We start from the raw sequence: 72,089 nt of genomic DNA, 5'->3' as shown, positions 1-72,089 counted from the left end.
AGAATGGAGGCCTCCCTATAAAGAAAAATAGGAGGGAAGCAATGTAAAAAAGGAGAAAGAAGAAAAAAAAAGAGAAAATATACATACATTCATTCATAATCATGTGCATACATATCACTACACTAGGTTATACAATACTCACCATATGATGTGCGTGACTTAAGTCAAGCCGCACGTAGAAATACTTGGATAGCTCCACGAAATTTGTGCAAGTCTAGGCAGGCTTCGATAGGCAAATTAGGATTCGATCTATGGGCACAGGCCCCGCTACGGACTGCGGTCTATGGCATCATCAATGGGCACAGGCCCCGCTACGGACTGCGGTCTACGGCATTATCAATGGGCACAGGCCCCGCTACGGACTCCAGTCTACGGTATGAAGCGACTGCGGTCACAAACTCTCGGACGAGTGATAAAGCCCAAATATCAAAGCGACTGCGGTCAAAACCTCTTGGACGAGGTCTCAATTCCAACTCTCGAACGAGTGATAAAGCCCAGCTATCATCAACGAAGAGCACCTGCGATCGATGTAGAGATTAAGGTCGAACGGTTGATTTGGAGATATGCGAAACAAGCAAACGCCTACGATCGATGTATAGATTAGGGTCAGATGTTCGATTTGGAGATCTGCAATACAAGAAAACGCCTGCGATCGATGTAGAGATTAGGGTCGAACGATGGATGTGGAGATACGCAAACGAAAGGACGCCTGCGATCGATGTGGAGATTAGGGTTGAATGATTAATTTCAAAATGAAAGAGTACCTGCGGTCGAGATAAAGACTAGGGTCGCTAGAAAAAGCAACTTCACCTACGGTCGAGATAAAGACTAGGGTCACTAGAAAAAGCAACTTTACCTGCGATCGAGATAAAGACTAGGGTCACTAGAAAAAACAACTTTACCTGCGGTCGAGATAAAGACTAGGGTCGCTAGAAAAAGCAACTTTACCTGCGGTCGAGATAAAGACTAGGATCGCTAGAAAAAGCAACTTCACCTGCGGTCGAGATAAAGACTATGGTCGCTAGAAAAAGCAACTTTACCTGCGGTCGAGATAAAGACTAGGGTCGCTAGAAAAAGCAACTTTACCTGCGGTCGAGATAAAGACTAGGGTCGCTAGAAAAAGCAACTTTACATGCGGTCGAGATAAAGACTAGGGTCGCTAGAAAAAAGCAAATTTACCTGCGGTCGAGATAAAGACTAGGGTCGCTAGAAAAAGCAACTTCACCTGCGGTCGAGATAAAGACTAGGGTCGCTAGAAAAAGCAACTTTACCTGCGGTCGAGATAAAGACTAGGGTCGCTAGAAAAAAGCAACTTTACCTGCGGTCGAGATAAAGACTAGGGTCGCTAGAAAAAGCAACTTTACCTGCGGTCGAGATAAAGACTAGGGTCGCTAGAAAAAGCAACTTTACCTGCGGTCGAGATAAAGACTAGGGTCGCTAGAAAAAGCCATTTACCTGCGGTCGATTTAGACTAGGGTTGCTAGAAAGAGCCATTTTACCTGCGGTCAATTTAGAGACTAGGGGCCCCAGAAGGAGCGTTCGCCGGCAGCCGATTCAGAGGCAAGGACGGGACAGCCAAAGTGAAGATTGAAGACAAGATAGGAACTTGCGACATGGAGATCAGGTATTTCTCCTCCCACTCTATAGGTGTCTTTTACTTTAATATATTTCGCATTGCATGTGTTGAATTCACGAAAAGAGGTTTTCGAAAAAGCACACACGTCACAGCCAAAAATAGAAAGTAGGGGCAACTGTAGACACCGGGGTCGGAGGACCGATGAAGAAAAATTATAAAAAGGAATCCAAATCAGTCGATTAAAATAAATGATGAGTCAATAAAAATAATAAATATAAAAAAAACGTTGTTCAAAGGAACCGTGGAGACCGGTTTGATCGAATTCGGAAATCGAATCGAGATGACGGGCGAATCGGTTCCAGGAATGAAATCTTAAATCGTCTCGCCGAGTTCGGGGTGTTTCATTATTAATGAAATCTCGGATCGATAGGGGTTTTGGTTGTAGAATTTGAACAATAAAAAAATAGTTTTGTAAAAAGATCGATTTTATAAAAGCTAATTTTATAAAATCGGTTTTGACAAAAATCCTTTTTTTGATTTCGGTTAATTTTAGGTAGATTTTATTTGTTTAAATATTTTTTACTTTTATTTTTTTTATTACAAATATAAACTCGGCCCCGTCGGGGGCCGCTATTTTCGTCACGGGCCGTTGGACGGCCCGTGACGGGGTTGGGCCGCCCAAGCCCAACCCAATTGCACTTGGCTTTGGCCAAGTGCTTTAATTTGTTTTTAAAGAAAATAAAAAATAAATAAAATAACAAATAATAATAATAATGATGATTAATGATGAAAAGGAAATTGCTATGTAATTTCCTAAACTAATTTAGCTTGTCTTTGGCTCCAAGTTGGCTTGGAGCCAAAAATAAATTAAGCTTAGGGCTCCATTTGCCTATAAATAGGATGGAGTCCAAAGCATTAGAGAGGAGAGAAAAAAACCCGAACCCCTGGAAAAATTCCCCGAGACCCGAACAAAGAAAAAACACAAAAAAATCCGACTCAAAACACTATCAATCGACTTGATTTGGCATTCCTATTACCGATTGAGAGGTAATAATCCGAGGAACTAGACCCGTTTATTTATTCATCTCTTTTTGTTGTTTAGATCCATTTATTTATTTGTTTTTGCATTTTTATTGTTTAGATTTGTTGAATTAATTTCATGTTTTCATTAAATAAATCTTTGGTTTTGATTTGAAACGGAAAACCTCGTTTTAAGTCCCAATACGAACCGTGACCCGATTTAAGGGTAGTTCGGGACTAAAACGTTGTAGATCTAAAATTTAAAAATGTTTTTGATTAACGTTTTGAAATAAAACATCGTTTTGGGATGCTCCGTTATAGACTATGACCCGATTTGGGTAGTTCGGTGGCCAAAATGATAGATTAGATCAGATCTAAAGCTTTTTAATAAATCTGGAAAATATAGGAGTTGTTTCTGTAATTCTTCCGTTTCTGTCGGTAAAGGCAGTTTAGTGACGGAATTTCCGTCGGTAAAGCTGCTGGAACTTAAAAAAACCCCTTTTTCTCATCTTTTTTGACATTTATTCTTGTATATGTATATGTATAATTATGCAATATGTTTTTTAAAATTATTTTTGAGGTATATAACTAATAATTACTTATTATGTATTTATTTATTTTGTACATTTGGGTATCCTTTTCATTAATTTGATTTTGCAAAACTATATGTATATATTTTCTTTTAACTCATTTAAACTATATTGGGTATTATTTTAGAGGGTTATTTACTTGGGTATTTTGGGGTAATTAATTAGTAGACGTTTTGGGGATAATTAGATGTTATTTTGATGTTTAATGTATATTTGGGGAGAGTTATTTTCTATATATTTATTATAATAGTTATTTTGGGATATAAGGTTTATTTTCTTATTCTTAATGAACTTTGTTCATTGCTTTACATGTTTTTAATTAGGATAAAAGTGTATTATACTTAATATTTTTCATTATCATTATTATACATATATTTAGTATCTTTTATTTTTATTTTTTTAATCTATAGATATATCCTTATTTTTACATAAAAATGTATATATATATATATATGTATATTCACTTCACTTTTTGACCTTTATATATATATATTTCAAATTTGTTTTATTTGGTGAATTTTGGGGATTTAAATGGTTCATTCTTGTAAATATATTCAAGTAAAGGTTAATTGAGTGAAAAGGGGAAAATAAAAGATAAAAAGAGATTTCAAGTTGTTTGTCTAAATTAAAAGTTTTTCTAGATATTCCTAAAGTGTAAATAACTTTTTTTGTCATTTTTAAACCGTTTCCAAAACATCACGTGTTGAAACCTTAATCCGTTCCAACGACGGATTAAGCGAACATTGTAAATTGTTTCGTTGTAAATAATGAAGTTTTGAATTGCTTTCCTAACTAAATGGTTTTGTACAAAATAAATTGACTTGTATGCTTAATCACGTTTTTAGACTAAAACTGTTTGCTCAACGTTTTCAAATGCTCAAGTCGTTCCAACGGCGATTCGAGTAATCATCATTAACAGGGCTTTGAAACGTACCTAAATCGTTCCAACGGCGATTAAGGTACGAACCATGTAAATAAACTCGTTTTTGGGAGTGAGATTAGCATAGATGTAATATAGTCTAAAACATAAAATCACACTGTGAATAAATCAATTCTTTCTTCTTGCCCTCTCTCTCTTATATACTTTAAATTTATGCAAAATGGGTGATTCTTTACTAAAATGGCTTTCAAATAACATGCTCAAAACGGTTTTCAAAGCGAGAAAGAAAAGGTTTCAAATGAATTTTAAACTTAAAGAAATATGCGATTAGTCCGTTATCGCCTAACACGCTGAGTAGGAGGCCGGTGGTTCATAACCGGGCGATGTCAGGGTGCCTAGTAGCCTTTCTCCGGAAAGGAGCTAGCCTTCTCGGCTCGTACCTAAGTTTCCCGAACCCTCACCGGTCTCCCGCAAGGGATCGGTGTTCATTTTCCCATTCGTGGGTGGCGACTCTTCCATATCTCCGAGCTCCGGTCCTGTCGAGCAGCTTGATTCCACGATTGGTTGCTTTCGGCGCCAATCACCGCTTGCGTCGCCATGAGGTGTCCACCCCCCGGTCCGCCCGGGCGAGGCCGCGGCACCTCGTCTAACAACAGGTAAAGTATCATATTTTATTTTATGGCGACATACATGGACAGTATGGCCATTCTTTCCACAGAAGTCGCAGCTGACCTTCTGTTTAGGATGTTTCACTGACTTGTCAGCACCCCAGTGCTGAGCGTGCCAGCACACCTTAGTGGTGTGTCCTAACTTCCCACAAAAGTCACACTGGACTTTTCGCTGGGGATTCCATCTCTGCTGAGTACCTTGGTACTGAGTTCTCAGAGGACTGTTTCTTTTATTTGGAACCTTTAGTTGGTTCTGGATAGTTGTGACGTCCTTACTCAGTTTCTTTGAAACTGACTGGACTTCAGAGACAGACTCATGTATGATCTTCATGTTATAATGCAGAGTTGTATTGTCCTGAAGAAGGAATCTGAGGTCACTCAGTTTGACCTCTTCCACTTCGTCACAGCGCCTGCTGAGTGCTCTAACTTTCTTATTACACTTCTTGACAAGTGTATAGAGATCACTTAGGGCATTAACCATATCGTTTCTGAGCTGGGGAAGAGAAATTACCTCATTTGATTGCTCCTCGTCATCTGATAGGTCAGCATGCTCAGAGACGCATGGCTCACCAAGTTCGTCAGCCATGAAGCATATCTTCGCTGACTCGGTGGCCTCAGTTTCTGTAGATGAAGACTCATCACTGTCGCTCCAAGTAGCCACCATTGCCTTTTTCCCACTCTTCTTGTCTTTCCTCAGTGTGGGGCAGTTTGACTTAATATGGCCAGTTTGATGGCACTCAAAGCATGTAATGGGCTTTGAGCTGTCCTTTTTGTATTTGCTGTCGCTTGAGTCAGCTTTATACTTATCAAACTTTCTGTAACGCTTCTTAGAGTATTTGTCATTTTTCCTGAATAGCCTTTTCATCTTCCTTGTGAACATAGCCATCTCCTCATCATCAGTTGAGCTCCCGTCAGTGGAGTCAGCTTTCATGATAAGGGATTTCTGCTTCTTGTCTTCAGATTTTTCCTTCACCTCGAAGTTCTTTATAGATATCTCATGGGTCAGCAATGAACCGATGAGTTCGTCATATTTGTAGGTGGTTAAATCCTGAGCTTCCTCAACTGCTGTCTTCTTTGCTTGCCAATCTTTAGGAAGACTCCTGAGTATCTTTTTGACTTGTTCTTCCTCAGTGAAGATTTTTCCAAGTCTCTTGAGCTCATTAATGATGTTGGTGAACCTTGCATTCATATCTGAAATGCCCTCATCATTGTTCATCTCGAACAGCTCGTACAGTCTCATCTGCTGATTCACCTTGGACTCCTTTACTTTATTTGTTCCCTCGTAGGTGACTTCCAGCTTTTTCCAGATCTCTTGTGCCGACTCACAACCTGAGATTTTGTTATATTCTGCAGCATCGAGCGCACAGTGAAGCATATTGATAGCCGAAGCATGATTTTGGAGCTTCTTAAGATCATCCTCTGTCCATTTGGCCTCAGCTTTTACAACTGTTTGGCCAGCCACAACTTCGACAGGTACAAACGGGCCTTGGACTATAGATAGCCAGGCACTCATGTTTGTAGCTTGAATGAAATTTTTCATCCTATTCTTCCAGAAGGTATAGTTTGACCCGAAGAATAGGGGAGGCCTAGTAATGGACAGCCCCTCAGGCAGTATCTGAGTTGTTTGGTTTCCAGGGAGAAACCGAGTGCTGTTTTCACCCATGGTAGGGATCAGCTCAAGGTTGTTAGACCTTTTATAGTGAGCTTTTATGCTCTGATACCACTTGTTGGTCCCTTGTAAGGTTGCAAGTATAGTTCCAAGGGGGGGTTAGGAACTATTTAAACTTTTTTTGCAATTAGGGCAGACTTCTTTTTCTAAGGAAAAAGGTTTTAACACCGGCGCTGAGTAAACAGCAAGATACTGGCTTAGTCAACTGGTGACTAGGTCAGTTTCTTAGCTTGAGTCAGGAGATAGCACTTAGAGTCTATTCCTGAGCTCAGACGTTTAACGCGCACAACTCAAACTTGACCTCTTTACTTGGTCAGTTTTTGGTTATTTTAAGCAAGCAATATAAATAAGGAGTTAAAGGTAAGAAATACTTTACTCATCAGATTTATCCAGGTTCGGCTTCTTCTAAGCCTACGTCCTGTCCCCGGAACACGTTCCGAGATTTCAAATCCTCTACTGAGCTCTTTAAAGGTAGAGCCTCAAACCTTTTACAATCTTAGCAACTGAGTATAACAAGAGTACCTTCCTCTATACCTCTACTCAATCCTAATCTCTCGCTGAGTACTATAACCGAGTACTCAGCCTCTCCTTTCTATCTCTAGAAATGATAAGTGTTTTGTCCTATACAAAGATTTGCTAAGACACTTTAGACAATTGAAACAATCACTTTAGACTTTTACACAGATGTATGAATTGTAGTGTAAGATTTGCTTTGCTTCTTTGTTTGCAGAACTTGTGTAGAAATTTGGTCAGCGTAATGGCTTGATCAAGTTCTGTGTTGAGTGAAGCTTCTGATGGCACTATTTATAGAGATGTCTAGGCATCGGTCATTTCGAATTTCGAAATAACCGTTGGAGGGAAACGGCTACCTGTCGTTGTCATCCTGACTTGCTCAGAGCTCTCGGCCAATCAGAATTGTGTATCTTCTGTCCTCGGTCAGCTCAGCAGACTGTCTCTCCTTTTATGGTAAAGTCAACTGGACAGCATACTGTGTCGTCTGAACTTTACCCAAAGGGGAAATACTTTGTCTGGAAGTTTTCCTTGGCCAGCTGATGTCTTGTACGTTTGTCGAATCTACTCAGCAGCTTCATTTTGAAGTTGTTCCCGAAGGTCTTCTAGATCCTTCTTTTGCTGAGTTGCGTTTTGTTCAAAACGGCAACGTCTTGACAAACGCGGGCCGAGTTGTACTGAGTTGTTTGACTTGGGCCTTGACTTCCGTATTGGGCTTGGGCCTTTTAATTCTTGTGTCTTATAAATAATTTTAACTCAACATTGAACAAACACATTAGTAGAATAAATCAAAGCATTTAAACTTAGTGTGTTTTAGAATATGTATTTCAATTATACTTAAACAATTTTGTCAAATCAAAATTATGTGGAAAGGTGTTTCAACAAATAGTTCAACATCTCAACGCTCTTCAAGAACAAGTTCAGACTTTGTCAGCTGCGAACACGCGCTATGCAACTTCTGATGAAGTCAAAATGCTTTTTGCTCAGCTTCACACTGAGCAAATTAAAACCAACGAGCAAATGGTCTCCTATTCTCAGTGCTCAGTGGAGCAAATTGGTGAGGCCGTTCGATTGCTGAACTTGAATAAGCAAGAGATGGATACCGACGCTATGAAGCAAAATGAAATGTTGTCTATCACCAGACAAACCTTCAACCACATACGTCACACAAATATTCAGCGTCAATACTACGACACATCCTTACTGAAGACTTTTCATCAAGTCGTTGCTGGTCTGACCGATGCACTTACCTGGATAGGTAAATCTCAAGCTTTCATAGTAAGCATGATCAGCGCTGCTGAACTCAATATACCCGTCGAGGTATCAGATGATGGAGTTGATATTTTTTATGGTGTCAATGAAAGCGCCGATAGACTTAAGGCGCTGTCCACGGAACTGACCAAAGCCGTCTTAACCAATGCCTTTAGGATTCCTCCTCCCGATGCTGACAAAATGGGGGAGAAAGAACAAGCTAGAACACAGCATGAGCATAGTCAGTCCAAGCAAAAGAAAAAGAAATAGAAATTAGGCTAGCTCAGTTATGCTTAGTTTGTAGTCTCTATGTTTATGCTTTTCTTTTGTTGTATATGCTGACTACTTCTAGTAATATCAATACTTGCATCTTTTTATCCAAAAACTGAGTTATGAGTTATTATCTATGATGCTGAGTATTAAGTTATTATGTATCTTCAATTACATCAACCATGTTTAATGCTTATAAAACTTGTTGATCGTACCTAATGCTGATAACATGTTTGACATTGACTTATATGTTTATATAATATTGTCTTATAAAACTCATTGAACAACAAATTACTCAGCGCCCTCTGAATGTTAAAACTTCCGCTTAAACACTGAGTAAAATAGAATATGTTCCATGAGCTGACCTATATCTATAAACTGACCTTAGACTTACTCGATTAAACCTTCAAATGTTTAGAGTAAAACTAAGTCAGTAGCTCAACCCTTATGGGGGAGTTTGCTAAGTTATATTAGGTCAACTATTATGGGGGAGCTCAATACTGAGTTCTTCGCTAAATAGTTTTACCAACATCAAAATGGGGGAGTTTGTTGAAACACTTTTCCACATAATTTTGATTTGACAAAATTGTTTAAGTATAATTAAAAACATATTCTAAAACACACTAAGTTTAAATGCTTTGATTTATTCTACTAATGTTTTTGTTCAATGTTGAGTTAAATTGTTTATAAGACACAAAGACTAAAAGGCCCAAAGCCCAATACGGAAGTCAAAGCCCAAGTCAAACAGTTTAAGGCAACTCGGCCCGCGTATGTCAAAACGCTGTCGTTATGTACAAAATGCAGCTCAGCGGAAGAATGATCTAGAAGACCTTCGAGGAACAACTTCGGGACGAAGCTGCTGAGTTGATTCGACAAACAGTACAAGATAGCAGCTGGCTAAGAACAACTTCCAGACAAAGTGTTTCCACTTTGGGTAAAGTTCAGAAGACACAGTATGCTGTCCAGTTGACCTTACCACAAATGGAGAGACATTCTGCCGAGCTGACCAAAAGCTGACCGAGTAAAGAAGAAGATACTCAAATCTGATTGGCCGAGAGCTCTGAGCAAGTCAGGATGACAACGACAGGAAGCCGTTTCCCTCCAACGGTTATTTCGAAATTCGAAATGACCGACACCTCAGACGTCTCTATAAATAGAGCCCTTCAGTTGCTTCATTCTACACAGAACTTGATCAAGCCATTACGCTGACCAAATTTCTACGCAAAGTTCTGCAAGAAAAAGCAAAGCAATCTTACACTAAATTTCATATCTTTTGTGTAAAAGTCTAGAGTGATTATTCAATCATCTAAGGTGTCTTAGCAATCATTGTTTAGGACAAACACTTATCATTTCTAGAGATTAGAAAGGAGAGGCTGAGTACTCGGTTATAGTACTCAGCGAGAGATTAGGATTGAGTAGAGGTATAGAGGAAGGTACTCTTGTTATACTCAGTTGCTAAGATTGTAAAAGGTTTGATGCCCTACCGTTAAAGAGCTCAGTAGAGAATTCGAAATCTCGGAACGTGTTCCGGGGACAGGACGTAGGCTTGGAGGCCGAACCTAGATAAATCTGCTGAGTAACATATTTCTAACCTTTAACTCCTTTATATATTTATTGCTTGCTTAAACAAAAACTGACCAAGTAAAGAGGTCAAGCTGAGTTGTGCGCATTGAATATCTGAGCTCAGGAATAGACTCTAAGTGCTATCTCCTGACTCAAGTAAAGAAACTGACCTAGTCACTAGTTGACTAAGCCAGTATCTTGCTATTCACTCAGCGCCGCTGTCCAAACCTTTTTCTCACGAAAAAGAAGTCTGCCCTAGCTTAAAATTTTTTAAATAGTTCCTAACCCCCCCCCCCCCCTTGGAACTATACTTGTAACGTTATAAGGGGCCAACAGAACTCCATGTTGTATTTTTCCAGAAACGATAGGTAAATTTAGACCTTTATTTATATATATATAATGAAATATTATATTCTTACGTTAAACATATTTTTTAAATATAATAATTATGATATAAAATATAAGAATATTATATATAAAAATATATATATATTTCATTAAATTAAGATAGTCTGGTTAAAGATCCTAAAGTCCCAACACATCTTACCCAAGAGAGCCTGGTTAAAGATCCTAAAGTCCTTAATGCCCAAACCTCTACCCTCCAAACTTTTGCAACAAGTCTGCCAAGGAATCGTGATTAGCTTCCTCTGATCAATACAACCAGTCCAAAGGAAATTCCTAACACTTCTATTGAGCTTATTCAACAGTCCCACTGGCCACTTATAGATCAATTGGTGGCCTTCAGTTCCTGTTTTTTGCCACAGGTTTATCAATGATGACATTTGTAGTATTTCATACTTGTTTTTTTCTTGACTTTTCCTATCTTTTCTCCTCCCCCTTTCTTTTTGTTTGTTCTTCTTCCTATTCTTTTGTTCAAACACTCACTTTTTTTCTTTTATTAATATATTGCGGGCTTGACAGTTCTTGGGTCATGGGTGCTCACTCCGCCCAAGTTCTGTCTTTTCCCAATTTCTATAAAAAAAAACATATATTTAATCTATAAAGAAATTACGAGTAAGGGTAACTAGATACAGTTCTGGAAGGGGTGAACTCCATGTTGCATTTTTTTCTAGCAACGATAGGCAAATCTAGACCTTTATTTATAAATATAATGAATATATTATATTCTTATCTTAAACATATTTTTTAAATATAATAATTATGATATAAATTATAAGAATATTATATAAAAATATATTTTTCATTAAACTAAGATAGTTTAACATATATTTAATATATAAAGGAATTATGAGTAAGGGTAACCAGATACAGTCCTGGAAGGGGTGAGGAACTCCATGTTGCATTTTTTTCAGAAACGATAGGGAAATTTAGACCTTTATATATATATATATATATATATAATAAAAATATTATGTTCTTATTTTAAATATATTTTTTAAATATAATAAGTATGATATAAAATATAAAAATATATTTTTTCATTAAACTAGGGTATTTTAACATATATTTAAAATATTATTAAAATAAAATATTTACAAATACAGTTAAAATAAATTATATTTTTATTTAAATTAGAGAGGTGAGACAATAAAAAAATAATAATAATATCATTTTAATATTTTATGCTCGTGTATATTTAAATATAAAATTAAAGTTTATGTATCAAAGTATGAAACACGTTTAAGTTTAGGTATGATACATACAATTTATCTTAGCACATTTTCTTGATGGACATAAAATTGCTTCATCTGTGAAACATTAGGTTTAACATTTCACTGTTTTACATGTAAGACCTAAATATATTCTCTTCCAAAAATCATAGTGCTAATTTTATACATTATACCCCATTAAAAATGTCACGTTCGTGTCTAAATTTCTAGAATTTATACCTTGATATTAGTATATATTATAATTATTGGGTGTGTGATATTTATTTGGTGCTATAGGAAAAGTTTGGGGTTAATTTGATGGTTTGTTGTAGAAATTAAAAATTTAGGGTAATTTTTAAAAGATTATATAAAGATAGAGGATCAAACTGGATATTTGCAAGATTTGGGTATAAATCCCAAACCTTCCCGTATGTCTGATCCATCATCGTCTTTCTTTCCTTTTTCTTTTTCCTTCTCCTGCATCTTCAGTTTCTCTTCAACCGTATCTCCACCGTTTCTTTGATTTACGGAGTTTCGACCGAATTACTCGAAATTTAAACCATAACATCCTTACGCATAGTTCTAAGTTCTAACCGAAGATTTTTTGAGTTTCGGAAGTGTTTGGAGGGAAAACGTTTTAGACATAATTTAGAGGAGAATCGAACGGGTGTGTTTTCTTTAATTAGTAGCCAATGTAAGTAACTATCAACTATATTTTGAGTTTTATGTATATATATATATGTATAATCAAAGAATTTTCAGAAATTGATATCTTAGGGTTTAGACATGTATTTTGTAAAATTGGGGTTTAGACAGGTATTTTGTAAAATTATATTTCAAATAAAGTTGTTTATATGTGAATTTCAGGTTTTTATTTGGTTATGTTGATTTAAGGTTTAATTTGGTTGAGTAACTTTAAAAATTTTATTGATTGATGATATATAAGATTGATATTTTGGAGAATGGAAAAATTATAAGCTTGATTATGATTAAGTGAAGTATATATATATATATATGTGTGTGTGTGTGTTTTTGGGTTTAATATATATATATGGAATAAAAATGTTTGGTAACCATTAAGAGTAGTCTGGTTGGATGGTTTCGAATCTAAAGACCATATTTAGTGAGAAATATGGCATGTGTACACAGTCTGAAGACCTATCGGGTATGGCAGTGAAGTGTCGGGTAAGACCATATAGGATAGGCAATGTTAAGAGACGTCTCGTGTATGTTGTGAATTGTGATTGAATTATAAGGAGATGAACTCAAGAATGGATACAAGATTTTATGTTTTTATGTTTTTGGTTTAGAACCTGGATTATATTATGAATTTAAAGTTTGAGTATATTTTATAAGGTTTTGATTACATCTTTTATAAATGTATATATGTAGCTATGTTAAGTAAAATTGGTTTCTATAGTTGATGGTTTCTTATTGAAATGTTTGTCTCATTTTTACAAATGTTTTTAACAGGTTTTTTAGGCGAAGAAGTGCAAGGTACTGAGAGGGGTACTCGATCCTAGGGCGACGTTCGGTTACGGCTACGAGATTCACGTCGTCTCTAGGATATTGCATCCATTTTGTTCATGTACATATATGTTGATAGTATATGTTTAAGGACACTTGTATAACTTGTTTTTGGTAGTGTCCTTTTGTTTGGTGATTAGTGTAGAGAAAGAATGCTAAGGAATGCACTTCTAAGTGCTTTGTGTTGGAGTAATCTTTTTGTAACCTTGATATGTTAGTTGGTATGTATTATATATATATATATATATATATATATATATATATATATATATATATATATATATATATATATATATATATATAGAGATCAGGTGTGACACATTTCTTGTGGTGTGACAAGCCTTATTGTGTGACAATGACCAATTTTGTAATTAACCAAAAGGATGGGGTAAATTTGTAAATAAAAGGAAAGAGAAAATTGTTTTATTTTTTTCTTTAAAATGCATTTTCCCAACTTTTCCAACCTCGTTTTTCAAAAAATTTTATACCGTTGGACTCGTCTTAATTAAACGGTCATTTTAAGATCCATGAAGCTCAAGTAAAAAAAATTCCGGTGAACGGAATCCGGGTGGGCGTTTTCCGGCGAGAAAAAAAGTGTCCAGAAAACTCTCAAAAAATTTCAGAAAATGTAAAACTTTATTCTAAGAAACTTTAATTCTTCGGTCAAAGCGAGATTTCTTACGGTTTAGTCCCAATAAATTTTTTTTTAAATTTTATCCATTTTACACGGTTCAACAATTTGTTGGGTAAAAAATGTAAGGAATCTCGCTTTAAGCCAAGAATTAAAGTTTCTTAAAATAATGTTTTACATGTTTTGAAATTTTTTGATAATTTTCTGGACACGTTTTTTGTCCTACTTACGTGGTTCCAAATGAGTGTACCATTTGTTCCAACATAATACTTATATTGTTCCAACAGAAAATTGTTTTATTTCTTTTTTTTAAAATACATTTTTCTGACATTTCTAACTTCGCTTTTCGAAATTTTTTATACTATTAGACTCGTCTAAATTAGACAGTCATTTTAAGATTCTTGAAGCTCAAGTAAAAAAAAATCGGGTGAACGGAATCCGGGTGGGCGTTTTCTGATAAGAAAAAAAGTGCCCAGAAAATTCTTAAAAAATTCCAAAAAATGTAAAACATTATTCTAAGAAACTTTAATTCTTGGGTCGAAGCGGGATTTCTTACGGTTTAGTCCCAATAAAACTTGTTCCTTAATTTTATCCATTTTACATGCTTCAACAATTTATTGGGTCAAAACTGTAGGGAATTTCGCTTTGAGCCAAGAATTAAAGTTTCTTAAAATGATGTTTTACATGTTTTTGAATTTTTTGATAATTTTCTGGACACGTTTTTTGTCCTACTTACACTGTTCCAAATCAGTGTACCATTTGTTCCAAATCAGTATACCATTTGTTCCAACATAATATTTGTATTGTTCCAACAGAAAAATGTTTTATTTCTTTTCTTTAAAATACATTTTCCCGACATTTCTAACCTTGGTTTTCAAAAATTTTTATACTATTAGACTCGCCTAAATTAGACGGTCATTTTAAGATCCCTGAAGCTCAAGTAAAAAAAATTCCGGTGAACGGAATCCGGGTGGGCGTTTTCTGGCGAGAAACAAAGTGCCCAGAAAATTCTCAAAAAATTCCAGAACATGTAAAACATTATTCTAAGAAACTTTAATTCTTGGGTCGAAGCGATATTTCTTACGGTAAAGTCCCAACAAATTGTTGAAGCATGTAAAATGGATAAAATTAAGGAAAAAGTTTTATTGGGACTAAACCGTAAGAAATCCCGTTTCGATCAAAGAATTAAAGTTTCTTAGAATAATGTTTTACATTTTCTGAAATTTTTTGAGAATTTTCTGGATACTTTTTTTCTCACCGGAAAACGCCCACCCGGATTCCGTTCACCGGAAATTTTTTTACTTGAGCTTCATGGATCTTAAAATGACCGTTTAATTAAGACGAGTCCAACGGTAGAAAATGTTTTGAAAAACGAGATTGGAAAAGTTGGGAAAATGCATTTTAAAGAAAAAAAATAAAACAATTTTCTCTATCCTCTCTTTCATTTTATTTACTAATTTGCCACCTTCCCTTTTTAATTATCATCAAAACTACGTAGTTTTGTTATGTCACACAATAAGCTTTTTGTCACAACTTAAACCCTTGTCACGCTGGATCTCACCCCTATATATATATATATATATATATATATATATATATATATATATAATTAGTTGAAGTTGAGAACTTGTGGAATAGTGTGATATGAGATATGAGTAAAGTTATAACTTTGAGCTAGAGATAATAGAGAATTGTCTATACAGGTGCTGCGGAAAAATCAGATTCGTATCTAAACCTTGTGCTGTATTTTTCGACCAGATATAGGCTGAATCTGTTATGGAGTCTCAAATGAAAGTTCTTTATTTTTGTCTTACGTTTCCAGGGGTTTTGAATCGCCTTGATCGGACTCCATATGAAGAAGTTCGGTTATAAACAACATATGTTGGTCATTTTAGCTATAAACCAGAATTTGGTTGTTTATATTCTTGAATTCTCTTTGGTATGATTTTTTTCCTTATTTGAGAGACATTGCTATTGGTTTATATAATAAGTCAGTGATAATATTTCACCGTTTTATCTGATCTTATTTTAGATCGGGTATGACAAAAAAAACTACAATTATAACATGTAAACATTACTCAAGATTCTGAGGTTTTTACATATCATTCTTATAGATACTAAAATTACATATGACTTGTGAATACATTATACAGAACTAGTATAATATAAGAGGATTAGGGGTCTGTGACACAAATTTTGGAAACAAACTTTTGGGTTATGATCCTCAAATCGGTTCTGTATTCTTGTAGAAAATCCCTAGTTGACTAACAGAGAATTGTAGCCAATCTTGCAAGCTTAATTAGAATTATGGACTCAAATTAGGCAGGATAAGGGTATTTAGGGCTAAATTGAATTCATATCAATTCAACTTTATGTTTATTAATGGTGTATGAAAAAACTTTGAAAATTGTAATTTGAAATTTTTGAAGACATAGTTTTACTTTTAAGTTTTGAAGTTGAATAACCATAATGTTAGTGAGAGTAAAGTTAGGTTACCATGGGTGTAATTTACCCCGATATTAGATGCGATATTTGAATTTGCAGATGAAAAATTAGAAAATTTACAAACCATTCATAGAAATGGCCTATACATCACCAGCTCCTTGAACTTGTCCAAAATAGTAGATTGACTCTCTGAACTATGCAAATGTCTCACCAGCTCCTTAAACTTGCTTATTTCGTATCACTAGTTCACTAAACTTGTCCATAAAAGTAGATTAGCTCCCTAAACTTTGCAAGTATCTCACAAACTCCCCAAACTTGCTTATTATGTAACAACTATTTTGAACTAGTTCAGGGAGCTGGTGATGTATTAGGTCCAATCCGTCATTTGTTTTTAGTTCCACAAATTAATGAGGTTGCAGGACTCGAACCCTCGACCGTTTGGTCCAAGCGGCTCTAATACCATGTCATAGAACCGTTTAAACTAAAAGCTCAAGCTAATAGTTAAGACTCAATCATATATCTTATATTAATCTTTGACAGTCTTCAAGAGAAAAGTTTATGAAAAATGTGAGAAAAATGTTTCCGTTTTGAAGAGAGTAAACCATTTTTCTAAGCTTTTGGAACCATGTTTCATTCTTTTTTGTCCTTTTGAAAACAATAGTCACTCATCACTTTTTTTTCCGTTTTTTGTAAGCATTAAAAAATATTTTATTTTTATGTACAATATTTTCCAACAAATAAACGAAACCTGATAATCCAAAAATAACATAAATATTTAAAGATATTATAATATTCTCCTATATTTTTCAATCTGTAGTAAAATCATATATAACCTTCTTAAAAAAATGTATCCGTAAATATACGATTTGATTGTCACAATTGTCATTGTGATATAAAATATCGGATTGTATTAGAACTAACTCGTTTGATACTAATCTGATACTCAGTGGCAGAGCCAGGAATTTCAACTTAAGAGGGGCTACTTGTAGTCGTGCGGTTGAGGATAAATTTTAACGGACTGGACAAAAAAAATTTAACTTCCAACAAGTTAAAACACCGTCGTTTTTTTTGTGATCACAAAACATTAAAAGTGTCCAACGTGAAAAGAGTAAATATATTTAGTTTTCTATTAGTTCAATGCTAAATTCTAAAAAATTATAACATTTTGCAGTTTTTATTTTAGTTTTAATAGTTTTATATTTTTTATAAATTAAAATTTAATTTAGGAATTAAGTTATTTGAATATCAAAAATAAAAAACTAATTTTTTTTAATGGAAAAGACATCATAAAAATGAATTCAAAAGTATTATTAAAATAAGGAGTTCATTAAGAAACATGCATTTTTAACTATCTCATATACCTTTAAACATTGGAATAAATACTACATAAAGTCTATATACAATAGTATTCAAGGATGGAGCCGGTGATCAGAGAGGCTCGGGCCCCGGGCTGGCTCTGCCCCTGCCAATACTTCAAACTCTCTCCTCGCATGATACGAACACGACTCAAAGTTTTTTTGAAGTCTCTTCTAACATAGTTTGAACTATTACAACTTACTAGGTTTGACAAGTATTTCTTCCTAGCAAGACCAAAAAAAAAAAATATATGTGGAAATTGGTTATTTGTGACTAATCCTCAAATGGGTTACGTAATCTTGCAAAAAAAATCCATACTCGACTAACAGAAAACTGTAGCAGTCTTGCAAGTTAGGGTCCGTTTGGCTACTTACTGTTTGTTGGTTCCTGTTTCTGTTTACTGTTTGCCTTTGGAAAAGGCTGCTTTTCCAAAAAGCATGAGTTTTCTGATTTTGTAAAAAACTACTTTTCAGCCATAAAAGCAAACAAGAGATTTCTAACCAAACACCAGACAAACATGAGTAACATAAAAGTAACTTAATTTTAATTTTGATTCTTTTATTAATATAAAAGTCATTCAACCTTGATCACTCTAATAACGGCTAATCCTTAATTGTATATAAATGATAAAAAATGATATTCTAAACAACTTTAATTCTTAAATCTTTTGGTTTTGAATGGTGATTTAGGATTCTCGAAAATGTGGTTCTATAATAATGCGGTATTAAATAACTTAAATTCTTGAAAATTTTCATTTTTAAGTCGTTGAATGCAAAGTTGAGACTTTTATATTAGGTTTTGAAGTTGAATAGCCATATAATAAAGGCAAAATTAAGTGACCATGAGTGTAATTTACCCGGATATTTAGATGCTGAGATTTGAATATTCAGATGAAGAATTAGAAAAATTTAGAAATCATTCATAGAAATTATGTAGTCCACCAATTAATGCAGATGGTTGAGTTATAGTCATGGAGTGTTTATTGGGGCAAAGCAAGTCAAGTCCTCGTCAGTTTCAAAAATACCAAAGAAGTTTGCGTTCTCTGTGTTTTCCGGATAAAGAACAAATTTAACCCTAATGAGTGCAGATTTAGTCGTAACTTAAGAAATTCTGCGAATTTAACATTTAAATAACAGTCAAATCAGTCTTTTCAAATTTTCGATAGCGTACAGCTAAAATTGATCTTGTTTGGAAACATTACTGTTAGATCTACATCATTTCATACGTTAAGGCTAAGCCTTTGTTTGGGAGTTTGGAGGTTAATGGAGGTGAAAGTTAAATGAGGTAATGGAAAGGGAAGGGAAGTGATGGAATGGAATGGAAAGTTAAAAATTAACATTGTTTGGGAGTTTATAGAATGTAAATGAGGTTAAATGTTTAGCCTTGTTTGGGAGTTTAAATATGGAGGGGAATGAAGGTTAAATTTATTCTGCAGAGACAAGAAATTTTAAAAAAGTTTACGTTACTCTCATTAACCCCAAACAAGGGCTAAATCTAAACTTCGCTTGAAAAGTTGGGGTTAAATTGCCCTTCTCCCTTTTTTCCCCTATTTATAGAGATGTTGATTCAGAGGAATTCATATCAAAACTCAAAAACACATCCATGGCTGCTTTTTTGCTACCTGTTGTGCTTTTGATTTCTCTACTAGGAATAACAGGTAAGTTGTTTCTGTATAATCTCTAATTACTGAGTGTATGTGTATGCAATGCAATGCAGGTTTAGTTTAACTCATCAGGCATTCAATTTTATTGCAGGTGTACAATCTATAGGTGTTTGTTATGGAAAGCTTGGGGACAACTTACCTTCCGAAACGGATGTCGTCGGTCTTTACCGATCGAATAACAATCGGAAAGATGAGAATATATAGCCCTGATAGACCAACACTTGAAGCTCTTAGAGGATCAAACATAGAGCTCATCCTCGACATCCCCAAGGACAACCTTCAGCGGCTGGCCGATGATGCATCGGCCGCAGCAACTTGGGTTCAGGACAACGTTGTGGCTTATGCATCGAACGTGAATTTCAAGTACATTGCTGTTGGGAATGAAGTGGAGCCTGGAGAGGCAGTTGCAAGATATGTTCTACCTGCAATGCAGAACATTCAGACAGCAATAACATCAGCAAATTTGCAAGGACAGATCAAGGTTTCAACAGCAATCAAAATGAATTTGTTGGAAATTTCCTCCCCTCCATCGAACGGGGCGTTTGGCGGTGCTGCGAGTTCATACATAGGCCCGATCGTTAACTTCCTAGTGAGCAATGGGGCACCACTTCTTGCAAATGTGTACCCATATTTCAGCTATGTTGGTGACCCACAAAACATTCCACTTGAATTTGCCTTGTTTACTTCGCCAGGAGTTGTCGTTAACGACGGTCCGTTTCAATACCAAAACTTGTTCGACGCAATGATAGATGCTCTATATGCTGCCCTGGAGAAGTCCGGTGGTGCCAATTTGCAGATTGTTGTATCCGAGAGTGGTTGGCCATCTACGGTGGCGGTGCAGCAGCAACATTTGATAATGCAGGGACTTATTATAAGAAATTGATTGATCATGTCAATGCCAACCAAGGAACTCCAAGGAAATCCGGACAGGCTATAGAGACTTACTTGTTCGCTATGTTCAACGAGAACCAAAAGGAAGCCGGAATCGAGCAACATTTCGGTGTCTTTCTCCCTAGTAAACAGAACAAATATCAGATTACTTTTGGTTGATTAATTAGTTAAACTGTATTAAGGATTTTAATTAAATAAGAGCACACTATGACCATGTGTATGATTATAGAAGGCATATATACATGTAATAAACATTTCAAATTCCCTTTTGCCAATATAACAGTTTTCCCTGTCAAATTTTCAACTGTTATATGGATCCTAGAAATCTTCAAGCCCTTTAGTCGGGTCTTTCACGGAAAGGGTAAGGCTTAGTTCAAAAAATAAATACTGTGATGCAAATTTTAACCTTATCAAAGGGTGTACAAAACGGTGTTTAAAACACGGACTTTATATGCAAAGAACTCAGTGATTGAATGTCAGCATATGACACTGACATCTGTTTCAAATACCGGTATGAAATGTCAAAACAACTGCTGCAGCATTCTCAGTTGCAGCAGCAACTCGATATTGAATCACCGGGATCTTTGCATTTGAAACTGATGTTTTGAACACCAGTTTTGCAGACAACCCAGACAGGAGCATTGGGACTGGAAATTTTTTTAATTGCGCCTTGCTTACAGAGTTTTCCGCAGAAAAGGCGTTTGTCTTTCCCACAATCATCTCAGTCGTGTTGGCTAAAACAGAGAGCAAACATACCATCAATCAAGCTGTTGGTTGGAGTGGTTATAAGCTTCTTCCCCTTTGAGTATATGGCGAAAACAGGTGCTCAAAGAGCTTTATCCCTTTGAGTTTCCTTCCTAACTCAGTAAAATGCCAAAAAAACGCAGACGAACACATGCATCGAGCCAATATTCAACTACCAGACACTACGGAGCTGAAGTAACCCATGCCACACTCCCAAGAAAAGCTCGAATGACCTGCAATAAAAGGGTATTTACACCCAAAACCGACACAGATGTGTAGGTAGAGAATACCTAGGGGCACGAGACAACTCTGAGAGAGATCACAAGCAATTAGGTACAATTTAGTGCTAGACCATTCCCTTATTCGATTCCAATCAAATTTGATGCATGAATTTGTGATAAATTCAACAATCACGAAACGGGAAATCAACCAAACGGACAAATTTAATATATATATAAAGATTCATACAAGAAAAGTAAACCTAATGCAGAACAAACATAAGATGGAGATTTTAACAAGAAAAGCATAACATTGCAAATATTTGAGTTTCAAGCTCTAACAAAATGATCTATTTCTTCAACTTCTGAGCCACCAATGCATTATATTCCTCTCTCAAGTTGTTATATTTTGCACTCAAGCTCTTGAAAGATTCCATTTTTTCTTTTGAAACCTCTTTCCTCTTCTTCTCCAAATGAATCTTCAATGATTCTATTTGGGTTTTCAGTTGTTGAATCTTCTGGATCTTCTCCTCATGCTCTTGCTGCAGTGTTTCCAACTCTGACAATGACATCTTCTTGGCTATAATATTTCCAAAATTTCTTAAATTAAATTTCAGAACATACAACTTAATAATGGATTTTTCATAATGTTTATTCTAAAGGATATATCCCAAGGTAATGCTTGATTAAAAACAAAAACTATTTTTAACCGTGTTAGAAGACGTAAAAAACCGGTTTTTAAAACACCCGTTCAAATGCAAAGAACCCGGTGATCCAATCACCGGATCTGACATCTACTATTTGCAGTGAACCCAGTTATCCATTTGACACCCGTGTTTTAAACACGGGCAGTGATTACACCTAGGTGCATAAAAAAAAATTGCTAAATCGAACTCGTTCAATTTTTTTCTTTATGTAAATATACATATATACCATTGTAAAATTTCTCAAAATAAATATAAACTAAATGAGCTAATTAATCTCAACCTTAATTTGTCGAAAATAGGGGCCGAAACCATCTATAATAGGAGAGGGCTCTACCGGCCGGAGGGGCCGAAACCATCCATGCTAGGGGTGGTTTCGGTGGCCAGGCTCCTCCCTGTCTCCGCCCCTGGATGATCCAGATTTCACTGAAAGGGGTACTTAATACTTATTGTGATTTATGGGTGCTAAATTTATATATTTTTTTAGTGTTTTTACATTAAAAAAATTAAAGTGGATAGAATTTCTAGCGTTTTTGGCAACCAGTGGATGCTCAAGCGTAAAGATGGCAACGGGCAGTGTCAATCCCAAACCCTACTTGTCCCATTACGGGGTTTACTTTTTGCATTCCATACCCGTCCCATTTAATTCGCGGGTACCCTTCCGTTAAGAATCAATATATAAAATAAAAAATATTTCAAATTTAACAAAGTATAAATTTAATAAATCATCCATTTAAAAATTGAACCTTAATCAAGAAGAATAAAGTAGTTTAATGGTATCATTCAATGTTGAAGAACAAATGGCTTGATCCAACCTCTTACATCTAAAAACAATAATAATTTTTAATATATAAAAAATTTATGACGGTTAACCGATACCCTAGGGCATTCTCGTACCCGTCCCATACCCATCACGGGTAATAGTTTTGATCCCACACCCGTCTCATATCCTTTTATATGGGTACGGGTAGTCCTATTAGGATTGGGTAGTGTCGGGTACCCACGGTCACACAGTACCCGTTGCCATCCCTACTCAAGCGTCCCCTAAACCCCTGGATCCGTCCCTGAGTTACACGGGTTTCGTTAGGTCTGTAAAAAAAAATTAACCAGACCTTAAGGAATTTTTCTCGGAAAAGACATTATTTCGAGGGAAAATCCTAACTTGACTAATCAGATTCATGATTTTGTCAACTAACTCGCCATAGTAAAAAAATGGTACCTGATGAACTGTACGAACTGTCACTGCTACCTTCCATTGCCTCAAGCTTCCTGAAGGAACAAATAAACAGAATTTTACAGCCTGAAGATCAAATTTTTTCAAGGAATACAAGTCTAAGAAAACCAAGATGAATTTCAAACTAATTCACAATTCAAATCCAGCATTCTCCAGCGATAAAAAGCAATCAAAATACCTATTAATAAACGAAAAGGGAGGGAAAAGAAGAGGGGAATAATCAGAACCCATTTGGGGATTGCAAAAACAGAGAAAATAAGAGAAACAAAATCTGAAAAATTAAATGCGTTTGATCACACAGCCATTAAGAGAAAGTCCAGTAACGTGTTTGATAAATGGGTCCATTAATGGACACACAGCCCACGACGTATCAAAACACAACAGATGGAAACAATTAATAAGGCAAGAAATCTGACTAACCTTCGATTCGTCTCTTAATATCCTTCTTTGTGTTTGCCACATTTCATTGAGACAAATAAACAAACACTTTATAAGCATTAGAAATGGAACTAGAACATGGCTCGTAATTCAATTCAATTTCAATTCAAACCTGCAAAACATCAGTGCAAAAGTTTAGCATCTTTCCTTTGATGGAGAAGAAAAGAAGTCACATCTTCAGATTTTAGTACAGAGATATGTTACACCATTGATGTGAAATTCTTTCTTTCTTTCTTTCGCCCTTTTAGGGGTTCGAAGAAAGAAAGTACTGAAAAGAATCAAAAAAATTGAAGTGTTTGAATGTGAGACATAGAATGCACATGCATACCTTCTGATGGAAGATGATATCATGGCTAGATATGGCAATGGCAGCAGAAGAATCCATGTTCCATATCCTATCAGATTTTTTTACCTTATGTTGTGCAGAATGTCGATGGGTTTTTTTGAAAAAGAATAAAATTTGTATTCTATTGGGTTACATTCATTCGTTGATATCCTGGAATTATGATTCGGAAGGTTTTCAAACTTCCAATCAGAAATTTGCTGACTGTTTTTTGAGTTGTTCCATCATTGAACTAATGCTATGTTTATGGGTCGTAAGTAACTAGCAAGTCTAATAAGTATGCAACACAATGAAATCAATTTTACCTTTTGACCCTTCAAATACGGGTAAATTATCAGGAATTTTTTCTTTTTTCACACTTTGGTTTACAACCTTCGACTTTGCATATAAAATTGTACAATACAATAATAATGACTGGTCAACGTGAAGTCAATGCGCCACGTGAGCATTTTGACATTACTAAAAGTAAAAAATGCTAACTTGACGCGGTGACTGGTCAACTTTTACTTTTAGAAAGGTTAGATTGTTGACGTAGTGCGTTGACTTCGCGTTGACCGATCACAATTACTAGATATACACTTTAGTGGAAAGTCACCAAAATATTGTATAGTTTTATGTATAAAATTGAAAGTTGTACACTAAATTGTGATATAGGACAAAGGTTGTATACCATGTATGTAATTTACCCTCAAATGCTATAAAAAGTTTTGTCAATATAAAACACTTTTTACGAGTCTTTTCTTCAATTATGAATCTCGTTATTCTATTCTATTTGTGCATAATGTTATTTTTTAATATGATATTTTATATTGACATTTATAGTTTCTATATATATTTAGAGACTGTACGCCAAACTTTCTTATATTATTTGTTTGATAAGTTTAAATTAACAAAAATAAAATTTAATCAATTTTTAGACAATTTATAGAGAATGAAGCAGTTGGAGGTTATGTTATTGATAAGGTAAAGACAAAAATAAATATTGTAGTTTGACCTTTTCGCAAACACAGTTTCGCGGTTTTGAAACTTCCAAATACAGATTTGTGGTTTATGGAGTTTCCAAACTCATGCATTTTGTTAAAAAAAAATGTCGAAATTTACCTCAAAATGGGAGCGATTTGGAGCAATAAAATGATGTGGATGTGGTAGGAAATAAAATATTATCTTTTAGTATGATATGTTAAGTGTTGGTAACTTTTATAGCAAACTCTATTGGAAATGCTCTAAGACACTGTTAAGTCTTATTTTCAATTATGAATCTCGTTATTCTACTCTTGTATGTAATGTTATTCTTGAATGTGGTATTTTATATAAACATTCGTAGAGTGTTTATATCTTCTATTACTGATATATAAAAACTTAAATATTGAGTCTTTCTAAACATGACACATCAACATTTTTTTATGACACGGCAAACGTTAAAGTTTTTATTTCATAATTATAATTATAAATATAATACATTTAGCAATTAAATTGAATTTTCAGTTTAAATTTTTTATTGCTTTATAACTGATTTTATGTGTTTTACTTTATTGTTTTTTCTTTTTAGTCAGTTTCCATATATTTTATCGGATCTCTTCATCCGTTTGAATTGTATCTGCTCTCTGTTATTCTTTCATTTATATCATTTTCGAATTTAGCAAGTACGGAAACGATTTATCTTGTACGTGGATCAATATATCTACGTGGTTGCATTAAAAGAAATGACTCAGATCCGAATGTTCAGAATGACCTAAATGCTGAAGATTGGATTGCATCTACTTTTCTGCAGATTTCAATTTACGATAAATATATGTTTTATAGTTGTTTTGTGTTTTTTATGCCTTTATGACCTTTTTTGCTCTCTGTAGCCGTTTTAGTCTCTTTGTAGATCTTGTAAGAATTGATTCTTACTGTTGTTGTTTTTTTATTGTACTTGTTGTGTTTTAATCTAACGAAGTTATAAACATTTTCATAAAAAAAAATCAATTTAGTTGAATTAAATTGTTATATTAAAACTAATTAATGGTTTTATAACTCTCGAAATTATAATTATAATATTTGTTAAGAAAAATTAGTCTTCCAAAGCATGAAAGAAAATCTCTTATCCCTAAATGTTTGTCCACTTACATATTCTTGCAAAAAAAAAAAAAGTCTCCAATTTTCTTAGTGTGTCGTCTTAGTTCATACAATATACTATTATTTTGATTTTCAAGTCTGTAAAATTTGACAGCTTCATTTTGTATAAATAAAACTCAAATGGACATATCTATTCATGAATAAACACGACTATTCACGAACGGACATGACTGTTCATGAACGAACACGACTATTCACAAACGAAAAACGACTTTTCATAAAGGGAGATGTCTATTAGAATTTTACGACTATTCAAGTCTGTAAAATTTGACAGCTTCATTCTGTATAATTAAATCTCTCCCTATCTTTTCCTTATCTGTGTTGAAGCTTTGTCTGCCTTGATATTTGATGCAGAGGCCAAAGGAATGATTCACAGTTTTAAATGCAGCAGGTATGGACCTAGTGTCTCACATTTGTTTTTTTGATGATGACTATTTTTTACCAAAGCCAATATCAGGGAGTGCAGCCATATTAAACAATTGTTAAGATGCTATGAGAAGGCGTCGGGCCAACAAATCAATTTTGAGAAAATAGATATTTCTTTCTCCAAAAATGTCAGTTCGGAAATGAAATCTCAGATGTGTAACTTGTTAGGGGTTAAGGAGGTGGTTTAGAAGTGTTGAAACACCTTTCCACATGATTTTGATTTGACAAAATTATTTAAGTAAAATTAAATATATTCTAAACACACTAAGTTTAAATGCTTTGATTTATTATACTAATGTGTTTGTTCAATGTTGAGTTAAAATTGTTTATAAGACATAAAGAATTAAAAATCCCAAGGCCCATACGAAAGTCAAGGCCCAAGTCAAACAGATCAAGACGACTCGGCCCGCGTGTACAAAACACTGTCGTTATGATCAAAACGTAACTCAGCAAGAGAAGGATCTAGAAGACCTTCGTTGAACAACTTCGGAGTGAAGCCGCTGAGTTGAATCGACAAAGAGTACAAGACAGCAGCTGAGCAAGAACAACTTCCAGACAAAGTGTTTCCACTTTGGGTAAAGTTCAGGAGACACAGAACGCTGTCTAGTTGACCTTACCATAAATGGAGAGACAATCTGTCGAGCTGACTAAAAGCTGCTCAACACTGACCGAGGACAGAAGATACTCAAATCTGATTGGCCGAGAGCTCTGAGCAAGACTGAGTGACAACGACAGGAAGTCGTTTCCCTCCAACGGTTATTTCAAAATTCGAAATGACCGATGTCTCAGATGTCTCTATAAATAGAGCCCTTCAGTTGCTTCATCACACACAGAACTTGATCAAGCCATTACGCTGACCAAAATTCTACTCAAAGTTCTGTAAGAAAAAGCAAAGCAATCTTACACCAAATTTCATATCTTTCGTGTAAAAGTCTAGAGTGATTATTAAATCATCTAAGGTGTCTTAGCAATTGTTGTTTAGGACAAACACTTATCATTTCTAGAGATTAGAAAGGAGAGGCTGAGTACTCGGTTATAGTACTCAGCGAGAGATTAGGAGTGAGTAGAGGTATAGAGGAAGGTACTCTTGTTATACTCAGCTTCTAAGTTGTAAAAGGTTTGATGCTCTACCGTTAAAGAGCTCAGTAGAGAATTCGAAATCTCGGAACGTGTTCCGGGGACAGGACGTAGGCTTGGAGGCCAAACCTGGATAAATCTGCTGAGTAATATCTTTCTAACCTTAAACTCCTTCATATATATATTGCTTGCTTAAACAAAACTGACCAAGTAAAGAGGTCACGCTGAGTTGTGTGTATTGAGTATCTAAGTCCAGGAATAGACTCAAAGTGTTATCTCCTGACTCAACGAAAGAAGCTGACTTAGTCACCAGTTGACTAAGCTAGTGTCTTATTGACTCAGCGCGCTGTGTAATCCTTTTCAAAGAAAAGAAGTCAGCCTTAACGTACTTAAAATTTTAAATAGTTCCTATCCCCCCCTTGGACCTAACTTGTTACGTTATAAGGGACCAACAATAAGTACCTAGGGCTTCCTACAATCATTGGTCAATCAAAGAGACATATTTTTTCATATATTCGATATAGGCTGGCAAAGAGGTCTTGATCAAATCTATCGCTCAATCCATTCCCCAGTATGTGATGAGTTGTTTTGCTCTTCCAAGCTCCTTTTGTTTGGAAATTCATCAACTCATTAGATCTTTTTGGTGGGGGAATAAGGTGAGTAATAAGAAATTATGTTGGGTTATGGAATCGAATTTGCAAATCAAAGAGAGATGGCGGGTTAGGTTTCCGATGGATTGAATCTTTCAACCTGGCTATGTTGGCTAAGCAAGGGTGGAGAATTATTTCTAACCCCAATTCTCTTATGGCTAGGATCATTAAAGCGAAATATTTTCCGAATTCGTCTTTCTTAAGTGCTGTCGTGGGCTATAACACTAGTTATGTTTGGCGAAGCATTCTTAAGGGGCGTGCTCTACTAGCTAGGGGCCTTTGGTGGAGAGTGGGAAACGGACAAAGTATTCATATTTGGAGGGATAATTGGATCTCTACAAGAAGACATATGTGACCCTTGATAGTATCTAATAATGTGTCAGGTAAACTGTTGATTGCCTTATTGATCCGGTGAATAAATGTTGGAATTTTCAAATTATCTCCAATGCTTTCCCCCGGATGAAGCTCGTGCCATTGTGAAAATCCTAATAAGTTACCGACTGCCTGATGATAGAATTTTTTGGACTATTGATAAAAAAAAGTATTTATTCTGTGAAGTCATGTTACTGGGTTGCTAAGGAAATGAGATGACAGAATGAAGGTAGCAACTCCTCTAATTTCGATTTGGCTCAGTTCTGGAATCGGTTATGAAAAGTTTCTACCCCCCTAAACTCAAATTTTTCCTGTGGAAAGCTGCTCAAAATGCTCTCCCCTGCCACAATAATTTATTGATTCGTGGTTTAAATGTTACAGATATATGCAGTATATGTGCTGCTGTTGGAGAAACTTTCAAACATATTCTTTGTTGTTGTCCTTTTGCTAAACGTATTTGGAAGAAGCTTAATCCGTCTAAGCAATATGACAAGCTTTTAATTTTCGCTGTAAGGGATTGGCTGGATTCAATGTTTAAGAGAATTTCAGGAGATGAACTTGTTGGTTATTATGGTTCAATCGTAATCGTGTCGTAAGTGGCCAGTCAAGTTTTGATGAGAATTGGATTATCAATCGTGGGGATGAAATCAAGAATGAGTTTAAAGTTAGGCCTGATAGTTGTGGAACTTTGGCGTCCTCGCACCAAGAAGACGTCAGATGGCTGCCACCGCCTGCTAATCTTTTTAAATTAAATTGTGACGTTGGGGTGCTGGAAAATGGTTCTAATTGTGGAATCAGCGTAATTATTCGTGATTATAGAGGCCTTCCAATGGTATTAGTTGGTTTCCCTAAGTTCAGATGTTCTGTTGTTGAAATTGCGGAAGGGGTGGCTGTGTTGTAGGGGATGCGTTTGGCCTTTTATTGCAGCATGCGTTCTTTAATTATTGAAAGTGATTCATTAACTCTTATCACAATCAACTTTGATTGTATGGTTTTAAACGAATTTGGTCTCATTTGTAAGGATATTAAATCCTTGATACAGAGTTTTGACAGCATATCTTTCAAGCATGTGAGAAGGCAGGACAATTTTACTGCACACTACATGGGTAAATTACATACGTGGTGTACAACATTTACCTATTTTCACACTTTGGTGTACAACCTTCAATTTTGCACACTAAAATATACAACCTTTTGGTGACCTCCCACTAAAGTGTACAGCAGGTAATTGTGACCGGTCAACCCGAAGTCAACGCGCCACCTCAGCAATTTAACTTTTCTAAAAATAAAAAATTAACCCAGTAAATATAAAATTACTTTTATACCCTTTATAAAATCATTTTCTTCAACCTCCACCCTTATTTTCTTTCTACTCCATTTTCAAAAATTATTTCTCTCTCTTCGACCTTCATACTTGTTTTCTTTGTACTCCATTTACAAAAATGATTTCTCTCTCTAACTCTCATCTCTCTTTTATTTTCTCTCTTATCTCTCTCGTCACTTCTCTCTCTAACTCTTCCATCTCTCTCTAATTCTCCCTTTCTTTCTCTAAAATATCTTATAAGCTAGTTAGGAAATTAAAATTGGGTTTGCATGCTAATTTCACGGCGAGATCGCGGCGATGCGAACTGGGAATGGGTGATATGAACAACTGGGAACAGAGATGGCAATCTCATCTTTCTGAGTTGATTAGGAAAAGTAATTCTAATTTAGATTTGGAGAATTCAACCACTTGGGCGGACAGAATGCGTAGACAAAGAAAAACCTACAGCAATTAGCGTGATGAGAGAGATGGAAGAGTTAGGAAAAAGACTTTACAATAATCATCTTATTAATTTTTAAAAATTGTCAACTGAAACTGAAAGAAGACGACCCACATTTAGTTCTTCTTTCCTGTAGAAAAGTTTCATGTCTCCAATTTGATTAAATTAAATAAATTGTAATGTCAATGATTGACAACATCCATCCTATCCTCCCTCTTAGTTTATAGATTTAATGATTTGTCAAGCATCGTTGCCCACTATAAATCTCCTTTTTAATTAATTAGCTCTTGAGAATTCAGAATGAGTAGACAACCTTACTGCGACAAGATCGGACTAAAACGAGGTCCTTGGACTATTGATGAAGATGAGAAGCTTGTGAGTTTCATCCTTAACAATGGTATCCATTGCTGGCGTACTGTTCCTAAACTGGCAGGTTTGCTACGGTGTGGGAAGAGTAGTAGTTAGAGAGATAAGTGATGAGAGAGAAAATAAAAGAGAGATGAGAGTTAGAGAGAGAAGGAGAGAGATGAGAGTTAGAGAGAGAAATAATTTTTGTAAATGAAGTACAAAGAAAACAAGTATGAAGGTTGAAGAGAGAGAAATAATTTTTGAAAATGGAGTAGAAAGAAAATAAGGGTGGAGGTTGAAGAAGATGATTTTATAAAGGGTATAAAGGTAATTTTTTATTTATTAGGTTAATTTTTTATTTTTAGAAAAGTTAAATTGCTGAGTCACAATTACCTGCTGTACACTTTAGTGGAAGGTCACCAAAAGGTTGTATATTTTAGTGTGCAAAATTGAAGGTTGTACACCAAAGTGTGAAAATAGGTAAAGATTGTACACCACGTATGTAATTTACCCCACACTACATTGCAAAATATGCTTTAAACCTCGATGATCTTGAAGTTCTAATAGAATGTGTTCTAGACTCTTGCTTTGATCTATTATGCTGTGACTTTTCTTATTGAGTTGTAATGTTGTATTTTAGTTTCTATAAAAAAAAAAAAAAAACAAAAGCCTTAATAGCAAGTATTAGGTCAGGAAATATATAGTATAGATTTCTGCTCCTATTTATAGATTTTTTGGTCCTGACACCTCAACCATCATCCCACCACTTCCTAAAAACACTCTCTACACTTCTCACGATACGTATTAAGGCTTTGAGGAACAAAAAAACCGTCATTTTGTATCCCAAAAAATTAATTGAAGTAGAAATGATGCTGGAAAATAAGAAAATGCACAAATATTTTTTTTCTTTATTTTATTTTTTATTTTTACTTTTTTCCAAATAAAACTTTATTCTAAATTATACCCTATACTTTTATTTTAAATAAAAATGGGCTAACAGGATAATCTCTCTAATAAGAAGCCAAAATGTACATTATTTTGTCTCTTGTTATTTCACTATTCTTTTGTTTATTTACACAATGACTTTGATACTTCTATAGAGCACAACATAAATTCCAGACATATTTTATGACAATGGATTCATCGATTTGTCAAGATCTTACATAAATTTTCTCTCAGTAAAAGTTTTTTTCTTATATTATACATTGGGACCATTATTCATTAAACACTATTTTAAAATCGGGTAAAATACACTGACCATTACTACAGTTTGAGTCTATTTTACAAGGTCATCAAACTTTTTCATTTTAATACAATTATTAATCTTCACATTTTATTTCAATAAAATCATTATAATAAATTTGAGTATAAAAACTCATTGAAATAATAACGGACACCAAAAAAATAAAAATAAAAATTGATTATATACAAACTAAGCCTCACGTGAATACACATGACCGATCTTGAAATTTCGAGTGTCCTATATAAAATTTAAGAAAAAAACTCAACTAATAAAACAAAAAATACAACATTTTAGAAATTAATTACATGAAAATTGATATATGTGTATGTGAACTTGTAACTGAGAATCTGAATGTCCTGCCGAATCTTCCGGATTTAACCTGTAAAACAAAATCAAAGATCCAAAAAGTGGTTGAAGTCCGGCGAACCCGCTTCAATGCCTAAGTTAGTAAGTGCTTAGGAAGGATTGAAGAGTAAGAACTAGTTGTAGGTTATAGTGTTAACGTATCGTAAGATGTAGTCATATCTGTCTATGTATAAGGCATTCTAGTCTTTTTGGTGTTAGGACTCCTCCTCATACTAGGAATCTGGTTTTAGGAGAAGTCTTTCATAATGTGCAGTCTTCAACCTAGTCGCATGAGGGTTTCTCTTGGAGGGAAAACATTCCATGGAAACCTCTTTAACTGATCTGAATGTCCAGATTATAACATATAGTAGTTGATCTGAGAGCTTCTTAGTGCCATGTGCCTGATTTGTTTGATATGATATCAAAAATCAAATAAAAATAGTTCTTTGCATTTTTCAAACAAAATCACTAACTAAACTTTTATAATCAATAGCTTCAAACAAATTGTGTTCGATAGAAAATAAAGTGAATCCATTTAATTTTTCTTATAACATAATCAATTGTAAATATGATTCAAATAACTTCAATTTTAAAAAAACTTGTTTCTGCCATGTAGTCAATAACATCATTTAAGGAAAACAATCAAATAGTTTCAAATAATCCAATATCTCAATAATATTTTTTTATCTCTCTTGGTAAAATAGTCCATAAAACTTTTAACTCTGGAAACAAATTATCTTTATAAATATAGGGTTAATTATAAAAAAAAGTACTTGGTTTGGTCGATTTGCAATATGGTACCTGTGGTATTTTTTTTGCAAACACAAATATGTAAAATTTTATATGTTTTTTTTACTTTACCAAATTTGGCCGATAACGATCTCAAAATGAAAATTTTTAAGAATTAAACTTGTTTGGTATTCATATTTACTATGGAACCATATTCTTAATTTTTTAAAATCATCATTTTTGGAGTTTTCTCTCTCTAAACATTATCTTTCTCTCTCATAAAAAAAAACAACATCTAAATGACCTCAAACCTAAAGATCATATATTGTCACACTTCTCACACACCCTCAAAATCGGGCTTACGAACAAGATTAGGAGTTTTACAAAACCGACCTCAAATTTCAGTAAGCATGAATACTTTAGTTTAGTCCCTCTGAAAATGTGTCCCACCCCACCCAGTTGGCTAGAGCACCTGAAAACTGGCAAAGCAAAGCAATGATGGTGTGGGTTGATAAAAATGGGCTTAGCTTTTTAGGGTTTAGCAATACTCATTCAATTTTAGTAATGTTTATAGTCATTCCATTATTGGGCTCTCTCTCTAATCTAATCATGGCCCTTTCTTTTCTTTGAGTTTTAGATTCCAAAATTCCAAAATGTCATTTCAAATATATTTTCTGATTAGATAGAGACACATACTGCCCACTCTTATGCTGGTTTGCAGTTTGCAATTTCTCTTCTTTAATACTGACTTAGACTTCACCCATCAAACTTGTCTCTTTTCTTATCTTTTGGTCAACTATTTTTCCTTTTTTTGATAATATTTTTGGCTATTCTATTAATAATAAAATAATAATACTAAATTAGGATAAATCAAGTAAGTCTTAGTATAATCAAACTTGGATGTTTGTTCTCTAATGCATGGGTGGAGGAATAATCATTGGAGAAAATAATAATTGTTGATGAATATTTAATCATATTTTTAATTATTCAATCAAAGAATATAAGCATTAACATAAACATAAACATAAACAGTATCATATCATATCAGATCATGACATTTTCTACAATTATTTTATGCCTAACACCTAAACAATCTTCCAACCTGTCATACTACCCAATTGTCTCACAACTTTTGAAAATTATGTAACAATCAGACCAAATATCAAGCTGGGTTTATTATTAGGGTTAGTGCGAACTAAATGACATAATATATATAGTTAATTTAAAATTATAACCTTAGTTATAAATCATTTGGAAATTGAAATTATTTTTTTCAATTATAACCCAATAGGTTCTTAGATTCATCACCAACATATTTCAATTTGATTACAATAATTTCCGCATTAAACTATTAGTATTTTAAAGTTAAGTTTTTCTTTTATTTAGGTAGAAAGAAAAAAAATTAATAAATTGTAAAAGTAATTAAACTTAAGATCTAGGCCATGTTTGGCAAATAGTTGTTAGTTGTTAGCGGATTAGATTTATAAAAAATGATAAATAAGGATGTGGTAAAAAAAATTATTTGGGGTTAAAGAGTAGTAATTATGAGTAAAAATGTCATTCAAAATAGATAGACCAATAAACTAATTGAAAAAGATCCCAAAACTAGATTTTTGGACCCAATAAGTTATTTCAAACATCTCTTCATCAAAACACAAGTTAAACACCTAAGTGGCTCAAATCTCTAATTTTAGTCCAAAAAGTTTTTTACCAAACAAAGCCCTAAAGTTTTTTAAAAATAATGATTTCTATTTTATTTTTACTTTTTCTTTTTATTTTTAATTGTTTTTTAAAAATAAAAACTGAGGTTGGATAGTTGGGTCCTAGGTTGATCTGGTTCTTATCGGGTTAGACCGGAGGCTTGTCCGGTCGGACTCATTGGTACGATCTAAGTCTGACAATATTAACTGAAATTTAATAAAGTGATTTATTAGTTTTCTAAACTTATTTAAAGTCTGTTTAGTATAATTGTTCATATATAGTGTTTATAATTCTTGTTATTTAATTATTAATATCTATGGTTCTTGTTATATGTTGTTATAGAAATTAGCTTATTTTTCAATCTTAACTAAACAAATAAAAAAATATATTTAAAGCGTTTCAATCTTAACTAAACAATTCTATTCTACTTTTTTGGAATATTCTACCATTTAGAAATAAAATAAAAAAAACCAAATAAAAAAGATATTTAAAGCGGCCTATTAATCATTTCATTCTAAACAACTTCAAAATGCTAATCCCGCCCACATGTTGCGACAGGAAATTATCATTAGCGACCAATTTGGTCACAAATTTAACGACCGATCGGTCGTTAAATTCGATTACTAACTAAATATATTATGGTTAAAGAAGTAAATAGACATTTTTGGACAACTATAAAGTCAACTTTATGTTGAAATAATTAGGCATATTTGGACAATAATTAGAACAGCTAAGTTTTCCTAATAGCACATCTAAGTAGCCATATTTGATTAAACCCTTTCTTAAAAATTAGTTACTAATTAAGAAAAATAAAATAGGACCAGCCTGACCTGAGTGAAAAAGATAGGACTATAATACAACTAGACATAGACATAGTTGCTTTTTTCTGATAGCAAAATGACATGTTCCCTCACAAGGAAAAAAAAAAATTAGAGTAAATAATAAAGTCCTAATCACAAATAAAAACAGTTAATTTAATTTTTTTAAATTTAGGGTAATTAATTTATTAGTCCCTATATTTTGACAAAACACACTGTTTAGTCCCTGTATTTTCAAAAACACATGATAAAGTCCCTAACATTTTTCTCGATGAACTGTTTAGTCCCTAACGTTTTTTTCGGTGAGCTGTTTAGTCCCTGTCATTAGACTCTCATGAAGATTTTATTAGTCAATTTGGATTTGCGTTCTTCTTTTCCTTTATTTTCCTTTCCTTTAAACTCTAATGCATCTGAAATCAACTTTGAGTGTTCTTCTTCTTGATTTTCTTCTTAATCGTTCAAATTCGTAAGCATTAGGTCTGTTCTTTTTCTTGTTCTCCATACAAATAGCTTCTTCTTCTAAATTGGATTTCTTCTTCTAAAGTTTGAAGGTAAATAGTAAAGGTAATTTAGTCATTTCCGAAGTCATAAATGGTAAAAAAAAACTAACAAACAGACGGAAGGACTAAACAGTTCACTGAGAAAAAGGTTAGGAACCTTACCATATGTTTTTGAAAATACAGGGACTAAACAGTGTGTTTTGTCAAAATATAAGGACTAATAAATTAATTACCGTTAAATTTAAGTAAGTATAGTATAGCAGTGAAATAGACAAGTCTAGGTGGTGGTCCATGTGCTCACTAAGTATTTACAAGCAAAATCCAAGAATGATCTTATCAGGGAAAACGACTCCGATTAATATGTAATCATGTACAATAATTAGGTATTATACTGTAAAATCTTTGATTGGTTATTATTTTTTAAATTTCAAAATTTAAAATTTAAAATTTAGGATTCAAATACTCAATTGATTCTATTAAAATCTATCAATTGATTCTAATACTAGCATTTAGAAATTTAAAAAGAATAAGTGAGCTCTTGAACTTGATTGATTGAAAGCAAAGTTTGATCACACCAATAATTTTTTGTTTGATTTGAAAATTCTTTGATTGATTACATCTTCCAAAAATTGGATGAGTTAAAAACTATGTGGAGATAATGTAAATAAATATGATACATGGAAAAATTATTAATTAGAAGAAATATATGAACGAAATAATAGACCACCGTAGCTAAGATTATATTATCCGACGAATAAAATTTAGGGTTTAATGGAAATATTATTGGCATTACATACTTTTATCATTTTCTTAGTAATTATTTACATTAGAATTGGAAGGATGTAAATAAAAAAAAATTGTGAAAAGTAAATAAATATATATAGCAATGATAAATAGGAGTTATCATCTAAATAGGAACTATTGGCTATATTTTGCTATTTATACTATTCCTATTTATATATAAATACTAGTCTATATATATGATTCTTTATTTAATATAAGAGAATGTGAGGATCTTATAATATATATCAATATCAAAACATTGACAAAAAGATAAAATCTTTTAATATAAATGTTCTAATAATCTAATTAAAAAAAACTTTTAAAATCATATTTTTCTAAATTAACGTTTGGATCCAATTCGTTTTCTCAAACCGTTTTTCGCAAACAAATGCTATTAGAGGGTTTAACGGTTAGACATGTAAATAATCTTATTATTTAGCAAAATCCTATTATTTAGGAAATAGATTATTTTCTTATTATTCCCTTGATTGTAGGCTTAATTGTGTATTGTGTTGTATATATAAACTCTTCTTAATCAATAAAAACCTCAAGGGTTCCAATTATAACAAGGTATCAACAGCTTAATTATTCCCTAACACCGATCCTGCCTCCTCTCTCTCTTCCTTCTTCTCCCAACGGCCGTCATGACCGACAAAACATCTTCCTCCACCACCCCTCTGCCGACTCATCACGCCCTCTCTATCACCAATATTTCCTCTTTCATCAAGGAACCGTTGAGCGTTAAAACCACCCAATATACAACATGGGTTGAGTTGTTTAAAAACCATGCCAGAGCTTTTCTTGTTCTCGATTATATACTTCCGTCGTCCGATGACAAATCAGAATACTCCTCCTCCGTATTGAAATATAAGGATCCGAGCCTTTGGTCTCGCATCGATGCAATTGTGTTGCAGTGGAGCTATGGCACCATAACTCTTGAATTGGTTAACACAATAATTGCACCGAACTTGACCGCCGCTACAGCTTGGGATCGATTGGAGAATATTTTCTCTGATAACAAAAACTCGAGGGCGTTATATCTCCAATAGAAATTTTCTAATGTCAAGATGGAGAATTTTTCGGATGCGTCCTCTTACTGTCAACACCTGAAATCTCTTTCCGATCAACTCGCTAATATCGGTTCTCCGGTAACTAATGATCGCTTGGTCCTTCAATTAATTTTTGGCCTTGCAGATGCATATGAAACCATTGGTACGCAAATCCGCCACGAAGATACACTGCCGCAATTCTACAAAGCCTGGTCGATGCTCGTGCTTGAAGAAACTGCCCGTACCCCCAAAACGGCGGTCTCCGCCGACTCTGCCTCACTGACCGTCGCCTCAACAGCCCCGCCAGCCTCCTTTCCTCCTTCGTCGTCGGCGCCTCAACCGAACTTTCATCGCGGCGGTTCATACTATCGTGGAGGGCGGCAACCCATTTATTGGTCAGCAAAACGCCAACCTACTCTCTCTCGCTCTAGTGTCGAAGCTGAGTATCGAGGGGTAGCTAATGTTGTCTCTGAAACTTGTTGGATTTAAAATCTTCTCCTTGAGCTCCATTGTCAGATTCGGAAGTCCACCCTGGTTTACTGTGACAATGTAAGTGTTGTCTACCTCTCTGGTAATCCTGTTCAACATCAACGCATCAAACACATAGAGATGGATATTCATTTTGTGCGTAAAAAGGTTGCCAAAGGCGAAGTATGAGTTCTTATGTTCCTTCCCGACATCAAATAGCTGATATTTTCACCAAAGGTCTACCACAGATTCTTTTTGACGACTTCAGATCTAGTCTCAACGTTCGACCTCCTCCCGCTTCGACTACGGGGTGTGTTAGATATGTAAATAATCCTATTATTTAGGAAAATCCTATTGTTTAGGAAATAAATTATTTTCTTATTATTCCCTTGATTGTAGGCTTAATTGTGTTGTGTACAGTATATAATTCTTAATCAATGAAAACCTCAAGGGTTCCAATTATAACATTAACATCCAAAAGTAGTCTAAGCTTCTAATTTTTTACACTAAACATAACCATTAAGGTAAAATAAATCTATGGTCCCAAACTATAGTGTCATTAACATTATAGCCCTTAGATTTCTTTTTTTTAATATAAATATCCTTAAACTTTACTTAAATGTAATATTAAAGTCCCAATCAACAACAAAAAAAATCCATAAACAAAATTTAATGAAATTTTAACTTGGACAAGTTTGAGTACATTATTTGACTCATTTTTTAATCCATGGAACAAAAAATTATGATTAAATACTTACTTTCATCTTATTATTTCTTTAATGGATTTTTATCAATTTCAACTTCAATATTATAAAATGTAAAATTCACAAATTTTATATCAAAAGTAAAATTTAGAAACATGTACTATAGTTATAACAAAATTTCACCGTGATATAAATTTATTACATCTAAGCCTTATGATGATTTAACATATCCAAATTAGTAAATTTCAACACTTCACCAATAACTGTAAACTTTAAATAACCGAAAAAAACCCCACATCACAACACTTCAATTAACACAACAGTGTCCATTCAGCTCGGTTACATTGATTTTCAATTACAATCAAATTATGTTTAGTCAATACCCAAATTCCTTTGTGTATATGTATAGGAACAACGTACAAATTTAGCTGTATGATTAACTGAAGATAGTGTTTTTTTAATTAACAGACGATGTGCAATTTTAGATGGTCATAACAATGGAAGTTGATCAAAACATGAAATTGCACATGAAAAACGACTCATCTTTCAATTAATGAGACTTGAAATTGCATCATCCTAAACGTTTTAACTTAAAATTACATTGTTTTGTAAATAGAAGCTAGACCAGCTCCCCCCAATAACTATAGGGGCTTAAATGTATCCCTTATCCCATATCCATATATGTACATGTGTGTGTATCCACTATACTCTATGGAGGTACACAAGTGCATCACATGCAAAACTACCATAAATTAAATAGAAAACAGGAGAACAGGTTTCCATAAAATAAACAATAGATTGAGCAGAAGAGGAAGCAGCAGAAGCAGCTGAAAGGGAAAGGAGAGAGAGAGAGAGTGAGTGAGTGATACCCTGGCTTGGCCTGGTACACCTTCTTTACATAATGTCAGCACCCCATGTGACAAAAGTGTCACCCTTTCCCCCCCATGTGGACCTCTACCTTATTATATGAGACAAATAACTCCCCCCCTAAAGTATATGCTTTCATCATATCAAATTAAATCCCCCCCTCCCCACCCCCACCTTTTCTCTTCTACTTTACCCCTCTCTCATCATTCCAACGCCGATCAAGTGACCGTTTTGAAACAAACCCCAAACTTCAGTGACCATCGGTGCAATGATCAAGTTGTTCGGTTGTGAAAAGGAGAAGCGAACGGGGACTAAATGTGGTTAGAAAATAATAACAGTGACTGTAATTTCCTAGGAGAGAAGGGGGTGATGGAATGGTAGGTATACTGCTGCACAGTGCAATAAGTCTAGATATTCTTTAACATTAATTGAGTTTTGTGGTCCAGGAAAAAGCTACACAAAAGTGCAAAAAGTAACAAAAAAGAAAACCCTACTCAAAATTAGTTCATCTGTCCATTATGTATGTAATATGCTGTTGCTGTTACTAGTATTGTATTGATGATGGTGATGATGGAAATCTTGCTGAGATTCTCTACAGATCTACCATTTGGTGCAGGTATAATTTTGCTATACATCTACAGAACCCTTCCTTGTATGTGCTCTAAATTATTCTGCATTCGTAAACAAAGACACGGGCCAACCATCATTTCAATTATTCACTGTATGTATGTTGCCCAAATGAAGAATTGACCGAAAAGTAATACGCTCTTACCCTAGCAAAGTTGATCAGTTCATCAAGCTACCGTCTGTTACCTAGAAAACACGGGCTTCAAATCCAACAGAGAGAAAAATAAGCGTACATGTAGTCGTGTATTCAGTTTTTAATTGCCTAATGTTGTTAAAAATAGCAAATCAAAGCAAGGATTGAAGGAACCACCTTCATAACTTATGCGAAACCACATCGTTGGAACTCGCGGACACTAAGGCGTTATTTTCCGAGGATGAGGATTCTGTGATTTCTTTAACTCGCGACGAACCCGGGGCGAAGTCACTTTGAGACCCCAATGAGTTTCTAGGAGAAGCAAAGGGGTTATCAGGAAGACCTTGTTCAACCATGCTTCCGGAACTATTGACAATTAGGATGAAAATACAAATAAAAACTACAGTTGTTCACCAATGGCATTAGAAGAAAACAGTGCAAGCATCTGATATTAACAGAAAATTTGCGGGTGTTCAAGTTTTGTACCGTTTATTAGCATTGCATCCTTCGGAATTGAAGCTCTCGACATTGCCGTTGACAGTACCATTGCACTGAATGGAAGCTGCATTGCCTTCATGCTGAAGATTCTGGTCACCAGCAATAACGGAAGAGCAAATGGTGTTGGCTGATCGATCACCCTTTTCTGCTGTGAAAGTGTGCAATTAAACAAAACAAAGCTTCAGTACCTTTGACAATTGTTCAAAAGACATCATGGTTTTTAAAAACTATTGTCGAGTAGCAAACCTTCTAAGACACTATGTCTCTGAAAATCGGAAGTCACATTTAGATTTTGATCCATGGAAGCATAAGGCGGCATGGAAATTGGTGAACCAGCAGAGAGACTACGCTGATGATGGTGAACAAAATCTCCCCTCAAGTCGGGGAGTTGCAGATTAATCAACCTTCTTCCTTGGAGTTCGATCGCTTGCTGCAGCTCAGCCTGCTGTTCCAACTTTCTTCTTAGCATAATCTCCTGACTGAGCATTTTTGCTCCTGCAGACCCAAAAAAAATTATTCAATACAAAAATGACCGTTCAATTGATTTTGAAGAGAACAAATGAAAGGATAATTTTTTTAAATAAGATAGCACCGTCCCATCAAGGAAAACGTTTTCTCATTGACATTGTAATTACCAAGATGAAGATCATATAGCTCTCTAGGATCGAGCCCTGAAGGGCTGGAACAAGGTGAAAAGTTCCCCCTTTCCATTAACTGCTGATGTAAATGATGTTGCCTCCTGCTGCTGCATCGACAATCAGAATATCAATTCCATACGGGGATAGGAGTACAGGAAAAACAATATATTTGAGATGTCATACTTGTTTGCAACTTTTCCCTTTTCCTTGTATGGCTTTACAAGCACACGTGAATCGCAAATAAAATGAGGGTTCCCCCTTGACAATATAAGTTTCACCGTCTCTGGATGGACAAATGTAACAAATCCAAACATGCGCTTTTGCTGATACGGGATTCTGACGTCTTGAACCGATCCAAAAGTGCTGCAAAACACAAAAATAAATACTTTAACTATATTACGTCACCCATGGACTAAATAATATTTCAAATACTAAGGGCACTTTCGTGAATTCCTAACTTAAAAAAGCAAAAATAACAATAATTAACGGTTAGGGCTTCGCTACCAAAGCTTCCATTCCTTCATAATTTAGAAGAAACACCATGAACGCTTCAAATACTAACCCCTTTAAACAGAAGTATGTTTATAGAAACTTGTCGCGATACAAAACTATTGCAACATCTAACACAAGTTTTCCATTTTTTTCTTTAACAAGCTAACCAATTCCGTTTTTTCCATACATAAACTAAAATCTCTGGTACTCAATCAAATATGATAGACAAAAAGCTATTCAAGCAAGATCATATACGTACCACGTAGATATAAAAACCATTTTTCAGCCAAAACATTTAGACTTTTTGCATAAGGCCTGAATATAACATCATCAATTACCAGAAATAGTTTGAAACATCTTCATCTTTGAAGGTGCTGTCAGCAGGAAATGTCAAGTAGATCTGCCTAGAAGCAGAATTTGCCTTTTCTTCCATTGCCATTGCTAAAAAGTCCCTATCTGGTCGAAACTGACCAAACTTGTGAAGTTCATCACCCATCAAAAGAGATGCTGCACCCATCCTGAAATTTATCAAAACCCTAATACACCATTAGCCAAATCACCAGAAAAGTTCCAAAATCAAGCAAAAATTCAGAAGAAACCAACTCCTAAACTGAGCTAAATCATACATAGTAAACAAAAAACTATTTCAACAAGCTGCCCTATAATGGAAACACAAGAATATGCATACTATACTCAAATAACTAAAAAACCGTCAAATAAATGCCAAAATTAAATGGAACATATTAGAGTCTTCCAGCATAAGTGTTACAGATCATTGAACTAAATAAAAGGCAGATTTTTTATAAAAAATATTAACTTTAAAAAGAAAGTTGAATTGGGAGGAAAAAAAATGCTATAACGGAAAATGGGGAATCTCCTTCAAAATACCTCCCGGAGTCGCCCTCTTGCTGCAACAAGAAATTCATGTACTTATTATAAGCCAATCTTTGCTGCTGTGCAGCTTTCATTCTCATCATTTCTTCATGTTGTTGCAGATAAAGCCCCTCCATTTCCCTCGGTGAACCCATCATGACTCCACAGCCACCGCCACCAGCAACCTCGGCAACACCATCACCACCAAAACCACCATGAACAAACTTACAGCTTTCCCCATTTTTGCAAAACCCCCTAGCAAAATACATACACGGCCTAAACCCATGTCCAAAGTTCCCATCTTCACCACCAAAACACGCGTCACTCTCGGAAAATCTCCTCCTATGAAGATGAGCATCCACATTATTCATATCATAACCGCCCAATTGAACCCTCGGGTCCAAACTTTCTTCATTCCTTTGAGGAAAATCATCAAGAAAAGAAAAATACTCATCTAACTGATACTCATTAATTAAATCCCCAGTACTATTACTGCTATCACCGCTCCCGTTACCACCATTCGACGGAGACGGCGGCACCAAACCGGAACCCGCACGAATATTATCATAAGACAAGAAAGGACTCGACTTTGGACTAATAGAAGTAGCAGCAGCAGCAGTATTAGCATTACCCCCATTGCAATTCGCCACCATACCTGAAGCCGGCCATGAATGCGGGGATGGGTTTTTCGCAAAATCAACAAACGGAGTAACTCTCGGAGACGATTGCGAGAAGGGGTTATGATTGTGATTATGATTACCGGGGGGTCGAGAAATAGGGTTTAACGGCGAAGGAGAAGAGGGTGCAGATAAGGCGTTCGATGAAAGTCCTAAATGGGATTTGGCTTTAAGAATGACGTTAAACAAGAAGGGTTCAGACGCAAGAGCTAAAGACAACAAATCGTTTTCATTGTGACCTTGTATAAGGATGTAACCCATGATTTTGGAGGCGTTATCTGGGTCAATGCTCTTGATTTTTGAAAGCAGCATATTTGTTGCTTCATAAGTATCCATGGCGGCCGCCGGCTCTAGTTTCTTTCTCCAGAGGTAGACAGAGAAAGAGAAACTAGAGAGAGAGAGAGAGAGACTGTTGTTATCGGAATAATCGGAAAAAGATAGGGTTTTGAAGTGAAAAAAGCGGGCTCCTCTCCGAGAGAGTGAAGTGGAAAGAATGAACTGCTTCGGTTCTTTCTTTCTTCTCGTTCGTGTCCTTATTTTTTCATCGTCTTACGGTAGTTGTTGGTCCACAGTAGTCGTCTATTTTCTTTGTGCTATGTTTGGGGAAAAGTAAATTAATAATTTAAAATATAATAATTTAATTCAGTTTTTCAGTAACTAATTAATTCTAATAATTATACTCTTTGGATAAACTTTCGCAACTATATTATAGAGTTTTTTCTTTTAATTCAAATTTTCTTTTCTATTTTCTGTCCATTCTATTAATAAATTTAATCCCCCAAATTAGAAGTAAAAACTAAATAGCTATTTTAAAGCCAAATAAAAATAAGTATGATCACTTATCAAAAAAAAAAAAAAAAGTATGATCATGTTTTTCTTTTTCTTTTTTAATCAATAATAATGAACAATACTACTCGCGTCATTATACACAAGCTGCCAAATTAAGGTCGGACAATCTTCTACAAATATCATAGGTTCAATTAACTCGGTTGTCCAAGCAGCAATAGCATGTGCAACTTTATTGACCTCCATATATGCAAAAGAAAAAAAAATCAATACTGGAAAACAGTACTCTGAAAAAACACATCTTCGTACGTAAAAAGTAAATGAGAATGTGGTAATTCTTTAAACTAAAGAGCTTGGATCGCTGTCTTTGCATCATATTCAATGACTACGTTATTGAAACTACAATCCCGTGCCAGTAGGAGGCCTTCCATAATTGCTTGAAGTTCCGCATACAGTGATATAGGCCCTATTTGGGAATTACCTGTTAGTTGTTAGCTGATTACATTAGCTGTTAGCTGATTACATTAGCTGATTTGACTAGTTGATTTGACTAGCTGTTTGTGTAGACCTTTTTGGTGAAAATTAGCTGCTTGATAATAGCGGTTTATGCAAAAAGACAAATAAGGGCATTTCTTTTTTTTTTAATATTGGAGGAGGAGTTTATCTATTGGGATTCAAAAAGTCCATTAATTTTAATATTGCAAAACGCTAATTGAAAAATCTCCTAAAATGAGCTTTTTCTAAATTAGCATTTTCATTCCAAAACTATCTCTCAAACCTCTCTCCACCAAACACTCCAATCAGCGGTTTCAGTGGTCAAACCGCTAAAGTTGGTCAAAACCGCTCTTTTTATCCCAAAACGCTCTTTACCAAATAGGGCCATAGGGGCACCCCAGCCGATGCCATGATCTCCCTATCCGAGTTCCTGGCAATTCAACTCGCCCTACATTCAAGTCCTTTCTTACCGAATTTTGCATCACAATTTATTTTTACAATACCGCTTGGGGGAGGAATCCAAGCTCTTAGAAGGTCCTGAGAATGAGGACCTGAATATAATGTCTGATCCTGACATTGATTCGGAGAAAGCAAACTAGCAGAGTGTCCATTTAGATAAGCTATGGATTTACTAATCACCACCACAGCCTCAGTCCACATGTTCTCATGTAGCCATCTGTTCCAATGGTACCAAACCCACCGCAGTATCACAATAAACAATCGCTTCTCATCTATTGGTAACGATACGGAACAAATATCCAGGCATCCACTAATATCAGACGACACCACTTTATCCACTCGAACGCTTAGCCCAGTCGTCTTCCAAATCTCTTTAGCCACAGTGCAAAAACATAAAATATGCAATAAATTTTCCTGATTTGATCGACATACTTGGCAAACCTCATTAGCCAAGAACCTCGCCTTTGAAGCGCAGCAGCACACGGAAGAAGGCCATTGAGCAGGCGCTAAAGGAAATGCAAAATTTTATTAGACAAATCAATGCTCCACAGTTCTCGGAAAACTTTTCTGCTCGTATCATAATCCAATTGTTCAAGCCAAGCACAAGCAGTTCTCCGCTCTACTTCTGCAAGATAATAAGCGCTACGGGCTGTGAACATCCCTCATTTATCCGGACCCTAGTACTGTTCATCCACAAGGTGACAGAAGCTAAGTCGAATTCCCAACACCGCATCCACATCTGACGGGATCATGGACTGATTTAATTTATTAACATCACACTGCCTTATGTCCCAGTTAATCAGCTCATACACCCATTCTGGTCGCGACAGCCCACAAGCCATCATTGGTTTTTTGTAATTCAACCCTGTTACCCAATTTTCATTCCAGATATTTATCTTCTGGCCATCCCTAACTCTCCACATCAGTCCTCTCTTCAATAACTTTCGCGCTTCCCACACATCTCTTCGGAAGAAACTTGGTTTAGCATAGGCTGGTGCGGATAGAAACTCGATAGACTTATGGTACTTGGCTTTGATTATTCGAGCATATAAAGTTTCCAGGTATTGCATAAAATGCGAGCATTGTTTGGCAAGAAAAGCCTTGTTAAAAGATTAGAGCCAACAAAAGCCCAGACCACCCCTCTCCTTCGACTGACACACCACCTCCCAAGACAACCAATAAATTGGTCGTTTCCCCTCATTTCCACCCCACCAATATCGGCTGATCAGGCTCTGGATTTCCATGCAAAAAGATTCTGAAATCAAAAAGCAAGACATAATATATTGTGGTATAGATTGTACCACAGCTTTAATCAGAATCTCCTTTCCACCTGCAGATAGAAATCTATCTTCCCACCCTTTTAACCTACGCTTTATCCTTTCTTTTTACCCTCTAAACACCATTTTCTTTTATCTGCCAATTAAAGTTGGTAGTCCCAGGTATTTAGGAAATGCCCCAGTCTCCTGAACCTAAAGGAGTGAGCAAATCTCCTCTCGTCGTGCCACTGGCACATCTTTACTGAAGAAAATATTTGACTTTTCATAGTTTATACATCCCATAAACATGTGCATAACGTCTCAAAAGCTCTTTAAGCTCTTTTACTTCATGCACATTTGCACTGCCAAATAGAATGGAGTCATCAGCAAAAACTAGATGTGAAATAACCGGGCTGGTTCTACTAACTTTGATCCCATGAAGTGATTTATAGACGATGGCTCTCCTAATATTTGCTGATAATGCTTCTACACATAAAACAAATAGATACAGAGAGATAGGATCTCCCTGTCTAAACCCTCTAAAAGGTATAATATCCCTTGTTGGCTGGCCATTCACCAGGAAAGACATCGAAACAGTAGACACACACATAAGAATCAAATCAACAAAATGACCTGGGAAATTCATCTGTTCCAGAACACTTCGTAGAAAACTCCATTCAATTCGATCATATGCTTTGCTCATATCAATCTTAAGAGCAAAGTTACCCTTGGTTCCTTTTAATCTTGTTTTCATACTATGAAAGACTTCAAAGGCAATGATAGCATTATCAGTGATTAGTCTCCCCAGCACAAATAGAGACTGCGTATGATAGATTATATCAGTAAGAACCTGTTTGAGCCTATTGTCAATTACCTTAGACACAATTTTGTAAAAGACATTGCAAAGTGCAATGGGTCGTAGATCCTTTATTCTACTCGGGTTCTGGACTTTTGGGATAAGAGCAATAAAAGTATGATTGAACTCGGAAGGCATAACTCCAGTAGTAAGAATGTCAGTCACATGTTTCACTACCTCATCCCCCATAATAGTATAACTGATAAAATTATGTTGACATACCGTCAGAACCAGGAGCTTTGCTTGGGTGCATTTGCATAAGAGCATGATAAATTTCCTCCCGTGTGAATTGCCCATTTAAAAGTTGACTATGTTCATCTGGAAGTTATAAATCGATTGCACTAATAAAATCACTTCCATTACCAGGTTCAGTCGACCTGAACAGTTGGGAGAAATAATTAACCACCACTCTGGCAATACCCTAAGTTCCCACTGCCTGGCGCCCCTCCTAATCACAAATCTTGGTCAGAGTGTTATTCCTCCTACGTGCAGAGCACTTGGCATGAAAATATGCAGTATTGCAGTCTCCAGCTTGTAACCAAGTAATCCTAGCCTGCTGTAACCATTTCTGCTCCTTAGCCAGTAGAAGCTCTAAAATCTGTTTAATTATAACCGCCTTTTGGACTTTTCGTTATAGATCAAGAGCTTGTTGAACCCACTCCAAATCCTTATTCAGCACCCGAAGCCAGCATTTAATTTCACCAAATGTCAGTCGGTCCCATTGGGTAAGCTCAGTTGCCACTCCCTGTAGGCGATATCGCATAGTGTCGATAGATCTAGTATCGCTCGATTGGGCCTTTAAAATCATATCCCTATAACTCGATTACCGGATCCATACCGTCTCAAAACGAAAACGTTTCCCAATCATGGATGATTTATTCGTCATAGGGTCCAAATTTAACACCACTGGATTGTGGTCAGATGAGTGGCAGGGAAGATGTTGCACGCATGCCCCCCGGAAACATTTGCAGCCATACCGTATCAGCTAGAAAATGATCAAAACGTTCCTAGATAGCCATCGGACCAGACCTTCGATTATACCATGTAAACCCAGTACCCTCCGCTCCCAAATTCTGCAAATTACATAAATCCACACATTGTTAGAAAGCTTCCATCTCCTTATTATCCCTCGCTTGTCCTCCTGGTTTCTCTGAAGGCCACAAAATTTCATTATAATCCCCAAAGTAATTGCATTAGTTCCCATGTTAAATATTGTTGTGTCCCCTCCGGCCTCTCATAGATGCCCATACCCCTCCATTCAAAGCATTTATCATCACAGATGAAGAAATAAATGCAGTGCAATGAGTAGTGTTGAATGACCAGTTCTACTTCTTTTTTCCATCCAAGGATGAGTCCCCCCCCACTTTTTCCCACTACATCCACAACAAAGAAATTAAATTCAGGAAAACACTGACACATATTACTTGTAGCACTCTTCCTAATTCGAGTTTCTATAAGGAAGAGCACCTCAGGGTGTTGTTCCCTCAAAATGCTTATGAGGGTTTAGAATGTGCAAGGATTGCCCATTCCTTAGACATCCCAACTTAATATTTTCATGGCTGAGGGTGGGGCCCTTCTACGGCCTCCACCCTTTCAATATCAATATGAGAAATACACTTTCTTTTTACATACATAACCTCCAACATCTCAACATCCTCGGCCCCTCTCTTCTTCAAACCATCCTTTTGACACGAGCTCTCAATATTCTACGCTACCTCATTTTCCAATCGTTGAGCCCGCTTACCCTTATCAAGTTTCACCTTGCGTAGTTTGCGCAGCATCTCACAGATATCATCTGTCCTGGTATTCAGATCCAGATTTCCCTTTATAGCATAGACTTGAGGAAGAACCTCATTATCCTACACCCAAACTCTATAAGTAGTGACTTCAGCCTCAAAAGCAAGCACTAGTTGTCTCCTAGTACTTGCCTCTCCCACCGAACTAGATGTGGCCAATTGCTTGGAATCCGATCCATCAGCTCTTGACCTGGTCGACCAAATACCATCCTGACTCTCTTTACTATTTGAACTCTGCATTTTAATCGGTGAGGCCCATGGTGTGGGACCATGAGGCCAGTCTACCATTTCAATATCCTCATGCATAGTTTCATAGTCTTCATGATTGTGCCCCAAAAGTCCACACCAGTAATAGTAATTGAAAAGTTTCTCATAGTAAAAATATATCCAACCAGGATTGCCCATGCTATTCTTTACCCCTATTCTCCTAAGTAAAGGTTTTTGCACGTCATTGTTAATCCGAACACGGACATATTTTCCTACTGTCTTAATATCGGAGTCATTAAACTGTAGCACATCACCCACTCGAGCCCCAATAGCCTGGATCATAGTCGAATTTCGTTGATTAAGAGGTAAATCATATATCTGAACCCGCATAAGAAAATGAGTATGTGGGATTTCTAAAGGGCGTCCATGTCCATTCACACCAACCATAGTTATCATATTCCTCTCAAACAACCACAGACCATCACGTAAAATTCTATCATGGTCCCTCCTAGATCTGAATTCACACACAAACCGTCTCGCCTCCCCTTCTTCAATAACGAAACGATCCATACACCTCTGTCTATGCAACACAGCCGATAAGATCCTAATATTCAAAGGTTTATATGTCAGAATCCTTCCCGTTACACGCCAGCGTTCAAATCTTGCACCAGCCTCAAGATTCTCTAAAACCTCCTCTTCCATTTCGTTAATAGTAATGTTCTGCATCATCTCCTCAATATTCTCCTTCATTAATCAAAATCCTAATTACAGCAGCGGAAACTAATAGAATCTATGAGATTTCCCAAAGAAAATCACGCTTAGCAGAGACCAAGACAGCCGAAAACCTGAAACCAATGGAGTCGATGAATTCTCCAGAGAAAGTCACGCTAGCAGAGACCAAGACAGCTGAAAACCAGAAACCAATGGAGTCGATGAATTTTCTAGAGAAAATCACGCAAACAGAGACCAAAATGGCCAAAAACTCTAACCTTGACCTAGTCACTCGGAGGTAGCGAAGAGGACCACTTGGACGAAAAACCTTGTTTATGATCATGTTTTTCAAATTTTCTTATATATTTATTCTTTGTTTTTAATAAAAAAAATGGTAAAGTAAAAAAAATCTGTGTTTTGATTTTTTTTTTTTTGTAAAAACTAAGGACTGAAGTTTTTGGAAACCATGATATTTTAATTTGATACTATTAGAATTATCATTAATGATCTCAAAATTGAAAATTATAAGAATTAAAGTTTTATAGTACCACATTTACAGGTAAATTTTATACGTGGTATACAACATTTGTACTTGTATAACCTTTTGGTTACCTCACACTAAAGTATATAGCGAGTAATTATTATCGGTCAACGTCAAGTCAATACGTCACGTCAGTAATTTGACCTTCCTAAAAGTTATAATTGGTGACGTGGCACGTTCGCCGGTCAACTTTTGACTTTGAGGGAGGCCAAACTGCTAACGTGGCATGTTGACTTCGCGTTACCGGTCATAATTACCGGTTGTATACTTTAGTAGGAAGTCATAAAAAAGTTGTAAAGTTATGTGTGTAAAATTGAATGTTGTACACTAAATTGTGAAATATGATAAATGTTGTACACCACTATTTAATTTACCCCTATATTTACTATGAAACCAAATTTTTTATTTTCTAAAATCATCGTTTTCGGAGCTTTTTTTTCTTTAAACATACACTTTCTCTCTACTCACCAAACAATATATGCACGACCTCAAAATTACAAAGTTGAAAAACTAAAGTTGCTTAGTGTATCATCAAATCTTCAAATTTTTCAATTTTAAAATCGTCAATAGTCATTTTAATTTTGAGGTCCTTATAAATAAGCAAAGTGAAAACTCAATCATCTCTTGATCCAAAAAAAACTTCACTTCTTTTTTGGATACAAACAAAAAAATTCATAGTTACTTGTGTTGACAAAACATGAAAACACAGTGTTACTTTATCCTAAATAAAATAAATAAATGTGAAAATAACTTTATTTTTTGTTATGTTACTTTAGTTTTTTTCATATATTCTAGGATAATAGTTCAAATATTAATTTCATGGTAAGATATATTCGAGTAAATAAAATTTTAATGCACTCTAGAATATATCTCAATATAGAAAATTGACTTATATATATAAAGGTTAATTTTAAAAAAGAAATTATGTGATTTCATATTTTCGCATATGGGTTTTTTTCAAACAAAAAAATCCTATAACGTGCTTTGTTAATAAAATAGCTAATATCAGTTTGACTAACGTGGCAATAACAATTTTTTCAACAATTTTTTTGACCTTTTTTTTACTATCAAAAGTGAGAAATTAATTTTTTAATAAAAAAATGCGTCTCCTATCTTTTTCCGTCTTCTTCTATTTTTATTTTTATTTGCAGTGGATACGAGTTTTCATATTTTCTGAACAAAGGATGACATGTTTATTGAAAATGTGTCTTAATAGGGTTTTGAAGTGAAAAAATTGACTCTGATAGAGTAAAGTATAACTGATTCGATTCTTCTCCTTTATGTATTTGTTTTTTTTATCGACATATGGTAGTTCTTTTCGCTGGTTTGAGAAAAAGTAAACTGGGTTTGCATATAACAATTTTAAAAAAAAGTTATTTCAGTTTTCCAGAATTAATTGATTAATAATTAAAGATAATCTTTCACATCTATATTATAGGATTTCTTTCCTTGTATGAATTCACATTTTTTTTTCCATTTTTAATCAATTCTACTAATAAATTCCTAAATTGGAAGTAACAAAAATAAGTAGCATTAGTTTTTTTAAAAAAATTATATTTATTTCTTTGTTTTTTATTCAAATTAATTAATCAAACAAATAAATGTGAAAAAATCATTTTATTTGTGTTATGTTAATTTAGTTTTTTTTTTCATATATTTTAAGTAAGGTTTGCAACAAAAAAAAAAAAAACACTAGTCGGATGGATAGATCTCAATTATCGGGAGGACAAGTCATCCAACTTTATGTTCCCTTAACAATATAAGCTTTACCGTCTCTGAATGGACAAACATAACAAATCCAAGCATGCACTTTTGTTGATACGGGATTCTGACATCTTCAACTGGTCCAAAAGTGATGCAAAACAACAACAACAACAACAAAGCCTTAGTCCCGAAATGATTCGGGGTCGGCTAACATGAACCATATATTTTGGTTCATATCATAAGATGTGGTTAAGTTTTACGTTGGCCGCCACAAACCTACCGCAACCCTCCTCCTTTGTCCGGGCTTGGGACCGGCTGTAAATGCCACCAAGTGACCCTCACAGGCGGAGTTAAAAGTGATACAAAACACACAAAAAAAAAAAAAAAAAAAACTTTAACTATATTACGTCGTCCATGGACTAAATAATATTTTCAAATACTAAGCGCACTTTCGTGAATTACTTAAGACTTACCTTTAAAATGCAAAAATAACAGTAATTAACCGTTAAGGATTTGCTACCAAAGATTTCATGTCTTCGTAATTTAGAAAAAAACGTCATGAACACTTCAAAAACTAACTTTTAAACAGCAAGTTAATAACTGCCATGTTTATAGAAACTTGTCATAATCTTCAATATTTGGTACGGTACAAAATTATTGCAATCTGTAACACAAGTATTTCATTTTCTTCTTTAGGAAGCTAACCAATTTTGTTTTCCATATTATAGATACTGATGAAAAGAAATCACATGAACAATGTATCTGTTAACAAAGGCATAACTCACCCCAAAAGGTACCTCCAAGGGTGAGGATTGCCTCACATATATAAGGAGCCATATAGCTTCCAAGGGTGAGGATTGCCTCACATATATAAGGAGCCATATAGCTTCCTCATTTAGCAATGTGGGATGTTTAATACGCCTCCCTCACGCTCAATTCATTTGGTGCGTGACGCTAATATCAGCGGGAGCCCCAACATTGAACCATGGCTCTGATACTATGTTAACAAATGCCTAACTCACCCCAAAAGGTACCTCAAAGGGTGAGGATTGTTTCATATATTTAAGGAGCCATATAGCTTCATCATTTAACAATGTGGGATTTCTAACAGTATCAATTTAATTTTGATCCAACAACTTCCAATACTACCCCCACAAATTAGTTCTAATTTACTCTTTTAACTCGTAGTATAAACCACTGATTCCTTTCACCATTTATGTGACCCAGCTAACTAGCAGCAAAACGACATTGTTTTGCTTCTTACATCTGTTACAGGCCCTCATTCAACCCATTTGATGCTTTTTTTTCTCATTTTATGGTCTCCCTTCCTTCTCTCTTTTTCATTTTCTCTCTAGAAACTCTATCATCCAAATCTTTGTCTCTGCACAAAACTATTCACTTTATATGTATATAGAATTAGTGAATGATTGATTTTTTCTGTTCTCTTATAGGCACGGAAGTGTTCGAGACTTAGTTGATTGCTAATAGCTGCTTGTGTAAAATGATAAATAAGGACATGGCAAAGCCTTTATTTCAGGTTAAAGGGTAGTAATTATGGGTAAAAAAATCTTTCAAAAGAGACGAAGCAATAAGCTAATTGGAAAGGCTCATAAAACCAGTTTTTTCAAAATTAGTTTTTTGAATCCAATAAGCTCTTTCAAACATTTCTTCATCAAACACCAATATTACAGGTTTTACTAGTCAAAACCTGTAAAGTGGCTCAAACATCTAATTTTACCCCAAAAGGTTTTTTACCAAACAAGGGCGTACACTATTTTGACAAACCGTTTAATGGAGTGAAAGAATTGGCATACATGTTTTTAGATAAATATGAGAAAATGCTCTCATGATAACTTTGCAACTTTAATTTTTGCATTTTCAGATCCTATTTTGATTGAAAAGAGGTCAACGATCAAAACTCACGATTTGTCACGATTTTCCATCGCTTTTTTTTGCCAAATTCCTTCATTTAGAGTCTAAAAAATGCAATTTACTAATTTTTTGCCTTTTTTGTAATTTTCATATTTTCTTTCCTTTTGGTTTTGGGATTAGTTTTTAGGGTTTACTGTATAAACTATTTTTGGATGTAATATGTAGTTTATCATTGAATACGAATTTGACTTCGTTTTTTCAAAGTTCTTGTTGAATTTTGAAGGTTTTAATCGGTAATTGTACGTGATTCAATGATTCGAAATGAGTCTATTATTTCTACCATGTCACCATTATAAACAAAAAATTATATCGCGTTTTTAGCAGGCAAAACATGATACACTAGATTGGGAAAATTTGATAAGAATATGCATACTAAACTCAAATGGTGAGGTAAAAAAACTGGGATGTTCGTGTTAATGATCCCATTGGAGGATGTTATCGAATCATTTGTGATCTTCAAGGGCAGATTGAATTTCATCAGACCGAACTCGATGTTGTTATCAATTAGCTCTTTGTGGCGCCCAAACTCAATAGCTTAAAATGCTTGAATGGTGCAGAAAGTCTTTATAATCCTTTTTCTATTTGTATGATGCAATTTAGTTATCCTGAAACTTCCAACTCAAGCTGAACAAGAGTATGGTCAAGAGAATAATGTCAATGCTTTTAAATATTCAAGAGTCTAATTCAACTAGTGTCAATTCTTCTACAATATTATCTTTATCTCTGCATCTTAAACAATCTAATTTCTTCGATGATCGTGACGATATTAATGATGTCAAGTTTGAAGCAGATGACTTAGTCGAAATCAGAAAGTTTGTAATTTTTTTTATCACAGTGATTGATTCATCAATATTGATTTTGTATTTTTTCATCATAGTGATTGATTAAAAAAAAAACTCAAATGGTAAATAAAAGCTTAATTCACTCTAAAATATATTTCAAAATGGAAGATTGACTCACGTATATAAAGACTTATATAATTCTCTAATTGAGCAATGTGACATATTTAAAACACAATTTTGTGTAGATTTATCCCTAATTTATGAAATTAGAAAATTTACCCTTAATGTTTTGAATGAATATCAATTTTATTCCTACCTAATAGAAAATTTTAGTTTATCGTTATTTAATCGGTACATCGGATTTTCCAAACATCAATTATGTCTAAAATATTGATTGTGTTACTAACACAGTTAAAAAAAACTACTGAAATTGCAATAACAAAGTCACATACATACAAGTTAATCGTAAATTTTTTTTGTCTAAAACGTCTACTATGTTATTAATACAATTATAAAAACTTATCAAATTGTACGAAATTAATTCAATTTATCGATGAATTTATTTTGAAGGTCTGATGTAACGGTCAAATCATTCTCGTCAACCCATTTGCTTTGCGATAGTAATTGGGTCTGCAAATAACAAATGTGAAAAAAAATAATTGAGTTTTTCAACAAGTAATTAATAATTAGGGACGAGTGCAAAAAAAATTACGTTTAACGTTGATAATCAAGAGCAATTTTATCATTAACGTCTAAAATGATACACTTTTACCCCTAATATTGGCAATAAAAATCAATATTACCACAAATTAGTTAGTTCTAAATTTATTTATATTGCAGTAATAAAATTTAATAATAGACTTACAAATTAATATTTTTAAATTCAATAATAATAATTATACTTTTAGAATTTCATTCCTTCTATTAATTCATGAGTAAATTAGAATCACGACTACTGTACTTTATTCATTTTCATGTATCGTCATTAAACTTTAAAACTTAATATAAAAATCAGTTAACTTTATATTTTCTAATATTATGACTGTTAACTTTTAATTAACGCCTTAAAATGATCATTTATAATCTCAAAATGAACACCTAAATGAATGTTTACGCCTCATAATGACCATAAATGACCTCAAAATGAAAATATTGAAGAATTAAAAACATAATAAATTCTTAAAATTTTCTATTTTAAGGTTGTCAACGGATTGAAACATCAATTGTAGTTCTATAATGAACCACCCGAAATATCAAACACAAAACATGAATTGACAAAAAGTGACTTTTGAGAAATCTCGGTCCTCGCATAGTCACAAAAAAAAACCACATGTATGCCATTGACAAAAAGTGTACCAAATAGTACACTTTTTGTCAATTGCATGCATGTGGGTTTTTTTTTGTGATTATGCGAGTACCGAGATTTCTCACTTTGCTAAAAGAAATAGAATTTTTGTTTGACACGACAATCAATGACCACAAAATGGAAAATTTTAAGAATTAAAGTTGTTTAATGTCGCGTTTACTATGGAACCAAATGTCCTATTTTCCAAAATCACCATTTTCAGAGGCTTCCCTCTCTAAACATTCACTTTCTCTATCCTCAACAAACAATATCTAAATTACATTTTTCTATTAATAATATTGGGCCTAGTTTCTTTGCGGATTCAGAGACTCCCAATTTACTTTGGATTTTCTCGGCCCGCTTAGTTTTCTAGCCTCCCGCTTTTCATTTAAAAAAATAAACAATATCTAAATGATTTTAAAGTTAAAAGTTCAATAATTAAAGTTGTTTAAAATATCATAAATTCTTGAAAATTTTCAATTTTGACAATGGTCATTTTAACATTGTCAATAAAAAAGATCCTCGTTTTTTAGTAAAGCGAAAAACTTCAATCATCTATTGGTTTATTCATATTATATACTAAGAATCATTTAACTTTTTAATTAAGAAATTCGAGATATTTAATGCAAAGTTGATTGGAATATATATATATATATATATATATATATATATATATATATATATATATATATATATATATATATATATATATATATATATATTCAAATTGATGAGGGCATCTTGTCCCTGGACGCGGGGCGTGAGAGAGGACACGCGGGGCGTGAATCCGGAGCCAAGAGAAAGGAGGAAACCACGTGGAAAAAGGGGTCTCTTAGGCATTCCACGCGGGACGTGTTGTCCAGCACGCGGGGCGTGGATCGAACCTTCAAAGAGAACCAGTTCTAGGAGCTCATGTACGCGGGGCGTGCCTCCTAATACGCGGGGCGTGCCTCCTCATACGCGGGGCGTGTCTCCTCAGACGCAGGGCGTGCAAGACCACTTTCGGAGCAGTCAAACTCAGAGACGCTTTCACGCGGGGCGTAGTACGTGACACGCGGGGCGTGTTTCAGCTGAAGAATACTTCCTCCCCAAGTTCTCCATACTTGGGACCACTCCCTATTTACAACTCTACCACTCCTTATTTACAAGCATGCCACCCATTTACCATTAACCCTACTTTACCCTTTATATTTGTATCTTAATTAGTAGATAGTTTACCCTTTTTGTAATTTGGCAATTAGGTTTTTGAGATGCTATAAATTCATCTCTTTCTCTTTGTAATAGAAAACTTTTATGAAATACAAATATATATCTTCTTCCTTGTGAAGTTTGTTAAGGTTTTATCCTTCAACAATGGGGATTTCACTATTCCTATGGATTTAGTCCATGAATTTGGGATCCACTCCTTCTAGTTTAGCTAGATAAGTTGTTAGCCTTTGTGAGTTTACGGTTTAAAACTCTCAGTGGATTCCGCGCTGCATCATTTGGTAACAGAGCCGATCGTTTTCCTTGAACGGAGACTTCTTTCGATAATGATTCAACCGAGTTATTTACAAGCTTTAAAGGAACGTCTTGAAGCCGAGACAATGGAGATGAGGCTCCAATATGCCGAGATGTTGAGAAAGACAAGAGAGAACTTGGAGCAAGAAGAGATGGAGAGGCTCCAAAGGGGAACCCGAAATAGCCGGAGACGACAACGTCGAGCCCAACGGAAAAGAGATGAGGAAACCACTATTTCACCTCCTAAAGATACATCACCAATCTTTTCTCCTTTACACATTGAAGAGGTAAATCCAAAGCTTTCTATTCTTGATGTGGAAGTTGTGGGTATGCCTACTATTAGTGAGGATGGGGTTGTTTGTGATGTTGCTTGTGATGATAAAGTAGATTTAGATTCTTCTTGTGAATTTATTGATAATGAAATTGTGGAGGAAGATCTAAATTCATTTATGGATGAGGAGGAAGGGATGGTTGTATGTGAAAACATGGGGGAGGTTGACTTTGTGTGTACTAAGAATGAGAAAACCCATGTGGCAAGGGATGCTCCTTTTGTGTTTGATGAAATGCCCCTTGAACATAACTTCAATGAGATGCTTGGTGAGAGGGAGGAAATCACATTATGTGTAGAGATTGATGGCTATGGAGATGGGAGAGATGTTGGTGGTTCTACCATGTTGGGTGGTAGTATGTCTTTTGAGTCAAGCGGCTTAGCACATGGGATAGTCGGCTTGAGCTATAGAGAGAAGCACGTGGAAACGATAGGTCGTGGGAAGAGACGGAATGAGGATGGAGAGGGAAGTGAAATTCCGTATGGTCAAGAAGAAGATGAGCTAGGAGAGGAGATTGATGGAGAAGGGAACTTTGACATTGAACTCATTATCGATGGTGAGCTTGGCTATTATGAGCGAGAATTCCGGAAGGGAATGGAGGAAGGTGGTGACGTGGGACCAACGTCCAAAGATGGAAAGTATGTGTCCTTCAACGGACAACCACGGGGCATTCTACCTTTGGGGAAGGTACCACGTGACATTGCATGGGATCCCGGAGGTCGTATGCTATGTCTTCCTCATAGTTGCTTGAGCTTAAAGGAAACGGGTGAAGAATATGTTGTGACGCCTCTAGGAAGAAAGGAGATTCCTAGCACACGCACATTAGGAATGAACCGAGCCTCTCACTTGGTAAATTTGGAACTTGTTATTTTGTTCTTGATTGAGGTGCATGTGTTGGGATATATGTTATGTTTGTTGAGGGGACATCAACCCTATGAGGAGTCAATGAGGAGTTATGTGATGATGAAGAGAGTGAGCTTCAAAGAGTATTTGGTGAATGGGAATGGCCGTCCGGATGATGTAGAGAGAATGGAAGAGATTCAAGAATGGCGGGATAGTGGCCAAGTTAGTGATGAGGCGACTCGAGAAGCCGCGAGATTGTTGACCCAACACAAAGAAGGAGCCGATACAAGTGTTCTTGGGATCACCGCGAAGTGGGTTGACAAGTGTCGTCAGGACATCCCATTTGATGTCGGCTATGAGCGGAATAAAGTTGTGATTAATGTCCATGTTTATGAAGTGGACAAAGAGGAGATCCGGGGTTGGTCGGTTAGACATGTCGTGGGAGTGTGGAGGAGCTTCCAAGACATTGGAACGGATTGGTTTGATCAACTTCGTCGAGATATTCCGTTCGATGTCGGTCGGATATTGAGGCGAGTCTTATAGAGGATGAGCACTGAAGGCAAGACACGAATTGAGGTGTGGGAAGAGTGCATAACGAGAGGAAGAAGCCGACAATATATGGAGTGGCTAACCCCTACTGAGCACAAGTCTTGTTCTATAGTTGAGTTGGGGTCCAACTCTTTTGAAGAAGAGGAGAATGATGAGGGCATCTTGTCCCCGGACGCGGGGCGTGAGAGAGGACACGCGGGGCTTGAATCCGGAGCCAAGAGAAAGGAGGAAACCACGTGGGAAAAGGGGTCTCTTAGGCATTCCACGCGGGGCGTGTTGTCCAGCACGCGGGGCGTTGATCGAACCTTCAAAGAGAACCAGTTCCAGGAGCTCATGTACGCGGGGTGTGCCTCCTAATACGTGGGGCGTGCCTCCTCATACGCGGGGCGTGTCTCCTCAGGCGCAGGGCGTGCAAGACCACTTTCGGAGCAGTCAAACTCAGAGACGCTTTCACGCGGGGCGTAGTACGTGACACGCGGGGCGTGTTTCAGCTGAAGAATACTTCCTCCCCAAGTTCTCCATACTTGGGACCACTCCCTATTTACAACTCTACCACTCCTTATTTACAAGCATGCCACCCCTTTACCATTAACCCTACTTTACCCTTTATATTTGTATCTTAATTAGTAGATAGTTTACCCTTTTTGTAATTTGGCAATTAGGTTTTTTAGATGCTATAAATTCATCTGTTTCTCTTTGTAATAGAAAACTTTTATGAAATACAAATATATATCTTCTTCCTTGTAAAGTTTGTTAAGGTTTTATCCTTCAACAATGAGGATTTCACTATTCCTATGGATTTAGTCCATGAATTTGGGATCCACTCCTTCTAGTTTAGCTAGATAAGTTGTTAGCCTTTGTGAGTTTACGGTTTAAAACTCTCAATGGATTCCGCGCTGCATCACAAATAGAGTATTTAGGATTTTCAAAGGAAATTAGCCAAATACTATTTGACTTTTTTATATTAAAAACTAAAAAAAAAATTGGGAAATTATTTCCATATATTTATGAAATTAATTACCAAAGACTGTAGTCTTTAGCTTTTGATCATTGATTTTGACTGATTGATGTTCTCTTTCTCTATAAATATTTTATTTTAATTGTAACCAAAAAATATATATTTTCTATTTTAATATCCTTAACTACCAAACACCATCTATGACTCACCTTCGTAATATATATACTTTTTGGGATTTTTTTAATGTTTTTTCATAAATTTCTATATTACTCGGTTCGAGACTCGTCAAACACCATTTTATAATATTAGTTTGTGAGAAATAATTTTGATTAAAAAAACAATGATCTATTATCAAAAAAATAAAAAAAAACCGGAATCTAATATTTAATGTTTTTTTTTTAGAAAATCTAATATTTAATGTTTAAATTGTTAGAGTTATAAAATTGGCATTCAAAGTCTAGAATATGTTTTTTTTTTTAAAAAAACACAAGCAATTCATTTAAACACGATTACTCCTTTGAAAGATGATTTTGAGACCTATTAGTGTATGTAGTGTGATTTATAAGCTTGTCTTTGAAGTTTTAGCTAATTGGATTAAACTTATATTGAATTTTATAATTAATCAGATTCGGTGTGCTTTTTGGAAGGTTCATGACGAATGATGCTTTAATTGCAATTGAGTTTATGACAAGGTTGCGTGGATTTTTATTGGTGAAACAAGAGAGGTGATGGATTTTCTGATAGTTTTTTTCAACCAATCCAGGATCTTCGTCAAAGGGCCCCCCTATTTCACCATATTTGTTCCTTATTTGTTGGAAGGGCTTACATCTTTGATTACGAAAGCTGAATCAGATAGATGCCTACATGGTATTTAATTAGGTTGACAACGCCTCATCTCTTCTTGCAGATAACTTTCTCATGTGTTTTTTAGGTTAATTATGAGAAATTCTCTGCGTTAAAATTCATTCTTTACCTTTATAAGAAGTTGATGATGGCATCAAGATGACTAAATGTGTTAAAACGGGTAGTCGGAAGAAGTCCAGTCAAATGAGTTCAACTTGAAGCAACATAGAAGAATCAGATATCATTATTGTGTTCTTATTATCACGAGAAATTAGTGCCAAAATGAGACAATCTGAGGTTACAGATGAGGCGTGTTTCAAGATTCCACGTCTATTATCAAAAAATAAAAAAACGGGAATCTAATATTTAATGTTCTTTTTTTTAGAAAATCTAATATTTAATGTTTAAATTGTTAGAATTATAAAATCTGTATTCAAAACATCAGTTACAAAAGTAAAAAGCATGAAATTAAGTTTGTTTCAAATATTGATGTGGATTGCCATAACATGTGATACTATAAAATCTAACAGTTCGATATATTCTTTTCTTATTTCGAACCAATATTTTAAGCATCAGTTTTATATGTACTCTAACAATGTAAATAAATAAATAAAAATTAAGAGAACAAATATTTATTACGGTTTTATTTAAGGATTTTTTTTAAACAAACATTATCGTGATAGAGCAATACGTTAATTTTCTAATAAATTTTTCCATAACCTTAATTTTCCTTGATTATGGATTGGAGTCCTAGCGATACCTAAACTTTTCTCGACAAAAAAATATTTTTATATTACATGATCTGAATATTTGATATCTTTAATTTTTTTGAAACTTTTTAAAAATATTTTCACAGCATAAAATGTATTATTAAAAAAAAGATATATTCAAAGGTACACTTAATTTTTTTTAATAGACAATGCAAATTAAGAATTATGTGAAGAGACTTTCCTAAACACATCTACATAAAAGAATAACAACCTTAATTTTGATTAAATTTTAAATAAAATTATTTCAATAAAGATATATATAGTTCAATAATAATAATAATAATCTCAACCTTATACTCTGAAAATAATAACTTTTTTGGTAAATGAAAATAATAAATAATAGTTGAAGCTTTCATTCCACATATATTTAATTATAATTACTAAATTTGATATATACACCAAACTAAAATATGCATTCCAAAACTTTTGATACCACTTTTATTTGAATTGTTGCAATAAAAATAATAATGGGATTTGTCTCTTCTATTAACTAGGAAAAATCTTGGAAATTTAGAGGGGTCAAATATTCTCTCATCAACATAGAAATTGGAAAAATTTGTTGAAAATGACATGAGTATAATTTTTTTTTTTTTCAAAACAAAGATTGAAGTATATTATGTTGTTAATGTTGGGGGAGTAGCAACATAGAGTAAAATAATAAATATAAAAATACCTTAATTTATATTATTTGCAAGTTGAACTAATTTTATGCTTAATTTTTGAAAATTCGAACAATTGTGAAACATTATTAATAGAACACTATATATAATTATAGAAGGTGTTTGATTGCTCATTTTCATGCTCTTATTTTTCTTTTCACTTCAAAATGGAGAGTTTTAGGTGTTTGGTTAATAACCTACTGTTTGCCTTTTACATCTGAAAAGCAGCAGTAGGTGTTTGATTAGTGACATTCTGTTTGCCTTTTACACCTGAAAAGCAGCCTTTTACAAAAGCAGAGAATCTTTGTTTTTTGGAAAAGCATTTTTTTGCAACAGCAAACAGCAAACCGTAACAACAACTGCAAACAACAAATAGCAAACAACAATAGCAAATAGCAAACCGTAACAACAAACAATAATAACAAACAGTAGATAAAACAAACGGACCCATAATCTTGTTATCGCCATTCCATATGTGCATTATATTATCACTTATCAGTAACAAATCAAAGACTGAACAGTTTGAAAAAAATTATTATGTGTCATGCAACATATCAAAGATACTTATATACACATTATATTTTGTTTAACTTGTATTTATTTATTTATTACGTGTGTATATGTGTATTTAATATGTTTCTAACACGTGATAAATGTGGCGCAAGTTTGAAATGAAAATAACAAGTTTCATGACTACTAGGGACGGAGACAAAGGGAGCCTAGAGGGGTTCAGGCCCCATTCGGTCGCTGAAACCACACCTACCATGAATGGTCTCGGTCCTCCAGTCATTGTAACTATTCCTATTATGGACGGTTTCGACCATTTGAACCGGCAAATTAAGATTCAAGTGGTTAATTAACTCATTGAATTTATATTTAATTACAAAATCAAACTTGATTAATACAAGATAGGTGATAAAATTTCTTAAGTTTGTTCAAAACGACTTAAATTTTGAGAAGTTTTAATGGTATGTATTGGTTTTGGACCACTTGGATGATAATAATGTATATATACGCAAAAAAATAAATAAATTGAACAAATTCGATTTAGCAAATTTTTTTACGCACACAAGTTTAAAATTGGCCCTAAGTGTACCAATCCTATATTGGCCATTGATGACTACATAAAGTATAATTATGGTTAGAAGTAAAATTTGTCCAACTCACAAACGTTATTGATATAATTGTAAAATTTATAACATTAAATATAAAATCAATTTTAACTACCAAACACTAAATATTGTTGGATTAAACTTTTTTTTTTTTTTTGGCCCTACTGATATCCAAAAGTTTATTAGTTGCCTATATAGTATCATTTGGTAACATTTGTCTCTTAAGATATTTTAATAGGTTACATTTAACCAAATTTAAATGAAAAGTTAACCGATTTATTAATTTTAGCAAAAAGCATCATTAGGCCCATGATCTTTTATTTTTTGATTCATTAAGCCTTTGATCTTTTATTTGGATATATTAAGTTTCTGATCATTTATTTTTGGTCTCATTAAATCCTTGGTGACCAAAAAAATTAATTTTGAACATAAAATTTGGTGAACAGACTGTTATTCATTGCACATGCATTCAAAATTTGTATTTTTTTACTGTTTGAAAGTATTTTTGGATGTATAATGTGGTTGTAGAAAAACTTTAAAAACCTTAATTCGAACTATACAAATATTTTTTTTAATAATTTCAAATACAAATGAAGTTCATAATATATTTTTAACATAACTAGATATTCTTAACTTATTAATTTGGTCATAAATGGCTTAATGAGACCAAAAATAAATGATCAGGGTTTAATGTATTCAAATAAAAGATCAATGACTTAATGAACCAAAAAATAAAAGATCAAAGGTCTAATGATGTTTTTTTTATCATCAATTTTTAACACGTAACATGCACACGTAACAATTATCTTAATTGTTTTTTCATATTAGTCTTAATACGTGAATAAATAATGAATTTTTTTTCTTGTTTATTCATATATTAAATCTATATAAGAAAAGAATTTAATACAATCTTCATACAACATGTAAATGTTAAAAAATTGTGATATGCTGAAAGAAAAAAATAACAAATTGATTATAGAAATACTTCCAAATAAATATTATCAAATGAATCACATAATCAAAAATATTATCAAATATATCACATAATCAAATAATCGAGATTTTGAATATTACAGATGCTACTCCCGATATATTATTGTACCTTATCCTAAAATAAAACCTATTTTTATAAATATTTTTTATATATAGTTTGAGAAATAAAGAAAAATAAATAAATAAATAAAAGAAATAAAAGAGAAATGGTTAAGTGGGAAGTGTGGAGACCAGAGAGAGAGCAGCAGAGGGAGTTCACGTGCAAAGTCAAAATATCAGAGATAATAAAATGACGCAATTCCAATCCTAATTAAGCAAAACAATAAATAAATATGGATACCCACGTAACCTTTTTTTGATTCTTTTTAAATCATTCATTTTCTTTCCCCACTTTTTTTTTTTAATTACATCACCACATTTATCCTTAAATAAGATAGATATACTCCCAATTTAAATTTATTCATTTTTCTTTGACACCCAATATTTATTAATTATCCCAATACTCATTATTACAATTCAAAGTCTAGAATATGTTTTTTTTTTTAAACACAAGCAATTCATTTAAACACAATTACTCCTTTGAAAGATGATTTTGAGACCTATTAGTGTATGCAATGTCATTTATAAGCTTGTCTTTAAAGTTTTAGCTAATCGGATTAAACTTATCGTGGATTCTATAATTAATCAGACTTGGTGTGCTTTTTGGAAGGTTCATGACGAATGATGTTTTAATTGCAATTGAGTTTATGACAAGGTTGCGTGGATTTTTATTGGTAAAGTAACAGAGGTGATGGATTTTCTAATGGTTTTCTTCAACCAATCCAGGATCTTTGTTAAAGGGGACCCCTATTTCACCTTATTTGTTGGAAGGGCTTACATCTTTGATTACGAAAGCTGAATCAGATAGATGCCTATATGGCATTTAATTGGGTTGACAACGCCTTATCTCTTCGTGCAGATAAATCTCTCATCTTCATCAAGGGGGTCCTCATATTTCACCCTATTTGTTGGAAGGGCTTACATCTTTAATTACGAAAGCTGAATCAGATAGATGCCTATATGGTATTTAATTGGGTTGACCACGTCTCATCTATTCTTTGCAGATAACTCTCTCATATTTTTTTCAGGTTAATTATAAGAAATTCTTCGTGCTAAAATTCATTCTTTACCTTTTATAAGAAGGTGATGAGGGCATCCAGATGACCAAATGTGTTAAAACAAAGAGTAGGAAGAAGCCGAGTCAAAGGGGTTCAACTTGAAGCAACATGGAAGAATCGGATATCATTGTTGTGTTCTTATTATCACGAGAAATTAGTGCCAAAATGAGACAATTTGAGGTTTCGGATGAGGCGTGTCTCAAGGGGCGACACATCAAGTGAAAGAGATGACAAATTGTGTGGAATAAAAGCAGAGTCCACACAACGTGTGGAGTTTCCAACACGTCCTGTGAAGAGTCCACACGATGTGTCAACAAGTCACATTTTGTGTGACTAAGAACATGAATTTTATGTTTCTCAAAATAGAATTCACACGACGTGTCAGGAGTTTGACACGTCAAGTCACATGCCAAGACCATAGGCCCTCTACCTTTCAACTGCCTTCTATTTATAGTTGCGCCATTGGTTAATTACAACTTCTATCATCAACCTTGATATAGTTCTACCACTCAGTATTTACTAGTGTGCCATTGATTTGTACTTTGTCCTTTTTATCCTTTTAATTTAGAATAAGCTAGTTTGTTCTTAGGGGTCCCCTTCTTAGGGTTTACTGGGTATATAAAGCCCAATTTCAACTTGTAATGTATCTTCATCAATCAAAATTATAATTTCTCTAATGGAGGATAGGGTTCGTCCCTTTATCGAATTGGGTGTTTAGGCTCTTTGAAGTTTAGTTTGAGAATCCAATTGGAGAGTTATACTCCTTCAACTATAGCTCGAGAATCATTTCTTTCTTAGTTTAAAGTTAAAACCTTCAAACAATTTTTACTCTCAACCCCTCACCGCGTCAGAAGGCTTTAGGGAAGTGCATTAACTATGAGAATATGAGTTTAACTTTGGCTCAAATTTAAACGAGGAGTTTAAAGGGGGTCTCAGTCTTTATCTAGGGGTGAAGCGGGCAGTTTCTTTACCGAAATACTTGGATTTTCCGATAGTGATATGGGGGTCTAGGAATGATGTGTTTAGTGTTAATCGGGATAGGATCTCTAAACAGACTAATAATTGGAATTAGTAGCAGTTCACCCATCACTATGCCATTTTCCCTTTCATATAACACAAGATATATGACAAACATTTGTTTTTGTATCATCTGAATGTTTTGCGGGACACTATTTTAAATTTATGTCATCTGAAGGCTTAAGTGTAAACAACCTCAAATTACATGTGGCGTTACGATGAGACACATTTGTCATCCCAAGAAAACTCGACTTTAATCGAAAAGGTACTTAATCATTATATGACACTATGTATATATAACTGCCAGTGTTGCCTGAAAACAAAAAAGAGGCAAATGAAATAAGTTAGACGACCGAGCAAAACTTATTCCCAATTTATAACTCGCTTAAACGTTTTAACATTTTAGCTCATACATATATAAACAAAAACCTAATGTATTCTACGGAGTAAATTAGGTTTCTTCATTGAGCTCGATGCTTCCGAGTTTAACTCTCACACCCCTCTTTTTGGGTAACTTCATGAAAGCTTTCTACATGCAAATATCTGTTTCTGAAATCGAAACATAGAAATGGTAAGCTCTATTTGTTTTCATCCTCGATTTATTAGGGTTTTTTTAGTCAGTGTTTATATATTTTATCGACTATTTGGTATGTGTGGCAATATTAGAGAGCCACTGATTGTCCTTTTGGGGATGATGATTCTCAAACCCAATTTGTAGCTCAATTGTCTTAGTGAAATTACGCTTCTTCTCTTTTGAAGCATTTCCTGCTTCGGCCATATCTGGAATTCTAGCCCCAGCTAACTCAACTGCCTTGGCCATAACTTGAGCTTTGGTAGTAACTTCTTCAGAGGTAGCCAACATCTTATCATCATCTAGCAAAATAATAGGAGTAGGCTCAACTGGAGCCTCACCAGAGTCAATATGATCAAAGTAGTAAATAAGGATGGATGCAATTGGCTCGGCATTCCGCCCTACAAACTCAGCGACCTCAGTCATGGCTATAACACAATAAAACGAGATATTAAAGTATTTATCTAAAATGTAACCAAAAGCAAAAATTTCAAAAAATCACCAAAAAGAGAATCCCCGAGAGTAGCACCCAAAGAGCTAACCGAACCCGAAGAATTAGGTGACGCTATTAGACCACTGGGTAGTGAGTCGGAAGAGTCGCGAGCTGTTTCACCCTCCTCTTCAGCAACCTTTCGTGCAGAATTGATGAGCTAGAACTTTTTTCCATACATTACTCATATTAGAACCTGCACACACAAGAATCAACAAATCAAAACAACACAAAAAAGAAAGCATTTATTCTAAACCTGCAAATAGATGGGTGTATGGGGTCGTCCCATCTCGACAAACTTCATGCTCAACATCCATTAGCACAAAGGGCATGTTCTCTGCCATGTGACTGAACATCCATTCCCAAGTAAAAATAAAGAGCAAGCCAGACAAACGGCCATGCATGTGTTGTTCGACGGTAGAAAAAGGAGCCAACTAACGAAAGTTTTCTTTCTTCAGCACGACCAAATTCTAGGAGCACCGAAAGGAAAAACTAATAGGGTAAAGAGAGGTCCCTAAAATTTCACCTCTTTCATCCTTTGGTATACATATACAAAGCCAATGTGGCTTGAAATTTTTGTTGTTGGAGGGTTTATCCGAAACAAAAATTGGCAGATTGGTGGAAAGTTTAGAGATCCATAAAGAATTATCACTATCTCTCACGGAAGGAGTTTAGATGTGTCAAAACAAAGGGCCCATCAGTATGAACCCCAAATCTTCGCATACTTTGACCAAACTTAGAAGGTCTAGCCAGCCATTTGGTGACAGTTGCACAGAGCATATATGAAGTTCCTCCAGAACGTTCAAGATGCTAGAAAAGAAGGGGAGATGAACCCCATTTTCTAGAAAAATCTCATAAAAATCCAAGTATCCCTCGGGGACATTTTTCTATCACCTGGTCAGGAGTTGGAACCCTAACCCCTAAGTGGGTGAATTCAGGATATCGAGACAATAGCTTTGTCAGTGCAAGCTCGTCTAGAGCAGAAGGCTGCTTATGATTCTGAAGATTAGGGACTATGGGCTTCTTAGATTCCCCAACATCCTCACCTTTTTTTGTTTGAGACCTTTTTCCTTTACTAGTTTGGGATTTCTTACCTTTCCTAACCAACAAGCTCTCACGAACCATTAGGGAAAAAGAAGAAAATAAACAGAAAAAGAAAGTAACAACTTACTGAGACAAGATATCAGCCACTTCAGTGAAAACAAATAGACACTATAGAATCAAAAAAGCCAAATCGATCTCGAAACGAATGAAAAGAAAGAGTGAAGAAGATTGAGAGAAATGAAGTGGAGAAGACAGATAAAGCTTATGTAAAAGAGGTAAGCGTAGTAGGAAAATGAAGGGATGCTGAGAAAATGAAAAGACTAAGTAATTAAGGCTTCTTATCATGACGTCAAACACTTTCCCATAAAATGAGCCATCAGCACGATATTCTAGATCAGGTGGTAGAAGGACACATCAGCCACACATGAGGCAATATAGCTGAAATTATTTAAATTACAGATTCAAGTACAATTAATAAGGACAAATCATTAAAAGGTCCCCGTTGAGAGCCTTTTATGTGCTTAAAAATACAAATCGTGAAAGAATGTATAAAAACCAAGAAATGGGAGGGGGTGGAGGGACATCTGATATCATGCAAAATGACATCAAATAGGTGATGTCATAGTTTAAAAAGCACGTGCAAAGGAGCCTGTCCAAGGGCACCATTAAAGGCTTCGGTCTTCTCCAGCAGAGGAACCTTTGAGAATCCTACATGGTAAAGGATTCCACCTAGGACTTAGATTCCTTGAGAGACACAAATATCCTAGATTCCTAAGAATTCTTAATTAATTGAATGACTTAACCTAAAAACTATATATATAAACAAGTATAGACCCAAGATACGGTATGTTAACTACTATCTCACAACTACTCCATCCTCTTCAATCCGGTCTAAATCACAAACTAACTTAATCATCAGAGTGGGTTCGCTGGACTCTAGCCTCATCTGACCTTCGTTTCTGTTTTATAGGTTTATACAACGATGGATCGTTAGGGCAATTTGGACACGTAGGGAAAGGTGTGATACTCAAATATCAATTTATTTCAAGTTTCTCTTTCTTTCGAGAAATTCTATTATGGACCTTAAACAATATTGATTTCTCCATTCAAATGATGTCATGTTAGCAATTGGAATGATGCGACATTATCTGAGTGCACCAGACTAATACTTATAATAGAAACTTTCCTTTCTTAGAGCTTTCCTTCCTTATGCTTTCTACAAAAGTTGATACATACCATTTAGTTTCAATTTAATTTACTGTATTTTTATTAACATTTCATTTTGCTGCCATTTATTTAAATTAATCTAAATCATCATAGAATTAATTATTAGAAGTTACCTTCAATTTTCTATAATTTTTATAAGTTTTTATAATATTTGAATACACTCTTAAAATATTTGAATATCATTCTTATTGTCATATCTTTTATTTTCAATACACTCTCATATACAAATATATTAAAATTTTAACAATAAACACTCAATTTCTAAAAAGACTTAATTTGAACAATCCATCAAAATTATAAATAAAAATGTATTAGCATACATTTTATTGGAATAAACTTTTGGGACTTAAAAAAATAAAACATTCCCATATATAATGATGGAAAGAGGTCCCTATCATATATAAAAGTGTAAGTAAGGCATGATGAATCAATTAAGAAATGGTTGTATCATATCATATCATTATTATTTGTGTTGATATTGTTTTCTATTTCATTTAATTTTTTTATGATGTTCCTATGCTTGTTTTAGTGTTTAACAACTACCCATCACTATGGTGCCTCTTCAGCATTAATTCATGGATTATATAATAATAAATACTTATTAATTGGATATAATAATAAATATAATATCATCAATTAAGGTTAATTTGAATGATTAAGGATTTCAAGTTATTTAAATTGGAGATCTCGAATTTGGGTCATAATGTACGCAGTAAACTTTAATTAAGAGAAAATCCAACAAAAATGCAATCGATCAGCCTCGAACTAAGAAATCAGATAATATATATATAAAAATATAAATTACTTATATTGAAGAGTATCATATTAGTTAGTGTATAAATCGACGCAAAATAGACTTTGCAAGTGATGTCTATTCAATCATTTTGAAACCGTCAACAATCATTTTGAGGTGTTGATTGAAGTTTAATGGTTATAGGTGTAACAAATTGTAAAGTTCAGTGATTTTTATATTACATTTTGAAGTTCAGTAGCCATAGTAAAATGATGACTGGTATTTATTAGGAATTCCTTGTTGAAGACAGACAATTGTAACAATGAAATTCAAAGATTATCTAGGTCTATAAGCTTGGGCTATAAAGTCATTTAATAAATATATGTAGTATGCACATGGCCTAAACATATCTAAGAGTTAAAGAAAGTTAGGTCACCCTTAATAGGATCTGACCCAATCCAACCGATCTATTTATATTAGTAAATAGGGAACAAGTTGAATGAAAAAAAATAACTTTGTATTTTCATAAAAGATACATCTTTTCTTCTCCTTTCCGTGACAAAAGAAAACAGAAAAGTTTATCTTTCTACTTTTGAATTTCATTTTCGTTATTGTAAATCAAAGTTTCACTTGCGAAATCTACGAGAGGTATTTATAATGTGAAAACCTTTTACGTAGTTTATGAATTTAACTTATTATGTAACGATTCATGTTAAAGATCCAG

The 72,089-nt window shown here is 34.5% G+C and overlaps 2 protein-coding genes and 1 pseudogene across 10 annotated transcripts; 1 reads left to right on the top strand and 2 right to left on the bottom strand.

Annotated features, from left to right (window-relative positions):
• Positions 1–19,153: 19,153 nt before the first annotated feature.
• LOC136218847 (glucan endo-1,3-beta-glucosidase-like) lies at positions 19,154–20,464 on the top strand (annotated as a pseudogene).
• An 820-nt stretch (positions 20,465–21,284) lies between these two features.
• LOC136218685 (uncharacterized) lies at positions 21,285–24,028 on the bottom strand. 3 transcript variants are annotated; one of them, XM_066005914.1, is made up of 4 exons: positions 23,787–24,028; positions 23,441–23,570; positions 23,006–23,055; positions 21,285–21,662 (listed from the first exon to the last, which is right to left on the bottom strand). In XM_066005914.1, exons 3-4 carry the CDS (start codon positions 23,040–23,042, stop codon positions 21,433–21,435), a joined length of 267 nt encoding a protein of 88 aa, XP_065861986.1. In that variant the 5' UTR covers positions 23,043–23,055; positions 23,441–23,570; positions 23,787–24,028; the 3' UTR covers positions 21,285–21,432. The 3 variants fall into 3 exon arrangements, with proteins under 3 accessions (XP_065861986.1, XP_065861910.1, XP_065861844.1); XM_066005838.1 differs by lacking the exons at positions 23,441–23,570; positions 23,787–24,028 and adding an exon at positions 23,199–23,333 and having other exon boundaries at positions 21,285–21,641; XM_066005772.1 differs by lacking the exons at positions 23,441–23,570; positions 23,787–24,028 and adding an exon at positions 23,199–23,330.
• Positions 24,029–40,158: 16,130 nt separating this feature from the next.
• Positions 40,159–44,275, bottom strand: LOC136223340 (zinc finger CCCH domain-containing protein 55-like). Of its 7 annotated transcripts, none has more exons than XR_010685920.1 (9): positions 43,039–44,275; positions 42,489–42,668; positions 41,842–42,021; positions 41,656–41,759; positions 41,267–41,515; positions 41,009–41,165; positions 40,700–40,888; positions 40,535–40,589; positions 40,159–40,433 (listed from the first exon to the last, which is right to left on the bottom strand). XR_010685920.1 is itself a non-coding variant. In XM_066011279.1 (9 exons), the coding sequence occupies exons 1-7, from the start codon at positions 44,034–44,036 to the stop codon at positions 40,702–40,704; spliced, it is 2,064 nt and encodes a 687-aa protein (XP_065867351.1). In that variant the 5' UTR covers positions 44,037–44,273; the 3' UTR covers positions 40,159–40,433; positions 40,535–40,575; positions 40,700–40,701. The 7 variants fall into 7 exon arrangements, 1 of the variants encoding a protein (XP_065867351.1); XR_010685921.1 differs by having other exon boundaries at positions 40,700–40,834; positions 41,009–41,168; positions 41,656–41,765; positions 43,039–44,274; XR_010685918.1 differs by having other exon boundaries at positions 41,656–41,765; positions 43,039–44,274.
• Positions 44,276–72,089: the final 27,814 nt, after the last annotated feature.

Source organism: Euphorbia lathyris, chromosome 1 (genome assembly GCF_963576675.1).
Source record: "Euphorbia lathyris chromosome 1, ddEupLath1.1, whole genome shotgun sequence".
Lineage (NCBI taxonomy): Eukaryota > Viridiplantae > Streptophyta > Magnoliopsida > Malpighiales > Euphorbiaceae > Euphorbia > Euphorbia lathyris.
Note: the sequence above shows the minus strand (reverse complement) of the source record. Positions and strands in the feature narration are given on the sequence as shown.

Coding starts and splice junctions, on each gene's coding strand:
- LOC136218685 (XM_066005772.1), bottom strand. CDS start 23,251: ATGGGTTCTGATTATTCCCCTCTTCTTTTCCCTCCCTTTTCGTTTATT. Junction 23,056..23,198: donor CCCTTTTCGTTTATTAATAG/GTATTTTGATTG, acceptor TTGTTCCTTCAG/GAAGCTTGAGGCAATGGAAG. Junction 21,663..23,005: donor CAGTTCGTACAGTTCATCAG/GTACCATTTTTT, acceptor GAAATATTATAG/CCAAGAAGATGTCATTGTCA.
- LOC136223340 (XM_066011279.1), bottom strand. CDS start 44,036: ATGGATACTTATGAAGCAACAAATATGCTGCTTTCAAAAATCAAGAGC. Junction 41,766..41,841: donor AAGGGAAAAGTTGCAAACAA/GTATGACATCTC, acceptor TTGTCGATGCAG/CAGCAGGAGGCAACATCATT. Junction 41,169..41,266: donor GAGACATAGTGTCTTAGAAG/GTTTGCTACTCG, acceptor ACACTTTCACAG/CAGAAAAGGGTGATCGATCA.